Here is a 72,089-nt window from a genome sequence, read left to right as displayed (position 1 = left end):
TCACGTCACTCGGGGGCGGGTCCTCCTTATCCTCTGAGTACGCCCAGTTAAAGGAGCCGCTGATGTGGTCTTCTTCCGGATCGCTCCGTCCTTCGTCCCACTGACCTGGCTGGAAAGAAGGAGTTGGTGGGTGGTCAGCATTGCGAGGGTCCCACCAATCATGTATGGTAGGCGCCCCCACCTCGTTACACCTACTTAATTTGTTATTTGTTTAATTACTCATACAGTAAGATGCATCTCACATTCTTATAGTGCAAGCACATCGCTTACAAATAGGGTTGAGCAAAATTAAAAACCTGCCCCCAAATTGTTTCTCTTAAGTACTTGTGATGCGATAACAATTACCTTTGTTTCCTTCCATTACTTTGGATTCTAGGTGTTAGGTTCCATATAGCTCCCAGCTAGGATGATACTCGAACAAAAGAAAGGCTGATGTGCCTTTAAATCAAGCCTTTGTTTTGAGCCCAGCTGGAAAAGTAAATAGGAAGCCCCCCTTGCCCCCTGCAGATTGCTGCTCCGAACTGAAAGCAAACAATGTGCGGGTGCTGCTGAAATGTTTCCTGATGATGGAAAATGACACTAGGACAAAGTCAGCAAATTTATTCGAATCAGAAATAGCTTCCAGAACCAGGATCTGACGCGATACCCCTCATTTTCCTGCACTGGTCTCTGTGAGGATTAGGGTGTTCTTCAATGTAGTTTGTGGTCTCTAGCTCTAGGCATATGGACACAAGATTTTTTAGACGCACTTTCGATTTTTTAGGTCTCGGCTAGCGTAGGCTGCGCACATGCGCAGTCTCGCTGGCGAGATTTAATTATTTAGAATACGTTTCACTAGCGAGGTTAAGCCCTGCCCCTCTTTTCCATTGGCTTCGGCTAAACGATGGCCAGCCATTTAAAAAGAGGTCCTAGTGATGTACTCTTTTCTCTTTTAGTCCCGTCCCTTTCAGACTAGCTTCCTTGACTTACTGCTGTGGTAAAAGCTTTCTTATCTTCTTTATGGGTCCAAACAGATGGCCCCATAAAGAAGATAAGAAACCTTTTACTCCAGCAGTAAGTCATGCCAAGCCCATCCAAGTGGGCAGGTTTATATTTATATTTATTTTTAGGCATGGGGAGAGTTGCGCAGAAAAACAGTATGTGGAGCTCACTACATGATTCGAACCTGGTTCTCCAGTTCCGAAGTACGCTGTGGTTGTTAGATCACATCTCCTCGTTGATTTGCAGAGACGTACGACATACCTATGCTATATTTTTTACGTTTGTTATGAAACTTGTGTACTATTCAACTTCATCTCAACCATTTATAAATTCAAGGAAAGATAACCCTTCACGTATAGCTGTCACTTCATACATTCGTTTTGGTCCTTCTACTATGTTTACGTAGGCGGGAGATCCGTTAGCTCTTGCATGCTTCGTCGCCGGCTCGTGCTGAGTAAGGGCCACAGTCATTGGCTGTAAAGAGTTTAGTGTTGAGCCTGTCATGACGGAATCGATAGGCAAGTGGCGGAGAACAGGTAGCTCCTGAGGCCCGGTTTGAAAACAAAAATAAAAGAGGGAAGAAGACTCGCCCGAGAGGACGGGAGAGGAGTGCAGGAGTCGTACTGCAGTGACTCGGGTTGGCCTGGCGAACAGCTGTAACTTTTAGTGGCCACCAGTGAGCAGGCGGCACTGGTGGAGACCGTCTGACTTCTGCGGGGGGAAGGAGAGGTACCAAATGCATACGTTTCTGGATTTTTCCTATGCCCATGTCTGCTGTAGGGGAGTGTGCAGGAGTGGTGGTAATGTCCAACCATAACTCTGTTCTTCCGAGGGTAGTTTGGGGCGTTATGGGGCGTGACCCTCCTTGCTGCCCCAGTGACACACACTGTCCCTTCGTGAAGGAGGCGCATGTCGCCTCCTGTTTTTCTGCAGTTGTTTCTTTTGGAATTGTGCAGCCGAAGGTTTGTACAGTTCTTGATAAAGCAATAAAAGGCAAAGACTCCATACTGCTCTTAACTTTTTTGCTCGAAATTACTTTCTGTCTGTAGTCCTTGAAAACGTAAGCCACATACTATGCATGTAACTGGAAAGATATAACTGGGTTAGCGTTTCCACTGTGAAGGGTCGTCGTTATAGCTTTGACAGTTGAAGAGCTATGGGCCTCAAGGTGCAGAGGAGCTGTCCAGCCCCTATGTGAGTAGTCGCTGGTGGCACTGAAGTCAACATGCTATTGCGATCGTTATGAACTACTTTGCATTTTGACTTTATGTGTAAGGATATGGTGATTATTCTCATTTCCCACTATACCACTGCTGTCCTGTCATGGTCGCTGTTCACTGTTCAAAAGAAGCTAGAAACGCATACCCGATGAGTTTTCAAGCGACACCCCACCCAAAACACACATTTTATGTAAAAAATTGTTCCGTTCGGCACACGCACTTGCATTGGCTGACTTTTATTATATGATTCGATGCTTGTAGTACTCTTTCCCCCCCCCCCCCCCCCCCCCCATATTAAGTTTGGATCTGATTGGCCCACTGAGCTGCGGTACGAGCAACATGTAAATACATAAAGCAGACGGGGGAGGGGGAGGCCAGCATCTGTGTGATTTTAAACTCACGCGCTCCACCTTTCATGTAATTCTGGTCTCGGTGCAGGATCTTTTTAGAATGGACAAGACAGGGACAGCACTGCAGTTGTCCCCATAGAAAATGCCAGTGGCGCTACAGTAACTATACAATGCCCCTCAAAATCTGTGCATGGTAAGAAGAGGCTTCTTTTGCCTGTTTCTAAAACTATATATAATCAGATAGTCTCCTGTTTACCCCTCGGAAAAGGGCAGATGGGAAACGACTCAACTTTTGGTATTTGTAGTCTGGTTGTGATTCCTGGTAGGTTTTCCACTCTTGGCAAACACAAGATGATGATGGACGGAGTGCTGAAACTTTTCATACAGTCACTCCCAGTCAAGAGATCTGGTTTAAATCTATTTTTCTTTTGCTCACCACCGCACTCCAGTTTGGACCCAGCCATATGCAAGTCAGTCTTCACCCTGCTCCCCTTGGGAACAGTCCAGCCTGAACTGACAGGCCAGGTCCAACCTAAAGAGAAACCAGCATCCTGGGACCCTTTTCGAGGTATCGCTCCTCATGAGCCTTGCTAGCTTGTGGCACAATGAGTAAGGGACCTACTTCTGGGCATACCCAGGGCCACTTAGGGTGAACATAGCAAACACAACAAGATGCTGGGCGGAGTGCTGAAACCTTACTTACTACTGCACCATTCAGCCACTCCTTTATCTCCCATTGTCACCCACAAACCCTGGGGAATGAGACCAGTGGATGTAATACCAATATAAATCAAGGTAGTTGGGACCAAATTTGGAGGAAAGCTACTCCCGAAATACTGTAAATGACAAATCCCCCCCCCCCGTGCAGCCACCTCTACCTCATGATATAGCCTCTCTGTTAACCAACCTATTGATCTAGTCAAATCACACCAAAACATCACACAAACTGTTCACTGAAGGTCTTGACTATCCATAGGTAAAGTTCATGCCAGCGGTATGATTACTCACCTCTGACTTCTTTGCTACCACAGTTTCTGTCTGGAACACATCTTATTTTATTGTAATGACATACTTCAAGTCAACTCAACCCTGAATTGCCTCCATAAAGTAGTACAACGTCTGCAGACGGTGTTATCTATCATACCCCTAATATCTCTTAAAAGTGCTGTTTTCCTGATCATGCCAAACACCTGCCCATGAAGCCTCCAACATGAACATCTAACCCAATTATTTGACACTTTACTATGTATAACGTGAATAGCCTCTAGTCTCTGAACAATACATCCTGTTAACCAATGGAGGTAGATGTCCTAAACACAAGATCACGCTCCCAAGACACCTATCTTCTACACTTTGTCAAAGATGCTCTCTTGAAAAGTTTGTCTGCAGTCTTTAATGCATTTTTCATATCTGACTCCATTTAGTACTGTGACACTACTGCAATCACCGAAACATGGTGCTGTCCAGTGTCCATACCACTGTTTACTCTTATCCTTCCACTAGGAGAAATTGTCCACCTCAACAGACCTGAAAAACGAGGTGGTTGGTACTCCATCACAAGGTGTTGCTTAAAAGCAAACCGATTACTTTAATCAACTCATCCTCATTCTGATGCCTCACTGTGGACAGTTGGAACAAGCATTGAAAATGCAACAGGTCTCGCCTTTGGTTAAGTTAAAGCCATTTGCTTTGCTAATGGTATTGTATAGCAAAGCAAATGGCTTTACTTAAAAAAAAGGCGATACCTATTGCATTTTTAATGCTTGTTTCTTTCCTGAATGTATGTAAAGATGTAGAGAGAAAAACAGGTATCACACTTTGCTTGCACTGTGGAGGCTAAACTTCCAGGTAGAATTTTGGGACTACGTAATTAACTGTCCTTCAAGTTGAGAAATAAAGACTATATATATTCTGTAGTAGAGCGAAATTCCTCGTTTTGTCCTTCTTAAGAGATGAAAGTGTACCTGCCCCCGCCCTTAGATTAAACAGCTCACCAGAAGACTACTTATCCTTGGGAGAGCTTTGGCTTTCAAAAGAGTTCTTTGTCCTGAAGAAACGCAGCCTCATTCTGTCGACAATAGCTACTTCTGTTTCACAGAATGAGTCAGTTACGGAGAAATGTAATTGCATGCTTCCCTTCTATATAGTTTAGTAAATATAGCCTACTGCATAGTATATTAGAGCTCGTCTCCTTATATCGACAATTCTTTCGTACAGAAAAACTGGTCAGTTCTCACTTGCATGATAATGCTTTGAAACTTTAAAATGTGTGGAAAAATGAAGAGAATATCAAGGATCCACTGCTAATGAAGCCACATGCTACTTTTCAGTAGTTCTCATTGATAGTTTATTGGGGGAAAATAACTTTTTTTTGGCCCATTAAAGAGGGGGAGTACCAATGCTGGTTGTCCCTGGCCCCACTCTTTCCTAAGCCCATGCTGCCACTGCTAAAATTACTTACATATCACAAATGCAGGCCTGGAATGCTTTTGTGCTGTAGCTGCCTCCAACAGGGTCCCATGGCATTATTTTTATTTTGATCTGGGTGCTCCTAGTACCAGAAAATCAGAGAAGGGCCCTGCAAGACTCTTGTCAGAGGTTCCACACAAAAGCTTTCGACTGGCCTACTTTTTGGTTTTCTCCCACATCCTCTGTTGTTTTTCCTTTCAATTTTGATGTACATTTATATGCACCGAAGCCTCTCTGAAATATGCCTAAGCTGCACTGTTCACCCCCTTGGTGGTAATATGTGTTCTGCTGTCTGTGTCTTGTAAAAATTGCTTTGGGGTCCCCGGCCTCCATTAGTGATTCAGTAGGGGCCAAAAGTTTGGGAACCACTGCCATAGAACATTGGCTAAAAGCCCTTTAAATAAAGAACATCTGAGACAATGAGCTTAGAAAAATGCTAGTCCTGGGTCTTCCTCTCTGTTTTGGTCTTGCCTTCATCGGATCCTATTCCATTGGATCGATGAATGGATGAAATGTAGCAGCACTCAGCAACCTTTCCATTGGGGACTTCACAGTCATTCTTCATCTGGGCTCGCCCTCTTTGAATCCCTGACCTGCCTACCTGCTGTCCATCTGTGGATACTAATCAGTGTCCTGATCTGTAGGAGCCCCTTTCAGAGCACATTTTCACTGTGTGAAGTGCCATAGACAGATGAGTTGCTCGTGTCCGTTACAGCCACTGTGTCCCTCAAAGAAATGTTCTGTAATTGATTGCAGCCCAGTTTATTTATAAAGTTTTATATAGCGCAAACTTGGGTGCCAATAGCTGTGACCCACGCCTTCAGTCAATTATATGCCAACCACCTCATCCAGGGCAACACCATGACCTTTATCCTACTCTATGTCACTCTATGTCTTTCCACCATCTAGCGACATTTTGTTGATTGTTCATTTGACCTTTGTGGCGATATTGAGCTTGACTACCACTCCTAGTTTTGGGGGTACCGTGCATTGGGAGAACAAGGGGAATGTCAGAGATGTCGTAATGTTAGGCTCCGCAGTGCATGGGCAATGATGAATGGTGGAATTTAAAAGTAACAATGACAATTAAGCTTAGATGTTGGAACAAGACGCGCGTTGGTAAGACATGCATTGGCCATTTGTGGAGGGTCTGCCATGTGTGACTGGAATACCAATTGAGCCTGAAATAGCTGGCATAACTTTGTGGGTTTGGTAAGGCCATGCCTGTATTGAGTTGGGTAGTGCAGGAGCAAATTGTGCCCAGATTCCGTTCCTGCACTTTCATTGTGACTGGAGGTAGAAGGCACTGGATGGTTGTCCATGCTGATAGAGGACTTGTCGGCAGGCAGAAAAGGTGAGCATGTGTTAGTGACAATTTTATCTTACACCAGAGCTTAAGCATACAGCTGGTCAAAGTGTGCTGTGCATTAGTATCTCTGTGGACACAACGGAGTGCCCATCAGTTACAATATATAAGCTTCTTAGATCACACAGATTTTCCACCAGATAAACACCCCATTCAGATGCATACCCCCAATTGGATATTTGTGTCTAGACTAGAGGCTATGCTCTACCAAAGTCTGTCGCCCATACACGTGTGATATTTAGATTTTATTTTCACCATGTTGATGGGCCTTCTGATAAATGTGCCCATTTGGTATGACGTATGTGCATAGCATGGTAAGATGCACATCATCTTAGTTTTACCACTTGCAGGATGGGCTATTTCAAACCACACTCTGAATTGTAGGAATGGGAGGTATTTAGGATGACTGCCTGGCTTAAGATCATTGTGGACACTGTCTGCAGTCTCAAACGTTTCATCTACCAGTTATTAATTTCAGGTTGGTATAGTGCGTTGAAAGCAGAACAAGACTACAACACCCAAAATGCATTAGGCTATCACATGAAGTCCAGGACTGGAAACATTGTCTATAATAACCTGGCGAGAGGTGGTCACCATAGGTGTATGATGAAACTGCAGGTCACAGGTGCTTCTCGGCGAAAACCCCTCCTAACCCCCCTAGTGATAAGAGGGCTTCATCATCAGTCTGACAACCTAGTGACAAGAACTTCACTACACCTGCTCTCAGTTTTATCTGTGTGTGGGTCATTCATGGGTCCAAGATGCAATGCCACTGCCAAGGAAGTGGGTGACTGAATTTATTGAGCATGTATTTAGCACCTCTGAGAAAGTAATCAACTCTATCTGCCGTAGGTTTTCATAGTAAGTAAATCTGTTGAAGAATGCTTTCGACTGCACTGTCCTCCTACTTTGCTCTACAACACATTCTGTCCCTACCCATGCCACAAATACACTACGTTTGGTGGCAGTTCCATGATGATGCACCAGTAGGCCACACAGGTACAATTGTAAAGAGGTAGTTGTGAAGATGTGCTGAATACCTTGTCTTTAGACAAATGGGTTTATAAGTATACGGTTCCCAGGTGTAGAACCCCTCAGATTAAGTTAGAAAAGGAAGGCACTCCATGGGGAAAATAAGAGGGAAGACTTCTGGCACACTTTGTCAGCAGCAATCACTGAAAAAAATGGATGGACTGTAAGCCTTTCACAACTAATGGTAAAGCCTCATGGGCTATCACTCCAAAGAAGCCATCTTTAACTCTATGGATGAGCATCTGGCCCTGTGCCTGTAAATAACTAGTGGACCAGAGAAGCGAGTATGACTAGAGACAGCAATGTGTGTAAAGTAATCGAATGACCATGGCCGGAAGACCCAGGACTGTTAGGCTCCACCAGGTTAGACACGTGTGACCAGACAGCTTTTAACAGGTCCTTCTCATGTAGCCTAGTTTGTTTCTGTTCCATTTTCAGTGATTGATTACTTCTGTTCTTAGATTTGCTACTTTCTTTTGTAATGCTTCTTCTACTTATACCCCTTCTCCTCATTCCAGTCAGTTTAACCCATCCTAAAAAACAATGTTCCTCAATGCACCCTTGGTCAGACAGTGATATTCGAAATTAGACATGTATGGACTCCTCCAAGTAGCTGCAGGCCAAGCTGCCCCCTTGATGGGAGTGAAAACTTATTCAATCCCAAAAGTACCACATTTTGCTCAAAGAGCAGTTTTTACGTGTGTCATCTGCATCGAAACTAAAAAAAGAAGAACAAGTATGTCTCGGCTGCCTAACACATTCTTTTTATTTTTGCGGCTGACTAGGCTTGATGGTGGTTTATTCCCTCTCAGCAAGTAGTCAAAAAACAGAGCAGTGAATTAGTGAAGATTTTTGTTCGTCTCATTCACCTCTTGTAAAGACTATAAGCAGATGTTCTTGTCAGTTTGTTTAATCGCGTATCTTTGGTGTAACAATTTGACTCCTCATCACAGAAAATGCTACTAGATCACATATGGAAAGCTCAGCACGCCAGTGGTTGTTTACCATTTCACCTGTTGCACACTCAACAGTTCCGGCCTCTTTGCGGTGGTTAGTTTTTCTGCTACCCTCCTGGAGGTTCTCTGAATTAGTGTCTCCTACCGCACACCCCATTGACCATGTGTAGCCAGCTCTATACTCCTTCCACCTTCTCACTCAAGCCGCAGAAGTACTATTCGATTCTGAAGCCCTAGTGGCCTTCTTTCCATTTCCTCTGTGAGTCGCACGCCTGTTCTATGATTGTCTCTGCCACCCCTGATCTTCCGCCACCACTGCCTACCCGTACCCTGCATAGGTGGATTTTGCTGTTACACTATTAAGAGTAATGTACATCTCTGCTTATGTGCCTCATCGCTGACTTGTAATACCCTTGCTTTTCCAGACCAGAGTCCAGCATATGCAAGTTTGTCAATGCAACCTGGCCCCAGTATACAGTAATCCTTGCAGTCCCACTACTGGCATGGCAGAGTTCTGCCAATGCTCTGCACCTTAAATGTGGTTTGTGGCGCCCCCTATTTGTTCCAGTAATGAGATCTACACCTCATTCAGCTAGCACAAATTCAAGTATACCAATGTACCGCAAGCCTTGTCTTCAGCACTCCTGTTATTCTACTATTGGCACCGTCATATAGATCTTCCGAAGCAACGCAACCCTAGCCAGTGGCAGTCTTCCATTCTAAACACAGAACCTAAACATGAAAACCCTGCCAATGCCTGCCAGTTGTGCCTTGGTACACCCAAGCTGTTCCTCAACTTTCATCCACATAGAGATGTTCCTGCGATGACATCTCTTTGCTGGGACCCACATGCAGCCAGTACACATGAACCCTGACCTCGGGCGCCCATGACATGGCAACAAAACACAACTCTGCCTTTGGACCTGCCCCCTGATCTGCAGAGACCTCTGCTGTACCAGCACAGGCAACAACACACAGCTCTCCCAAACCATAGCAGTCATGCCCCACTGTATCCCTTTGTTTTCAGCAGTGAACCTAGACACACCAGCTCTACCAGTGCTCTCCATCCTTCCTCGCCAACCTCTTATGATCGCAATGCTTTTACTCATTGCCATCTCTTCAGATGTACCTCCATCCCCATAGCAGCACCGGTCTGTCGCAGCAAATCTATCAACGCGCCTCGATCCCGATGCACAGCGGTCATTTGTGCTGCTCATTCTGAGACCGACAAAAAGTTAAGACAAAGCAACTGAGTTTTGATCTGCAGCACCTGGCTATCTCTTGAAATACTGTGTCCAAAGTAGCTGTGACAAAGCACCTCAACAATTACCTACCCAATAAATTGATATTTCAGTTTTGTAGCACACATGTGAAACTGAACATGCACCCCAGTACTACTCTGCCTCGAACCACATCTTTTCTCCTCACCTGCAAGCCCCAAGCCTTTTCTTTTATTCAATGTATTTTATTACATTTTGAATTGGATGTGCATATCAGACATCTTCACAGTAGGACACATTATGAAAAGGAAAGAGTTGTCTCTCTCCCTAGAAGCTTCTCAAAATGTAAACGCTTGGAGCTAAAGATTTAGCTCAACCCTGACCTGCAACAATCCCTGCTGTTTCATTACGGATTTCTTTAACAAGGTCGGCCAGTGCATCTTATCCTGACCTGTGACAGTCCCTGGTAGTCCAGAACTTTGATCATCACATAGCTTTGCCAATGCACCTCAATTCGCCCATTTTTAGTAATCATGATAATCATTTGTTTTTAACAGAACACTTCATACTGCACTTTTAATTTCTCTCAGCGCTCAAAATAACAGGTGTTACTATTAGCCACTTTAATGGTGCTCACTTTACCGGCCTCAGAGGAATGGGAGGCCTCAAAGTCTTCACTAGGAGTCAAAATGTTGATTTGCAAATATTGGCGCGAAAGTGATTTTTTTGTCCATGTCGCTACACCAGCCGACACGATAACACAGCATGTGGACTGTACTACTGAATGTCGAGGCTATGAATATCATGGTACAAGAATATTGTGGACAAAGTACTGAGGATCAAAATATTGAAAGGTAAGAGCATCTAGAGGAAATATTAATTTAAAATTCCTAACTCCACATCTACGTACCTTGAAGATATATATCACCAAAGTACCTACCTGTGGAGTTGAGTATAAAAGATCTATGCTTACCTTTCGATATTTTTTATTCCATACTTTGTCCTCCATATATGCTTCCCTTGATATTTGCCTCCTTTGATATTCCATCTTTAATGTTCAGTGTACACAACCTGCATACACAACTCCCACCACTCCACTTTATAATGTGTATACTGTGGCACCACAAGAAATTGTTATATTGAAACAACCACACTCCTAAATGACCCTGTTGCAAAAGGAAAGATAGGGCCTAGGGAGCACAAACACGTCGCTCCTGAGCTTCGTGTGCACATCTGTCAGAACTGCTCTCTGCGGGGAGTGGACCTGGTTGGAGCCCACCAGAAGTAACCTGTCACCCTTCTCTTATTCACAGTCCTCTAGATCTAAAATGTACCACATCACTTGTTTTTTTGCCTGTCCAAGGTGGCTCCTGTCTATCAATCAATCAATTCGGGATTTGTTGAGCTCACTACTGACCCCTGATGGTCTCAAGGTGCTGGGGGGATTCAGGTAGCTCCAGTCATTCGAAGAGCCAGGTCTTGAGGCTCTTCGTGAATGCTTCAGATGTAGGGCTTCTTCTGATGTTGAGGGGGAGTTCGTTCCAGATCTTGGCCGCGATGTAGGAGAAGGATCTTCCTCCCGGTCTTGCTCTGCGGATTCAAGGGATTTCGGCCAGGGCTAGGTCAGCAGAGCGGAGGTTTCTTTTGAGGGCGTAGAAGGAGATTTGTTCATTGAGGTATTGGGGTACCGTGTTGTGGAGGGCTTTGTAGGGTCTGTGTCCCAAAACATCTGGAGAAAATGGCATTAGAGGGGCAGCTGTAGATAGGGACGCCTCTTTGATGCCATATTTAATGTCGGGAGATCAGCACAACTTCTTCCCAACAGCAGATGCTGGTGGTGTCACCACCACCAGGAAAACCACCGTCTTCTCCACTCAAACTGAACCGAGGGTTGGGTGAGCAGCATGATCGCCTACAATATTGTTCGTGGCTATAGAGTTACTGCCCATCTCTAAATGTGTGTCTTAGTTTGATGCCTATCTGATGGATGGGGTCTTGATATAAAGCCAAGGGGAAACATTGTTTACAACGCACGCGTTACAACGCTTGTCAATACAACACATTTTTTACATCACAAAATCCATTACAACGCATGTCATTACATCGCATAATCCATTACAACGCATTCCCCAAAGTAACGCCCCAGTGGAGTTAGAATAGTAATTGCGTTGTAATGGATTATGCGCTGTAACGACATGCATTGTAATGGATTTTGAGATGTAAAAAATGCGTTTTAATGACACGTGTTGTAACGCATACGTTGTAAAGTGTTATATTCAAAGCCAAGAAGAAGCCTTTTCACAAAAGTCCCCAGAGAGGCTTGAAAAAACTCCCCCAAAAGTCTTAAAATGTTCATGATTTTGTATCAGTCCATGGGCCTGTTCTGAGTCTGTGCTCGCCTTGCGAATGGGTGAATCATACTCACAGTGAGAACTCGTGCCTTTATTGCCTAATAACACGGTTCAAATTCTTTTGTTTTCAAAACCACACTGCAACTGTTTTGGCACAATTTTATCTGAGGCATTTTGTGTGGGAAGAATAAGGAACAAGCACTATTGCTGACTGGAGAAATGTTTAAGCATTGCGACTCGTCTTCAGTAGTGTTGGCCACTGGATATTTAATCTCTCCAATAGAGACAACAAAGTGGCGCCTAGCTAACAATCTAGACTGTAACTCTTGAAAGCTCTTTTGAAATGGTCAGCTTCCATTATTTTTTATTTTTAAGACAAATCACCCAGTTATGGGCTTATAAAAGCGCTTAATAGAGGAGGGGGAGAGTACTGTAACAGACCAACCTTGTATGGTGTTGTATTTTCATGGTAGAGGAGCTGCAACAGAGACAGTTTATGGTATTGTATTGCATTTGTATTTCGTCTATACCCCTGGCACGGCCTCGGGTACATGTTTGTGGGTAGGCAGCACTTTTCTTTATTTGCTGTAGCTGTTTCTTAGACGGTGCCTTGTGTGGGACGCGCCTTGTGGTTGTGTGTAATGATCATCGGGGCGCTTAAGTCATTTTGCTGTGCTTACCAACGGTGTGTTATTAATTGTGCTCAAATCTACTCACTTGGCAGATTCTGGGTACTCCAGGGTGGGGGTGTCTTACTAAGTAGAGAATACTTGCAAGCTTCCAAGTTTATAGGCATTACAAACGTTTAGTAGGCAAACCCTTACCCTGGGCACGGCAAGAGATTTACTCCGATCAAGGGTAGGAGTAAGACCCTAAACTCTCCCACTAAATTGAGTGTGCTCTATAGGACTTCTCTAAAGCGGAGAATAACATGAAACTTTGCAAGTGCAAATGCACTTGTGTATGAGTAAACGAGTCCCTGTTACATTTCTGTACCTGTAAGTATGAGTGCACAGGTGAGTACTCCTGGAAAGGCGTGACTGTATTTCCTTGATAATTCGAATAATTCCACATTTACTCAGCAATTTACTCCACATGTGGGTGGATGCTTACATAAAGTAACTTTGTGATTTTTTATCTGAACATCTGGTGCTTCTCAAAACAGCGCCAACATTAAACTTCCCGCTTTCCATGGCCAAATACAGATGCAAGGCCGACAAACCAAACACACTTCTGGAACAGCTGTCTGAGTATGCACCAGCTCCTAATATGTGAGTGAAATACATCTGAAAGACGCCTGGAGGCCTGCTGTGTCCATTGCACCTGAATGCTATACCTTACTCAGACTTATTCCATAGTCAAGGTAAGTGGACATAAGCCTGCTGCTTGCCGACATTTTTCGAATCAGCTGTATTAATAATAAATGCATAGCTACTGCCATACATTACTTCATGATGACTGCGATTAGCATGCAAAGCCGCTCATCTATTTCTGGCAACAGGTAGGTTTATTCATTCTTCACCCTGACTCATTGCACTGCTGGCCTGTGCTGAAAAGCATTCCTGTTCCGGTTCATCTGTGTGTGGCTGGATCATTAAGCTCTTTATTTGGACACTTCCTGTTTCTGCCCACTGAAGGGCCTATTAGGAGTCAGGAGGAACACAATTAAAGCATGCATTCATGCCTTCATTTCGTTCTTCCTGATTACTAGATGTTAGGTTTTTCCACACCTGTTTTTTTTCCAGGTGTGGAAAACCTGACTAGTGTTTTTGTGGGCCTTTAAACTCACACGAGATTTTGACTGCTGGAGCATCAAAGTTTCATCCCTCTTTTTAGGTCTCGCCTACCAAACGGTGGAAGCTGTCTAGATATGAAAAGACCATTGACATCGTACAGTTGGGTTCCAGCCCACACATTGCTTGCTATTGGCTTAATTGTCAGTCCCGTTTGCTTGCTTTTTTATTCATTAGATTGTGCAGGCTCCTTTTCTTGTGTTAGTCCCTCCACTTGGGCATTCACTTATTACTTGTGTCCTTCCACAACTTACTTTTTTTAAGGCACTACTTTTTTCTTTTTGGTTAAGCAATCCACGAGAGTGCATGTGTTTTCCAGCTGTCTGCCTCATGTACTTCTCTTCCAATCAATCAATCAATCAATCAATCATAACACTTGTATAGCGCGCTACTCACCCGGGAGGGTCTCAAGGCGCTTGGGAGAGGGGGGTCTGCTACTGCTCGAACAGCCAGGTCTTGAGTTGTCTCCTGAAGGCGAGATGGTCCTGGGTCAGTCGGAGGTGGATGGGGAGGAAGTTCCATGTCTTGGCCGCCAGGTAGGAGAAGGATCTGCCTCCGGCGGTGGCTCTTCGAATGCGTGGTACGGCGGCGAGGGCGAGGCTGGTAGATCGTAGCTGGCGGGTGGGCGTGTAGAAGGTCAGTCGGTCGTTGAGGTACTTGGGGCCCAGGTCGTGGAGAGACTTGTGTGCGTGGGTGAGGAGCCTGAACGTGATCCTCTTGTTGATGGGGAGCCAGTGCAGGTCCCTCAGGTGGCCGGAGATGTGGCTATGTCGGGGGATGTTCAGGATGAGTCTGGTGGAGGCGTTCTGGATGCATTGGAGTCTCCTCTGTAGCTTGGCTGTGGTTCCGGCGTAGAGGGAGTTTCTATAGTCCAGTCGGTTGGTGATGAGTGCCTGGATTACCGTCTTCCTGGTTTCGGTCGGGATCCAACGGAAGATCTTGCGGAGCATGCGTAGGGTGTTGAAGCACAATGAGGAGACGGCGTTGACTTGTCTGGTCATCGAGAGGGAAGAGTCCAGGATGAAGCCCAGGTTGCGTGCGTGGTCTGTTGGTTTGGGAGCGGTGCCCAGGGCGGGAGGCTACCAGGAGTCGTCCCAGGCGGAGGGCGATGGTCCCAGGATGAGGACTTCCGTCTTGTCCGAGTTCAGTTTCAGGCGGCTGTTCTTCATCCACTCGGCGACGTCTTTCCTTCCTTCGTGTAGGCTGGTTCTGGCGGTGTCGGGGTCCCTGGTGAGGGAGAGGATCAGCTGGGTGTCGTCGGCGTAGGAGATGATGTTGAGGTTGTGTTGGCGTGCGATGGCTTCAAGTGGTTTCATGTAGACGTTGAAGAGGGTGGGGCTGAGTGATGATCCTTGTGGTACGCCACAGATGACTTCGGTGGCCTCGGATTGAAACGGGGGGAGGCAAACTCTGTGTTCTTCCGGCGAGGAACGAGATGATCCACTCCAGTGCCTTCTCTTGGATGCCGATGTTGCTGAGGCGTTGAACTAGGGTGCGCTGGCAGACCGTGTCGAACGCTGAGGAGAGGTCCAGGAGGATGAGTGCCGCTGTTTCCCCGTTGTCGAGAAGGGCTCGGATGTCGTCGGTGGCTGCGATCAGTGCGGTCTCGGTGCTGTGGTTGGCTCTGAAACCGGATTGCGAGGGGTCGAGGGATCCGTTCGTCTCGAGGAAGGCAGTCAGCTGTCTGTTGACGATCTTCTCGATGACTTTCGCAGGAAAAGGGAGGAGCGAGATGGGGCGGAGGTTCTTGAGGTCGGTGGGGTCCGCTGTTGGTTTCTTCAGTAGGGCGCTGAGCTCGGCATGCTTCCAGCTCTCCGGGAAGGTGGCGGTGTTGAATGAGGTGTTGATGATGTTCCGGAGTTGGGGTGCGATGGTGGAGTCGGCCTTGTTGAAGACGTGGTGGGGGCAGGGGTCGGTCGGAGATCCGGAGTGGATGGTGTTCATCGTGCGGGCTGTGTCTTCGGTGGTCACCGTGGTCCAGGTGCGGAGGGTGGCGGTGGGGGCGTTGGTTCGACAGTTGGGTGCGTGGATGGTGCGCCAAAGCTGTTGTGGATGTCGGCGATCTTGCGGTGGAAGAACGAGGCGAGAGAGTCGCAGAGATCTTGTGAAGGAGTGATGTCGTTGTTGCCGGTGCAGGGGTTGGAGAACTCCTTGACGATGCTGAAGAGTTCCTTGCTGTCGTGGGCGTTGTTGTCCAGCCGTTCCTTCAGTGATTTCTTCTTGGTGGTGCGGATGAGCTGGTGGTGCTTGCGGGTGGCTTGTTTGAGGGCGGTCATGTTGTCTGTGGTCTGGTCGAGGAGCCAGGCTTTCTCGAGGGTGCGGCAGTTCTTCTTGGAGTCCTTGGGTTCGCTGGTGAACCAGGAGGCCTTCTTGCTTCTGGGTCTGCTGGAAGGGTTCTTCAGTGGTGCGAGGTCGTCGGCGGTCAGCCACTGCGTGAAGTTGCGGGCTGCTTCGTTGGGGTCCGTTGTGCTGGTGGGTGGGCTCTGGCTGAGGGAGGTGGTGAGCTGGTCGGCGGTGATCTTGCTCCAGCTCCTGTGAGGAACCTGTTGCGGGTGGTGGTGGGTCGTGGTTCTTCTGAAGCTGAAGTGGACGCAGCTGTGGTCGGTCCAGTGGAGTCCGGTGGCGTGGCTGAAGGTGATGTGCTTGCTGGAAGAGAAGACGGGATCAAGCGTGTGGCCGGCGTAGTGGGTGGGGGTGTTGACCAGTTGCTTGAGTCCGAGGTTGGCGAGGTTTTCTAGCAGGGCAGCGGTGTTGCGGTCCTTGTTGTTCTCCAGTTGGAAGTTGAGGTCCCCTAGGAGGATGTAGTCTGTGGAGGGGAGGGCATGCAGGCTGATGAAGTCCGTGATGTCTTCGCTGAATTGGGTGCGTGGTCCCGGGGGTCTGTAGACGAGGGTGCCTCTGAGGGTTGTCTTTGGGTCGGTGTGTATCTGGAAGTGGAGGTGCTCCGCGGTGGCGAAGGTGTCGTTGGAATCAGTCGAGATGCGGATGGTGTTCTTGTGGACGATGGCGATGCCTCCTCCGGTCTGGTTGATGCGGTTCCTCCTGATGATCTTGTACCCGTCCGGGATGGCGATGGCGATGTCGGGGGCTGAGGAGGCGTTCATCCATGTTTCCATGAGGAAGGCGATGTCTGGTGGTGTTGTGTCGAGGAGGTTCCAGAGTTCCACGGCGTGTCTGTGGACGGAGCGGGTGTTGAGCAGGATACACTTTAGGTGGTTGCTGCTGGTGTCTGGCTTGGCGGGTGCGGTGCAGGTTCGGAGGCAGGTGAACTTGCAAGTTTTGCAGGTGAAGGATCCGTGGATGCGTTTCAGGGTGGCCCGGCAGCAGGCGGGGTTCCGGCCTGCATTGAGTGCGTTGAGGGCAGCGGCGTCGTAGGTCTGTCGGGTCGTCTTGCATCGGCGAGGACCAGGGGTCCTGTCACTGGGCGCGGTCCAGGCACGGACGGGCGCAGACGGGCTTGCCTTTGGCGCGCCTTTGGTGCACAATCGGCGCGCCCGCTGCACGCCAACGCTGCGCGTTGGCGTCATAAGAAGGTAGCCGGGAGGGCGGGTCAGCTGGGTGGCAGGAGTGGGGCGGCGAATGGGCTGTCGGGGGGCGGGGTCGCAGGGAGGCAGTGGCGGGAAAAGACTGTGGCAACCGGGCGGCTCAGCGGCGGCTGGGTCGCTCGTGACAGGCTGCAAACATGCTGAAAACAGGAGGCAGGCAGCGGCAACAGCGGTGACGCGTGTGGGGTGACCTCGCCTGAAGCAGGCTCAGCGGTCACTCCCTCGTGGTCAGCGCGTCCCCTTAAGAAGGTAGCCGGGAGGGCGGGCCAGCTGGGTGGTGGGAGCGGGGCGGTGAATGGGCTGTCAGGGGGCGGGGCCACAGGGAGGCAGCGGCGGGAAAAGACTGTGGCAAGCGGGCGGCTCAGCGGCGGCTGGGTCGCTCGTGACAGGCTGCAAACAGGCTGAAAACAGGAGGCAGGCAGCGGCAACAGCGGTGACGCGTGGGGGGTGACCTCGCCAGAAGCAGGCTCAGTGGTCACTCCCTCGTGGTCAGCACGGTCCCCTTAAGAAGGTAGCCGTGAGGGCGGGTCAGCTGGGTGGCGGGAGCGGGTCGGCGAATGGGCTGTCGGGGGGCGGGGCGGCAGGGAGGCAGCGGCGGGAAAAGTCTGTGGCAAGCGGGCGGCTCAGCGGCGGCTGGGTCGCTCGTGACAGGCTGCAAACAAGCTGAAAACAGGAGGCAGGCAGCGGCAACAGCGGTGACGCGTGGGGGGTGACCTCGCCTGAAGCAGGCTCAGCGGTCACTCAGCCTTCTCTGAGGTATGTGTCACTCTCTTATGCCTCTGTGCTTTTACCCCACCACCTTTGTGTTGTGCTCGTCCTCTTGTGCATCCTCCCTTCGTTGCTTTCTCGCTTCATTGCCTCTCCCTCAAATGCTGCTCCCCCTCCTACTCGCCCGTTTTTCTCCCTTGAGTGCAGCTTCTACCTCCCACAGACTTATATAGTTATTAATTTTTCGTGCAGAAGCCCAGACAGCAAATTGCTGGGGTCCCGTCCTATTTGAAGTAATTTTGCACTACTTCTTTTTCTTTTATTTATTTATTACCAATCCATCTTGGATTGGTAAATAAAAACATGACACCCGTTTCAATATGCTGTAAAGCATCTTGCCAATGCTCTACAGCATGGCTAAAAGGCATTCACAAAGCCAATAGGTTTGCCAATGCTTGTTTTTATCTAACAGAAGAAAGCATACAATGCCGCCCCGTCAGGAAAAAAACTTCCCATTCCCAGTCATATTCCAGCCAGCAGACACCCCACACCATCTCCCTCACCACACACTCGACGCCCCACTCAGTGCAGGCGGTAAATATATGGAGGAAAAGCCCATCGGATGGTGTAAAGCCCCTACCCATGGCAATTCCCCATTCCATGCGGTTTGGCTCATAATTGCCCGATGCTGGCCAGATTTACTGCATGGTAAAGGTAAATTCACACGCAGATTTATTATTATTATTGCAGCTTATAGAGCGCACGGCTACCTCCAATGGGAGTGTCATGGCGCTAGCAGCGGATGCAGAGAGGTAAGGGCTGGAAGCATGGCTTTAAGGTAGGCCAAAAAGCCAGGTATTCAGAGTCTTCCTAAATGAAGGTTCTGACTTGGCTTTCCGTATGTGCTTCAGCATGGAATTCCAAAGAGAGGCGGTTTTAACGGAAAACGATCGGCCGCCAAGCCTGGCTTCTGTGAAGCGGGGAATGACTAGGAGTTCCTGGTGATCAGGGCACAAGTCCTAAAAAAAGAAGCGGGGGACGCTACAAGTTAGGTGGTGTCACTGGAAGTGATGTCACAACAGGAAGTGACGTCACGAAATTTGCCGGTCTCCGTCTGACATGCGTGAATACATAGAAGATACAAGTTGAGGGATAATACTGCAATAAGTGGCAGTCACTCAAAACACAAGAACACACTATACACAGGACCCATTCCTCTGATTACACGGTTAATACAGACTCTGGCTGAGGCACTATGGGCATCTGTTGGGGTCCTTGGAAGGGACATGCTCGGCGTTTCGACAGCGCATCTCCTGGAAGCCTTGGCGTCTCGGCTGTGCTCTGAGGAAGGCTGGCAAGAGGAGGGCGTGAGGCGAAAGGGGAGATTAGTCTGAGCCTCTGGTACATTTGAAAGTCTATCATTCGTTCGCAGGTGCCGACTGGTACCGGTTCCATCTTTTGGGCAGGGGCGACGGCGTCCAACCGGTAAAAACCTGGTAAAATAAGTGGAGGGATGCCGTCTACCCGCGTGTTACCCCGACTCGAGCCCTGCTGGTGATTTAAAGAGCGGTATATCCACTCCAGTGGTACGCTGCTGATCATTAGGGCCTAAGGGTTGCTGTATTCAACCTTGATAGCTGCTAAGATCTTACCTCCACTCTGATCTTTCGTATTACCCATGGCAAATATGCAGCTCTATTCGGGGCTTTAATTGGGGCAGGTCTTGCCAGTGCCCAGCATCGACAATAATTAAAATGTGACCTTGACCTGGAGGCCTCCTAAGCTCTGTTCATGGCCTTTTAGCAAAAAACACTGTAGCTGGTAGAGTTACAAACCCTTAGGGGCAGTCAGAAAGGGGTTAGGTGACTCCCCTCACACATTATTTTTTATTTATTTATTTATTTATTTTTATTTAGAAAAGTTTTATATAGCGCTGGCTAGACCCGGAGGTATCGGAGCGCTTGACATAAGGTTCCGCTGAAATTATAAAATTACTTCAGTTACATCAGTTACTAGAAAAACATTTCAAGAGTGTAGAAGATGAAATAAATGGAGTTTAGAAGGGTAAGTGGGTGGGGTAAAGGGGTAGGAGTTAGATAGAATGGAGAGACAAAGGAGGGTCTGCCCAAAGTCCGGCTGGGTAGGTGACGACCGAGGGGGAAGTCCACAGTCCATCTCCTCTTTAGCTATCAGGTAGCTTCACCGGGCATCAGCCAAACAGCTAGGTCTCAACATTGAAATAGCTGTGATGCTCGGAGCTTTTTAAATGGGCTGAATTGTAAATAACAGAATGCGGGTTCTTGTAGGACACGAGTCGCATGCTGCCCTCTTACTCAATGAGTATAAGAGCTCTTAAGGTATTCCAAGTCAGCGAATCAGTCCCAGTTTACATTTTACAAGTTCTACTACATGTTGAATCCTTTGCGTCCCTATTTCCTAAGAGTATATCCTTTTTTAGTGCTAGTGTTAGCTTGAATCTTTTTTTTCTTAAAAAAACTCTTTAACCGCATCGCTGCAGCGGTTATTTTTCCCCTACGCGGCTTTTTTCTAAAAGCCGCGTAAGATGACGAGCTCAGCTCGTCATCCGCACACGCCCCCCGTGGCTGATGACGAGCTGAGCTCGTCATCAGCATCGAAGGGGTTAAAAAACATTTGCTGGTGCATTCTTACATACAGGGGCATTCAGTCTGGCCTCGTCACCCATCGGTATGTTGCAGAGTCATTCACATTGCTCTTTCACTCAGCGCCGAAACCACATGGGGAAATGGGTCTGCCCACTTTAGCCATGGTTCCCTTCCGTGTAAGTGATGGCACGACGCCTCAGCACAATGTCATCACCCACATAGGAAAAAGTCCCCTTCAGTGCGACAATCGGTCCTCATTTAAAAAGATTTTTTTTTATACTAACTACTTTATTGTGAAAGGGCAAATAGCTCCACAAACACTAATACTGGCTCCATGGACCGCTTCGAAGGGTGATGCATCCTGTGCAGTCACTGTAAGTATCACACATCTTTGCTCACACACAGGTGGCCTTCTTTGAATGATTTTTGTGATGATTTTCATCATTCAAAGATTGTCGACACCGCGTACATGCACCGGCAGCCATCTTTAAATGTTTTTTGGGATGATTTTCATAATTTAAAGACTGCCGACACTATGTACATGCACCAGCAGCCATCTTTGAAGACTGCTGACACCGTGTTCATGCACCCCGCAGCCATCTTTGAATGGTTTTTGTGATAATTCTCATCATTCAAAGACTGCCGACACTGTGTACATGCACCGGCAGCCATCTTTGAATGGTTTTGGCTATACTGAAAAAAACATTCAAATTCAAAGACGGACGTCCTAACTTGCTATTTTCTACGTGGGTGATAACATTGTGCTTGTGTAGAATGTGCACGCACGGGTGGCCATCTGTGATTTTTCTTGTTTTAGAAAAGTAAGACAAAAATGTTATTGTCCCACCATGCATATAAACCTTCATTACAAAAACCATTCAAAGATGGCTCTGCATGCATGTGCACGCACGTGCACACATGAACCTCCATCATTGAGTGGTCTTTTCAAAAACGTTTTACAAAAACCATTTCCAAAGAAAACAAACATCGGCTAACACAAATGGTAGGCAGCCAACTCAAAACCTACTGGCTTTGCCAATGCTTGTTCTTGATGTTTTGTTAGTGTAGTTTTGTTTTTCACCCAACACATGACACTTGTATATCTCTCACTGTGAACTACGTCCCCTCTTGGTATCTTGGTGAGCTTGTGGTGTGAATAGGTGTTCATGACAAGGCGCTTGAAAGCTCTGGTGGAGAGGCGGGAAGACAGTGTGAGTGTCTCAAAGGGCCTGTCCCTGAGTCACAACGGAGTTCAGTCCACATGCTCATTCAGTCCTTGGCCTTTTTGTAGAGCGATTGAAACATATATCTCAATAGTTATGAGTGTATTGGAAACTGTATGATGGGGATACAAAGTTACAGTATCCTCTCTTCACCCTTTCTTTCCTATTCTCTTTCTTTCTATCATCCTTTGCCTAATTTCCCAGCAAGTCAATGTGGAGGGGATTAGCGAAACATGGACACCAATGTACCTGTATTTATTTATTTATTTATTTATTTATTTATTTATTTATACAACTTATATAGCGCGCAAATACCCTAAGGTGTCTCGGCGCTGCTGGATCTAAAGCTCAAGATGGGTTCTGATTTAATTATTGACTAAAAAGCCATGTTTTACTGCAACACAAGCTAAGTTTGGCTAAACCTCGTAACAGAAATGCTAATGTACTTGTTTAAAAAAATCAATAAAATACTTTGAAATTAAAAAGAAATATAACCGGCACCAACAAAAAAGAAACTGCTTTGAGCCATTTAAAAATGTAAGTGTGGGGTTTAGAGGGACTGCCCAAATGAACCAGGACAACAACGAATACTGCTCCAAGAGAGAAGGAAGCACCGCAGTGTCATGCCCTTGCCTGTTACAAACATCTGGGTGGCATGGCAGACAGACAGGGTCGCAGGAGTGAAACGCAGGCCACCCCAGTCTCTGCCCTGCAGGGGGCCCCCACAACCCTTCAGCGGGCCCCAAGTCATCGGAAGGCCCCAATTGGGCTCAAGTCCAGTGAATATCTGCGGTACGCCACTGCAGGGTTAGACTGGCACAGGAAATAGGCCCAGGCACTAAAAAGTGGCCCCATTATAACTAACCCAGTCTTCTTTATCCGAGTTGTCTCCTCTCTCTCTGGACATTCAAGGATAGTGGGTGCCCGGACTATGTCACTCGCGCCTTTTCATGTATTGCTCTCTCCCCCTCCGCTGCACTGCATATTTATTTCCCATGCTGTGTTTTTTTTCTGGGGTTTGCTTCCTCACTGCCGGCCTACTATGCAATGTAATGTCCTTCTGTTGTTTACTGTGCGTATGTATAGCGCTCTGATACTTACGGGTCAAGCTAGCGCTATATAAAACATTTTTAAAAAACATTTAAGTGAATCAGACAGCTAAAAAAGTGGCCCAAATTTGCAAATGAGGGTGATTTTAAACTTGTAAAGTATGGGTGAGTGCATGGATCTGTGCTTCCTGCAGGTAATGTTTGTGGTAATACCAGAGAAATCAACAGCAAAAGCCGGCAAAGCAGACCCAGGGACAGCCCCAAAACACAGCCCATCCAGTGATCTGTCTGACCAGCCCCCTGGCACCGCCTTGACCAGTCCACCCTGCAGACAGCAGGTGTGTATGACCCCTCACAGCTGAGCCGACATCTGCAGCACCTGCCAAGACTCACAGGCCGAGAGATGCCCCCACTGCTGACGTCACCGGCCTCTGGTTCCTAATCACTGTTTCTGGTGGTAGAAAAGGAGAAGTCGGACTTGCTTCACTGGCTGTTTTGGCTTCTCTGTTTTTTCGAGGCTGGGGTGGGGGCGGGGGGGGGCGAGGGAGGGCTCAGATGGGAAGTGATAGCCTCTCTCTCTCCCTCCCTCGCTCCAAGGGTATTTTGGTTGTGAATTTGCATTCACAGCCACAAAGCGTGCAGCCAGGGCAGAGCTCAGGGAGGCGGCTGGCCACGGGTTCGAGAGGTGAGTCTGCCCTTTTATCGGGGTTCACTGTCCTTTCTGCGGCCTCTGGGTCCACGCAGAGCCCCGGGGTCACAGCGTGCCACCCACATGCAGGGTTTGGGGGTGCTGCTGCGAGACCTTTCTTTCAGGCGGTGAGCCTGTCCTCAGAGTGTGAAACAGACAGAAGGTGTGGATAACAAGAGGAACAGAGCTGAAGGAGAGAGACAAAGGAAGCGAAAATAAGCAAGACCGGTATAAAATCTATTTTTATAGTTTTTGTCTTAGTGTTTTGTGAGGTTCACAACACCTTAAAGGGAAGCAAAGAGGAGAACTTGAATAGAGAGCCGTGTGGGGTGTGACTTACAGAGGGAAGAGGGGAAACACACCACAGCGGCAGTGAGGAGGGGAGATTGGGAGAAAATAGGAGAGGGAGGTGGAAATTCGGAGCAAATTCAACTAGAAAAGTGTTGTGGCCGATGTAGCAGGGTGGTGCGTATTCTTGCGTGTGGTGTTGAACCTTGCCGGACACCTGAAATCCTAGCTCTTACGTGAGCGCAGTGTGTGTTTCTGGGCTAGCATTCCCGTTCATGGCAGCAATACCTTCTCTCCCCAGATTGGGAGGGCTTAACAAGTTTACCATCTAGTGTGACGGAGAGTATTAGCAACTACGTGTAAATAGGTTTGGCATTATGTTATCGGGATAAGTCTGCCTCTGTAGACAGGTCTGGCTAAGGTAAAACTGACAGATATATTCATTTTTACTGCTTTTGGCTATACACCGCTCTCGGTTATTCTTGCCGAAAGCTTTTTTTGCTTTCTTTTCTGGTGCAAATAATTCTACCGGTTTCATTTTTTAAGCTAAGTGTCGGACAATCATCTTTTAACTATATCAGCTGCAGGACCACGTGCGCGCCCCCCCCCCCTCTGATTTATTTCATTTTGTCGTTTTATAAAGCGCTGAAACTTCTCGGCGCTGAGGTCCTGCTGTTGGATTGCGGTTAGCTTGCAGTGGTTAAGTGCTGCTGGAGCTCTTGGTTGCACGGTGGCAAGCCCCTCGGTCCGGTATGTAAAGAGCCCTGCGGCTTGTTTGACTCTTAACGCGATACGCGATACAGCGCCAGAGCGCACGGAACTGTTTCTAGGCGCTGAAGCGGTGTTATCGTGACCCGTCGCACTGCTGCTTCTTTGTACCAACCTTGGGATGGTGAGAGGCTGAGTGCAGCAGGTTGCTTCGGACCCGCGGTTTCCCGAATACACCCCGCATTATGCTATTTTGCGTAGTGTCAAACTCAGCTCTCGACATTGTGCGCTTTGTGCAGGGGTGAATGTCACGAGGACGGGGCAGGAGAGACCCCTGCAGTCTGCATTCCGAGGTTGGTGTCTGTTCTGGGGGTTCAGTGGGTGTCTGCGCTGGTGCATGTAGCCTTGCATAGTGTATGTGTTCTTTCTGACCAACCGACCCACCCCCTCCCCGGCTCCCTAAACAAAAGGAAACAGAGCCCGTGACACGTTATTTGTGAGGTGCCCCTGTGTCGGCTGATAGCGTAGTTCCATGCCTAGAATTCAATGGAGCCGAACCAGGGATGAACACCTGATGTAAAGGTCTGTGCCCACTAGGTCCTGGAGGGAAATCATTCCAGGGGGGTTCTGCCAGTAGGTCATTGAGGTCAGCCATTGTTGGACTGAAAGTCAGTGGAGGTGAGTCATTTGTGGACTGAGGTCAGTGGAGGTGAGTCATTGGTGGACTGAAGTCACTGGTAATCAGCCATTGGTGGGCTGAAGTCAGTGGAGGTCAGCCATTGGTGGGACTGAGGTCAGTGGAGGTGAGTCATTGGTGGACTGAGGTCAGTGGAGGTCAGCCTTTGTTGGACTGAAGTCAGTGGAGGTCAGCCATTGGTGGATTGGTGATGCCACTGAAGTCAGTGGAGGTGAGCCATTGGTGGATTGGTGATGCCACTGAAGTCACTGGGGGTGAGCCATTGGCGGATCAGTGATGCCACTGAAGTCAGTGGATTGAGCCATTGGTGGATTGGTGATGCCACTGAATTCAGTAGAGGTGAGCCATTGTTGGACTGAGGTCAGTGGAGGTCAGCCATTGGTGGACTGAAGTCAGTGGAGGTGAGCCATTGGTAATGCCACTGAAGTCAGTGGAGGTGAGCCATTGGTGGATTGGTGATGCCACTGAAGTCAGTGGAGGTGAGCCATTGGTGGATTGGTGATGCCACTGAAGTCAGTGGAGGTGAGCCATTAGTGGATTGGTGATGCACTGAAGTCAGTGGAGGTGAGCCGTTGGTCGATTGGGGATACCATTTAAGTCAGCGAAGCGTAGCCATTGGTGGATTGGTGATGCCACTGATGTCAGCGGAGGTGAGCCATTGGTGGATTGGTGATGCCACTGAAGTCAGTGGAGGTGAGCCATTGGTCGATTGGGGATGCTATTTAAGTCAGTGAAGCGTAGCCATTGGTGGATTGGTGATGCCACTGAAGTCAGCGGCGGTGAGCCATTGGTGGATTGGTGATGCCACTGAAGTCAGTGGAGGTGAGCCATTGGTGGATTGGTGATGCCACTGAAGTCCGTTGAGGTGAGCCATTGGTCGATTGGGGATGCCATTTAAGTCAGTGAAGCGTAGCCATTGGTGGATTGGTGATGCACTGAAGTCAGCGGAGGTGAGCCATTGGTGGATTGGTGATGCACTGAAGTCAGTCGAGGTCAGCCATTGGTGGATTGGTGATGCACCGAAGTCAGTCGAGGTCAGCCATTGGTGGATTGCTGATGCACCAAAGTCAGTGGAGGTGAGCCATTGGTGGATTGGTGATGCACTGAAGTCAGTGGAAGTGAGCCATTGGTGGATTGGTGATGCACTGAAGTCATTGGAGGTGAGCCATTGTTGGACTGAAGTCTGTGGAGGTCAGCCATTGTTGGACTAAAGTAAGTGGAGGTGAGCCATTGTTGGACTGAAGTCAGTGGCGGTCAGCCATTGTTGGACTGAAGTCAGTGGAGGTCAGCCATTGTTGGACTGAAGTCAGTGGCGGTCAGCCATTGTTGGACTGAAGTCAGTGGCGGTCAGCCATTGTTGGACTGAAGTCAGTGGAGGTCAGCCATTGTTGGACTGAAGTCAGTGGCGGTCAGCCATTGTTGGACTGAAGTCAGTGGCGGTCAGCCATTGTTGGACTGAAGTCAGTGGCGGTCAGCCATTGTTGGACTGAAGTCAGTTGCGGTCAGCCATTTTTGGACTGAAGTCAGTGGAGGTCAGCCATTGTTGGACTGAAGTCAGTGGCGGTCAGACATTGTTGGACTGAAGTCAGTTGCGGTCAGCCATTGTTGGACTGAAGTCTGTGGAGGTCAGCCATTGTTGGACTAAAGTAAGTGGAGGTGAGCCATTGTTGGACTGAAGTCAGTGGCGGTCAGCCATTGTTGGACTGAAGTCAGTGGAGGTCAGCCATTGTTGGACTGAAGTCAGTGGCGGTCAGCCATTGTTGGACTGAAGTCAGTGGCGGTCAGCCATTGTTGGACTGAAGTCAGTGGAGGTCAGCCATTGTTGGACTGAAGTCAGTGGCGGTCAGCCATTGTTGGACTGAAGTCAGTGGCGGTCAGCCATTGTTGGACTGAAGTCAGTGGCGGTCAGACATTGTTGGACTGAAGTCAGTTGCGGTCAGCCATTTTTGGACTGAAGTCAGTGGAGGTCAGCCATTGTTGGACTGAAGTCAGTGGCGGTCAGACATTGTTGGACTGAAGTCAGTTGCGGTCAGCCATTGTTGGACTGAAGTCAGTGGCGGTCAGCCATTGTTGGACTGAAGTCAGTGGCGGTCAGTCATTGTTGGACTGAAGTCAGTGGCGGTCAGACATTGTTGGACTGAAGTCAGTTGCGGTCAGCCATTTTTGGACTGAAGTCAGTGGAGGTCAGCCATTGTTGGATAAACGTCAGTGGAGGTCAGCCATTGTTTGGACAATGAATCACACTTGTGAAGTGTGGAGTTTTCGGGTGATAATCTTGTTCGATGTCATAGAAGTCAACAGAGCTGATCCAATGTTGAAAGGGCGAAGGAGAGGTTGATCCCTTTGAGGTCATGGGGTGAAGCATTGCTGGGAGAGCCATGCTGACCCTTCCAGGGCTAGGGCCATTAAAGTCTTTGGGGGTGAATGATTGTTGGGAGCATGATCCTGCTGAAGTTAATAGGGTGAACCACTGCCGTAGGCTGGTGCAGCTTTAACACTGAAATGTATGTAGGCGTTTTGCTTGTCTGGGCAGGGTTTGGTGGTGTAAGATTATCTCAGACGGGGACACTTCAATCAGTCAATCAACCAGAGTACTTGTAGAGCACGCTACATTTCTGTGAGGGTCTCAAGGCGCTGAGGGGAGTGGGGGGGCTGCTACTGCTCGAAGAGCCAGGTCTTGAGGAGTCTTTTGAAGGCGAGTAGGTCTTGGGTCTGCCGTAGGTTGGTTGGGAGGGTGTTCCAGGTCTTGGCGACGAGGTAGGAGAAGGAACTGCCGCCAGAGGTCGTTTGTTGGATGTGGGGGACAGCGGCGAGGGCGATGCTGGCGGAACGGACCTGGCGGGTGGGGGTGTGGAAGCTGAGTCTGCAGTTAAGGTAGGCTGGTCCGGCGTTGTGGAGTGCTTTGAGTGCGTGGGTGAGGAGCTTGAAGGTGATCCTCTTGTCGAAGGGGAGCCAGTGCAGGACTCTCAGGTGGGGGGTGATGTGGCTGCGGCGGGGGACGTTGTCGATCAGTCGGGCTGAGGCGTTTTGGATGCGTTGTAGTCATCGTAGGTGTTTGGCTGGGATTCCTGCGTAGAGTGCGTTGCCGTAGTCCAGTCTGCTGCTGACGAGGGCCTGTGTCACCATTCTTCTTGTTGTGGTCGGGATCCACTTGTAGATCCTGCTGAGCATACGGAGGGTGTTGTAGCAGGAGGAGGAGACGGGGCTGACCTGCTTAGCCATAGAGAGGGAGGAGTTGAGGATGAATCCTAGGTTGCGTGCATGGTCGGTGGGTGTTGGCGCTGTTCCTAGTGTGGTCGGCCACCAGGAGTCATCCCAGGCTGAGGGGGTGGGTCCGAGGATGAGTATCTCCGTCTTGTCCGAGTTCAGCTTCTGACGGCTGCTCCTCATCCAGTCGGCGGCGGCCTTCATTCCCTCGAGGAGGTTGGTTTTGGCGGTGTGAGGGTCCTTGGTGAAGGAGAGGATGAGCTGGGTGTCGTCGGCGTAGGAGATGATGTTGAGGTCATGCTGGCAGGCCACTTGTGCGAAGGGTGCCATGTAGATGTTGAACAGCGTCGGACTGAGGGAAGAGCACTGGGGGATGCCGCAGATGATGTTGGTGGCTTCGGAACGGAATGGTGGGAGGCGGACGCTCTGGGTTCTGCCGGAGAGGAAGGACGTGGTACAGTCAAGGGCCTTCTCTTGGATTCCAGCTTCTAGGAGGCGAGTCTTTAGAGTGCGGTGGCAGAGTTCCAGTACAAGAGTGACTTGAGAGGAAGGGGGCGTACCATTGCCGTATACATTGTATTCAGATCAAAATGCATCGCTTTTTCCATCCATTACTGCAAACAAATGTAACAATAATTCCTATGATCCAGGTGCCAAGAGTCAATTCTGTTTGTTGTGTGGGATTTATAAATATTATTATGATTTTTTTAAATTTTTTTTTTTACTAAATATCCTCAAATTTTTGCCATTTTCAGTGATTTTAGATCAGGACTGGTACATCACTAACTAGATGTTGTGCAGCTCTAACCCTTTGTTTAACAAGCTTACAGGTATGCCTTCGAATTACAGGGTAATTTGAGGATTGACATGCCATTAGATTAAATTGTCAAGCCCCCTCTTGTCGGAGACAGTCTAGCCAGAGAACCTTGGTTTCCTCCAATCCCTTTTCAATTTGGAGGTGGTTGTTCTTTTTCCTGCGGATAAAACACAGGACCACGGCTACCGGAATCCTAAGCAATTTTAGGTCAGAAAGCAATGCTGCCTGAGTACGCCCACAGTGAGCAGAGGGTGTCCCTGGCCAGGTGCACTAGCTCATATCTACATCTTTGCATCCTCTGGCGTGCAGCTTTGTTTTTCTTTCTAAAAGCATGTGCAAAAGCTCATAACACCAGGACCAGATGGATGGTGGCCTGAGCTGGAAAGATAACGCTAGTCAAAAACCTGATCATACTGCACTTGACAGGTCTGACCTCAGCCAGGTCCCTCAGCTCTCACTCTAAGACTAGGGAGTTTCCTTCATCCTGTCTTCTACAACAGCAAGCCCCCCCCCACTGCAAGGCTGAGCAGATCTTACCTCACACCCAGGAGTACTGAGCTGAAGACATTCTCCACCTCCTGCCCTGGCCCTATTCTGGTGCCCGCTTCCTGGCCGCAGTCTGCGGTGATGGAGGCTTCCGGGGTCATACATGAATGGCGTGTGTGTCTTCATGCATGGAGAGGTGGACCATTTTTGGCAGCAGCTAGTTGGAATGGAAATGCAGGTGGGCTGATGATATAGTAATGCAGACTGAGAATGTTTTCAGCATTCACAACAGCGCTTTATTTTCCCTGAAATTGGCTCTTTACTGGGCCAGGATTTTTTTCAAGGAAAACATGTGCATAATGTTTGCTGTCAGACAATTGAAATAAAGAGATCAAGTGTGATTTTCCAGTTGTATAATTTTTCTCGGCTGGACTTTAGGGATATGGGGCTTCACCAGAGAAAGTTATCAGTACCGGTGATTGTTGCGTCATCGTAGCCTCGTCTTCTGTCTCTTGTTGGGACACCATTTCCTGAGTGAGGTTCATGATAAATGATTGCTTATGGAGTCACGTCCTTCTTCGTTACTCACTGATGCACGTTACTCTGGCAGGGAAGTCATTGACTCACTTGAGGTTTGCCTTTGCTATCGTGAGATCTTGTTGAATCTCCTTTACTTGTTAAGACATCGACAGAGAGTTCCGATGTCCAGAAAAGGGCAATAATGTGCTATGGTTTCTTCAAAGGCTTCTGCAGTCCCATTTTACGGTCAATGCATTGAGCAAGACAGGAGTCTGAATCTAAGATAGAAGGCTCCGAACTGGGGTTTATATTTTCCCAACTGGAGAAAGAAATGCCAAGCCCAGTTGAGGTTACAGAACTTTGGAGGGGAAAAGCTGATGAGAGACCACACAATAGATCGACAATAGTATAGAACACAAAAAGAAGAGTTCATTTAGCAGGCGTTGTTGGTTTCTGTTGCAAGTCTTTTTATTTTCAAAGTCCTTTGTACAAATGTGGAAACAGCCAACGCGTTTCACCCTTCACAAGGACTTCTTCAAGGCTTTAATGTCATACAACATGAAACGTATTTAGAAACTACTAATTACAGAAAGTTTTATTTAGAATGGTAAGAGAAAAACATTAGAAAGATGAAGTGAACGAAAGGATTAGATGATTTTTACACTATTTCTTAGCCAAAACACGAGAGGTGATAATATATTTGTTACTATCTCTATAATAAGCGATGGAGCTGAGGATAATGACATAACACAAAGCAAAATAACAAGACAACATAAGCATAATAAAGTAAAAACATAACAGGGCACGGCAGATAACAGTAGAAACTAAATGCAGCACACAACCACAGTACAACACAATGCAATAGTACACAACAAAAAAAAACTCAGCACAACACCACCATATCCAAATACAAAATATGAACAAACATTCAGGTCACATATTACCACCTACACTAATCTGCTTTCATAATACAGTCGCAAAAGGTATTTGCCACAAGGATTGCCTTACATTCCATAAAGGATCTGCATTAGGACCAGTCAAAATAGTTTTGTAATCTGGCACAGGAAATGCACTGGTGAAAGAAAGAGGCATGAGGTGGAATCAAGACCAGGCAGCCTCGGTATTCATGACATAGAGACAGGAAGTGTAGGGGGAAGAAAGAGGCATGAGGTGGAATCAAGACCAGGCAGCCTCGGTATTCATGAGATAAAGAGACAGGAAGTGTAGGGAGTGGAAGAAAGAGGCATGAGGTGGAATCAAGACCAGGCAGCTTTGGTATTCATGAGATAAAAAGACAGGAAGTGTAGGGTGGAGAAAGAAAGAGGAATGAGGCGGAATCAAGACCAGGCAGCCTCGGTATTCATGAGATAAAGAGACAGGAAGTGTAGGGAGTGGAAGAAAGAGGCATGAGGTGGAATCAAGACCAGGCAGCCTCGGTATTCATGACATAGAGACTGGAAGTGTAGGGGGAAGAAAGAGGCATGAGGTGGAATCAAGACCAGGCAGCCTCGGTATTCATGAGATAAAGAGACAGGAAGTGTAGGGAGTGGAAGAAAGAGGCATGAGGTGGAATCAAGACCAGGCAGCTTTGGTATTCATGAGATAAAAAGACAGGAAGTGTAGGGTGGAGAAAGAAAGAGGAATGAGGCGGAATCAAGACCAGGCAGCCTCGGTATTCATGAGATAAAGAGACAGGAAGTGTAGGGTGGAGAAAGAAAGAGGCATGAGGCGGAATCAAGCAGGCAGAGTTGGTGTTCATGAATTAAAGAGACAGGAAGTGTAGGGGGTGGAAGAAAGAGGCAAGAGGTGGAATCAAGACCAGGCAGCCTCAGAATTCATGAGAAAAAGAGACAGGAAGTTTAGGGTGGAAGAAAGAGGCACGAGGTGGAATCAAGACCAGGCATCCTCGGTATGCATGATATAACGGCCGGAAGTGTTGGGTGGTGGAGGAAAGATGCACAAGGTGGAATCAGAACTAGGCAGTGTCAGTATTCAGGAGATAAAGAGACAGGAAGTGTAGGGTGGTGGAAGAAAGGGGCATGAGGTGGAATCAAGAATAGGCAGCATTGGTAATCTAATCAGAATCCTCACATTCTACAACAACTACTCCTAAGAAAACCTTGTGACCCGTTATTTAATTTTATTCAATTTAAGTACAGCTGGACTGGAAAGTAAGATTTGATAGAATTGCTTCTGTCATCTTAAATTGACGTTCGGGAATAAAAGTTCCTGTTACGAAGTCCTGCTCAGTGTGGGAAGTTTGGAGATGCAAAGTCAGTGAAGAGTTTCCCACGCTGAATTACCAGCTAAGCACTTCTGCTTTTGAACTAGTAAATATATATTTAAACTTACATTGTCAGCATTTCAATGTATGCACCTCTGGTATTTTTGTGTTTTGCCTATGTAGAAGCCTAATTAACCTTTTTTAAAAACAAAAAGAAACAAAAATAGAGCAAGTTCTACATACAACAACTATGAATACTTTTAGACATGCTGTGTACATGAATACGCCTGGTACAGGATTCAGACAACCTTTCACCTTTGTGAATTTTTATGTAAATTTGTAGTTTGTGGTGGTCTGCTTTGAAAGGTTAGTGTGAAAGTAAGTGCCTGAGAACAGTCACACCTAATATTAAAAGGTAAAGGCAGCTACTGCTGTTTGGGGCCTTAACAGGAAACAGTGTGGCAATAGCAGAGCATGCAGAGCCAGACAGGCGCCTGATCATCGGAACAGTCAGCCTTTTCCTAGAGGTCCTAGTGCCCTTCATGTTCAGAAGGTTCAACGAAAGTCTTTACAGTAGCGAAGTTGCGCTTGAGCCCACATTTCTCAACACTCCCTCCACACTACATATAACCACATACCACCTCACCCAGCAACGAGCAACCCGCCCGCTACATCTCACCTTGACCTGACACCAAACCCCCCATCAAGTGCACCATATGCCATCAGAGCGAAAGTGGCACACCACACAATGCATAATCCTTTACATCATCCCAGCCGATATGAAAGTCAATCGCACCGCCACCTACCAAGTTCCACCACGCATCATGTTCCGACCCACCGCACTTCACACCAGCCCCATCCAGCACACCACACTCCACCTTGACAGAACATCTACCACCACTCACCAAACGCGGCCACACATCATTCTCTTGACTCCAAAAATACTATTCAAGTTTACCAACTCTTTCCATTGCTAGGTTTGTTTCTATTGATGATTCTATTTTGGTACTTTTTTCAATAGGCATTTTTATTACTCATTTTTACAGTGCCTCTTTTACTGTCCTCTGAATGATAAAAAGTTGGGTCGGCCTTTCCTAAATTGTCTCTCACGTGACGATTACACACTGCTCTCTGGAGCAGACAGTATGCGATCGTAAAGAGTCAGCAAGTTGCACACCGCCATCTTTTTCAAGCAGTGTAAGAGGTGCTATATTTAAGGTGAAGAGACTATTATGGTAAAATATTAAATTGCACATTCAGGCTCTTTTCTTTTAAAAAACTTTAGGTGTTCCCGCCACATAAAGATGGATCCAAAAACTGCTCTTGAAGGTGAGATACTATCTGTCTCAGGAGTTCTCAATTATCCTTACAAATGGTACAAATACCTCCATGGAAGGTGAAATTACCTGGTACAAAGACAATTTATCTCCTTATACCTGTTGACTTGTTCCAGTAGGATGCTATTGTCAATTTCTTGGGAAAGAGAGGCAAAGCATGTGGATTTTTCGGGATTTGACCACTTTGCTCTAGAAATTCTTTTGCACCATAGACCTAGCTTAGCTCCTTGTCTGGAAACAGATTCCCCAAGCTGCCTTTGTGCTCCAGATTGGAAAAGGTTTCTCCGTAGAACTACAGAGCTGCAGATATGTTGCAATAAACTGGTGAGTTCACCTCCCTCTCTGGGTTTTAATCAGGTGCCCGAATCTCCATCCTCATTGGCAACTCCAAATTATCTGACAGAGCAGTGATATCCCTCACTCACCCTCTAACCTGTTGCGGAGTCTGAATCCTGCACTGTGTAAGCGGGTGTTGTCGAGGGGAGTGCCACTCAGAAAATGTGGGATAAACCCCAAACTGCAGTCCCATCATGCACCAATGCACAGCCAGGGAATGATGGTGTCTCTGCCTGGGTGGTTGGAAGAACTACCTGCCATCACCACCCATAGAGCGCGAAGACTGCTGCATCTTGTTCTCAGGAATCGTCCCCGGCTAATTCCGAGATGGCGAAGACAGCGACCCTGACTGGCATAGTTACGCCCTTCCACATGGACAAAGAGGTGATATTTCTGCAGAAGTTGACATACCAATATCAATTCTGTTATGGCCAGTTAACCCCTTAAGTGCTCCCAACGGCCGTCGCTAACACTCCCTCCGTAGTGTAGCGCACGTCCGTTGGCCAACGTGGCCCCCGCCCACTGCTTAAAACCGCTGCACCTCGGTGGAATTTGCGCCGCGGTTAAGCGGCTAAAGTCTCCAGTACTCGTGCAAGCTTGCCTGTTAGGTCTCCTTGCACTGTGGAGCATTGAGTCCAGTGGCGTAACAAAACTTGAGAGTGCCCCCCTGCAAGGTACGTGGAGTGTCCCCCTCCGGACTCAAACAGGAGCTCTCCGGGCAGGGCACAGTGCTGAGGTTCCCTCCTGGAGCTTGGGCCCCCCACACGGAAGGGGCAGCGGGGGCATAGGTTACACCACTCATTGAGTCATGCTTTACCAAGGAAAGGACGCTGCAAAGAAAAGCAGAAACTTGCAGAACTTGAAGCTCAGCCTCACCCACTGTAAGTTTCATTTCATGCTGTACTTCCTCACTCATTTGATACAGGCCCAACACCTTGCTACACAATGTTTCACATTTGGTGTGGCCGTGAAGCACAGTTCCAGTCACTTTTACTTCTTGTGGCCCAGTCTCCCTCGTTGTAAGTATCGCCTTGGTCCACAGCCGTGCTCTCCCTGCACAAGGCTGATGCCTTTCTGAAGTCTTTTTTAGTAACAAGAGTCACCCACTCCGTAAGAATAATAACCGGCGACTGCTAATGCCGCATGGCAGGAACGGTTTATGCAGCAGCTGCACAGTGACATGGGGTAGATGGGAAGATGCAGAGCCATCTTGGCATCAGAATGAAAACAACCTATGACCGCTGGCACACCATGCTGGACCTAGCATGCAGGAACAGACAGAGAAGGCTTATGTGTGCTGGGGGCCCAGCTACCTATAATGACGCATGTGCAATGCAGCGGGCCCCAAGGACCCACTCCATCCCAAATATGGCTGTACTTTATTGTCCAAACTGCAGGCTGTCTGTTTTCCTTGCTTGCACCAGGGCCCATGACACTACTGCCGCACAACTGCTATTGGGAAGATGAGGGGTTGCGGAGGAGAGAGATGGTTGGCGATACATGGGGAATATGAAAAAACAGTAACCCCTGTTCAAACGGTGAGCCTAGTGTACGGGAAAAGGCAGAGAGAGCCTGTGGAGAGGGAGACATGTAACAGGACTGATATTGAGAGATGTAGTGTTGCAGAGTGGATTGGAGCCAAATGGAGAGGGGTGGAGTAGAATGTTGTAGACAGAGTGTCGTAGAGTGGAGTGGTGTAGAGTGGCATAGAGTGGAGTAGCGTAGAGTGGAATGGCATAGAGCGCAGTAAGCTGAAGTAGCACATAGTGGAGTTGAGTGTCGTAGAGTGGAGTGGTGTAGAGTGGCATAGAGTGGAGTAGCGTAGAGTGGAATGGCATAGAGTACAGTAAGCTGAAGTAGCACATAGTGGAGTTGAGTGTCGTAGAGTGGAGTGGTGTAGAGTGGCATGGAGTGGTGTAGCGTAGAGTGGAATGGCATAGAGCGCAGTAAGCTGAAGTAGCACATAGTGGAGTTGAGTGTCGTAGAGTGGAGTGGTGTAGAGTGTCATAGAGTGGAGTAGCGTAGAGTGAAATGGCATAGAGCGCAGTAAGGTGAAGTAGCAAATAGTGGAGTTGAGTGTCGTAGAGTGGAGTGGTGTAGAGTGGCATAGAGTGGAGTAGCGTAGAGTGGAATGGCATAGAGTGCAGTAAGGTGAAGTAGCACATAGTGGAGTTGAGTGTCGTAGAGTGGAGTGGTGTAGAGTGGCATAGAGTGGAGTAGCGTAGAGTGGAATGGCATAGAGCGCAGTAAGCTGAAGTAGCACATAGTGGAGTTGAGTGTCGTAGAGTGGAGTGGCGTAGAGTGGCATAGAGTGGAGTAGCGTAGAGTGGAATGGCAAAGAGCGCAGAAAGCTGAAGTAGCACATAGTGGAGTTGAGTGTCGTAGAGTGGAGTGGTGTAGAGTGTCATAGAGTGGAGTAGCGTAGAGTGGAATGGCATAGAGCGCAGTAAGCTGAAGTAGCACATAGTGGAGTTGAGTGTCGTAGAGTGGAGTGGTGTAGAGTGGCATAGAGTGGAGTAGCGTAGAGTGGAACGGCATAGAGCGCAGTAAGCTGAAGTAGCAAATAGTGGAGTTGAGTGTCGTAGAGTGGAGTGGTGTAGAGTGGCATAGAGTGGAGTAGCGTAGAGTGGAATGGCATAGAGCGCAGTATGCTGAAGTAGCACATAGTGGAGTTGAGTGTCGTAGAGTGGAGTGGTGTAGAGTGGCATAGAGTGGAGTAGCGTAGAGTGGAATGGCATAGAGTGCAGTAAGGTGAAGTAGCAAATAGTGGAGTTGAGTGTCGTAGAGTGGAGTGGTGTAGAGTGTCATAGAGTGGAGTAGCGTAGAGTGGAATGGCATAGAGCGCAGTAAGGTGAAGTAGCACATAGTGGAGTTGAGTGTCGTAGAGTGGAGTGGTGTAGAGTGGCATAGAGTGGAGTAGCGTAGAGTGGAATGGCATAGAGCGCAGTAAGCTGAAGTAGCACATAGTGGAGTTGAGTGTCGTAGAGTGAAGTGGTGTAGAGTGGCATAGAGTGGAGTAGCGTAGAGTGGAATGGCATAGAGCGCAGTAAGGTGAAGTAGCAAATAGTGGAGTTGAGTGTCGTAGAGTGGAGTGGTGTAGAGTGGCATAGAGTGGAGTAGCGTAGAGTGGAATGGCATAGAGTGCAGTAAGGTGAAGTAGCACATAGTGGAGTTGAGTGTCGTAGAGTGGAGTGGTGTAGAGTGGCATAGAGTGGAGTAGCGTAGAGTGGAATGGCATAGAGCGCAGTAAGCTGAAGTAGCACATAGTGGAGTTGAGTGTCGTAGAGTGGAGTGGCGTAGAGTGGCATAGAGTGGAGTAGCGTAGAGTGGAATGGCAAAGAGCGCAGTAAGCTGAAGTAGCACATAGTGGAGTTGAGTGTCGTAGAGTGGAGTGGTGTAGAGTGTCATAGAGTGGAGTAGCGTAGAGTGGAATGGCATAGAGCGCAGTAAGCTGAAGTAGCACATAGTGGAGTTGAGTGTCGTAGAGTGGAGTGGTGTAGAGTGTCATAGAGTGGAGTAGCGTAGAGTGGAATGGCATAGAGCGCAGTAAGCTGAAGTAGCACATAGTGGAGTTGAGTGTCGTAGAGTGGAGTGGTGTAGAGTGTCATAGAGTGGAGTAGCGTAGAGTGGAATGGCATAGAGTGCAGTAAGGTGAAGTAGCACATAGTGGAGTTAAGTGTCGTAGAGTGGATTGGTGTAGAGTGGCATAGAGTGGAGTAGCGTAGAGTGGAATGGCATAGAGCGCAGTAAGGTGAAGTAGCAAATAGTGGAGTTGAGTGTCGTAGAGTGGAGTGGTGTAGAGTGTTGTAGAGTGGAGTGGCGTAGAGTGGAGTAGAGTGGAGTGGCATAGTATGGCATGTCATAGAGCTGAGTGGCATAGAGTGGCTCTGAGTGCCGTAGAGTGGATTGTTGTAGAGTGATGTAAAGTGGAGTGGCGTACAGTGGGGTACAGTGGAGTTGCATAGTGTGGCATGTCATAGAGCTGACTGGCATAAAGTGGCTTAGAGTGCCGTAAAGTGAAGTAGCGTAGAGTGTCGGACACTATTGTGGTGTAGAGGGGCAGAGAGTTGAGTGGCAGCGAGTGGAGTGAAGTGTAGAGTGGAGTAACGTGGAGTGGCACAGAGTGGAGTTGAGTGGGGTGGAGTGAAGTAGCATAGAGTGGATTATCCTCGTGTATTTAAAGTGTGTCTGTAGGTTACAATAATTCTAAGTCAATAGCACCAATAAGAATGATATTTTCCTGTGATGTGCACTGAAATTAGAAATCAACTGCGAAGATAAACATTAGGGAGGAATCAATTCATAGGTGGCTCTGTGAAGAGAGTTGCTTTGATGTCCTTGAAAAAGTGCTCCTTTCCCAAAGATTCAGCTTTATTATTAGGCCAAGTGTGAATTTACAGTAGTACTCACATATTCCAAAGAAAGAGAGCAACTTCTCTCTACACTCTGAGCATGGAATATTCTTTACAACAGTTGCAAACCTGCGTGGGACAAATTCTCTTCTAGTAGTGGCACAGCCTGCCTTCTATGGCTGGGTGAATTTGCAACTGTTGTCCCTCACAAACTTCCTGTAACTTTCACAGGTTTCACGATATTCGTAGCTTGCAGTTTCTTGGAAGTGGGTTTTCACACTTAAAATTGTGACTTTCACACCTCTTTTAAATTGTTGTGAGAAAAAAGATTGCCAACTTCGATCCAGTTTCAAAGTTACTGCGAAACTGGTTTTAAAGATAACTCACTTGAAAAGGGTACATCCACTTTCAGCACCAACTAGAACGCAAAGGAAAATATTGGCAGTTTCTACAGGTAAATGATGCGAAGGCGTAAAACGTAGAAAACTCCGCAAACTAAGGCCAGCTCAATAATTGTCATCTAAACAAGACTTTGCTCATAAATTAACATTTCAAATGCAACTATATAATTACGCTGGTGCGTCAAAACACCTGAGTGTCATCCATTTTTGTGGCAGAAATGTGTTATTTTTCCTTAAAGCTTTCTGCTTCTCTTCACTGCCCATACACCAAACTATCATCCAAGATGGCTGCCACCTGTTTTTGATGCTGCAAAACATGGGTTACAAGCTATAAAAAGAGCAAAGGCAGGCTCCAGCCCAAATTACATCCATGTAATGCCATGATCTAATATTATGGAGTGTGATATATGTCTCTAATTGTGCTACAGTACAACTAAGGCACTTTAGGCACAGAAACCAGAAGGAAAGGAAAGACTGAGAGGATCACAAAGAGCAGGATAACTAATTAAGCGAATGAAGTTGAAGACTGTACCTCACAAGGAAAGAGCTATGATCAGCCGTATTTTTGAGTGTGGTTCAGCAGTTAGTTCCAGAGCTTGTTAGACAGGTGTGGAAAGGCCCTGCCACCCATTCCAGATCACCAAATTAGTGGAATGATGAAAGAGAACTTCGCAGCTAAAGCCAGCCTTCGAGTTGAGACATACTTGCATAAATTACATATCGTAGAGGGCCGCACGATGCCATGGTGAGCTCAATGCACCAGGCGAAAAGTTCATGATAATGTCCAATAGGCATCAAAGGGCATACTGGTAGCGACTGCGACTGTTCGTACAGGTCAATATGTTGGTATCTACCTTTGTAAACGGATGGGAGAACTAACACTCATCATCAAGTATGGACACCAAGTCATGCATAAAGGAGAAGGGATGACAATCAACCCAGTATTTTCACCTTTAACCTTGCATGTCCTAGCAAACCCTTGTCATTTTGTGGAACAAAGATGCAACATTACATGAAGACGTTAACCGCATCCTCGCCGTCATTGATGCAGACAGATAGTCCATACGTATTCAGATTGTGTGCACCTCGGGTCCCCTCAACATATCACTATTACTACAAATAAAGCGAGCAGACTCTGTATGTCACACTCGGCAAGGAATTCTGCAGAGTGCAATTATCCCAAATATGCTATCACCGTGAACTGACTTCACGCAGTTCTCATTAGAACACATTGGTCTCCGAACCTCAACACTCATTCGGTAGCTGAATTTCCACAAGCAACAGCAAGCAAGACTTCGACTACTTAATGGAGACAGCCTCAGAGCTATCCAAAGAATCTTCTTGACCCTTCCTATTTGAACCTGTAGTTTTGGTACTTCTTGGCTGCCACTGCTCCTTTCGGTCCCTTATTTAGATAACTTAGACGATAATTCACTCCTGATAACACGTTACCGTTTTAGAAATCACTGACTTCATCACCGACACATCCATCAAACACTCCAGTTGTGTTTTTTCTAGGTCAGCAGCTTGACAAGGCCTTAATATAGGAAAAAGCCAAAGGGACGGCTTTCCGAAGTCCTGGCCACACTGAACCCCAGGCATTAGATCATCTAAGGAATGAACTATAACAGGAAGCAACCTAGACCTAGTCTTCACTGCAATGCCCGCGTAACTCTTTTGAGGCTCGAGCCTTTGCTATTCTTGACCCAGAGTCCACACACCATGAATAACACAAACCCTCTACGCAAGCAAAGGCGCGTTTTCTAGAACCTCCAATTGGACACATATAAAGAAGCCTTTGGTACTCCTACATCCTGAGCATAACTTTGAGTAAACAACAACACGGTCTACACATAGAATGTTAACATCACTTGGAAAGCAAACATCATCTCCTGTGCCTCCTGAAGATGTGGTGCACCAAACTCTATCCTTCCAGGCCATGTAAGAATTCAGCAAAAAGACCAGAAGACAAGCCTTCTCCAGATAATCTTTCATGACCTGCAACAACATCAACCGCGTCTCACTAACTCTTCACGCCTGTACTTCATAGAGGTGACAGCATCTATCTTCATCATGCCACTTGTGTGCCACCAATAAACAGCCTGCTTGCTCCGTTAGCTGTGAGGCCCAACATCAAGAACATTTTCTCATCTACTCCATAGTTTTGTGCGCAACCTTGAATTGTTCCAGGTGTGATAGACGGTGCTTTGTAAATCCCTATCTAAGTTTGTGCTACAACAGCATCAATATGTAGGCATTTCAACGCCTCATCATGAATCCCACAACTTACTATTTTTACACACTTTCAGGGTTCACATTTTGAATTATTATTAATCTTTCTCACAAAAACAAATAAGCGAATCCCCCCTCTGCCGCTAGAAAAAAAATATGCAGGTTATAAACTGTGTGTAATGTATTCCTTGTAAATAAAGTATAAATCATTGTCCTCAGAATATGAGATTATTATAATCCTTTTATAGATACATTTTGACTATCAGCACTTTTGTGAATAGACATTTCTAACCACTATTATTTTTGGAAGACAATGCTTGAGCCTTGTTTCCACCTGGCTTTACCTATTTTAAGGCACACCCAGTTGCGGCTGCTACTGAACAGAGGTGGTGTGTAGGAGAAGGGGAAATAAAAAACATAAACCCTTTTACCTTAGTACGGCTGTCCGTCACCTCTCTTCCGATCTCTTCTCTTCTCCGGCAGCAGGAAGCACACAGGCTTCCAGAATCCCCTAGCCAATCACAACGCTGTGTTACAGCAGCATTGTGATTGGTCTGAGTGCCGTCGTTCGGCGCTCAGACACGGGCTGGGAGGCTGTGCATTTTCTCCACCCAGGCTGTGCGATACAGTCTTGTGGAGAACATGCTAAGTGCGCATGACTGTTTGGCCGGCCCAAGTGCCTACCACTCCTCCCCAGATCTGAACAGCACAACCCACTGAGCCTGAATGTAAAATAAAATGCTAATCACGTTAGGTCATTATCATTTTATTTTTGAACTGCTCAGTGAGCAGTGGGGCGACACGCCTCTGCCTTCGCGCAGGAGCAGCTGCTGGGCACACCCAGTGCTTTAAACGAACAGTTGTGCCAGGTAGGGAGTACCTACACTTATTTAATGTGAAAGGCAATAAGTAGCAAAAACATACTCTGAAATACTGAGTACCTGAACCTCTGTACTTCCACTTTAAGCATGGGTTACAACCTTTGAACATATAACTCAACAAGCATCCTGGGCTCACAGACAGGCCGACTATACCATGATGTAAGACTCAAAATGTTCTAATGTGGAAACTAGTTGAAACACAGGAAATATGAATGACAAACTCAGGAAGTGAAACCGGGATTTCGTTTTTGCATAATGCTATAATTGCGCCATTTGGGGAAAATTGAGAGTTTCGGCAGCTAACAAGGCGGTCACAGCGAAGTTGCTCGTTGTTGAGTTTCCTGCCAGGGTGTAAGGTTTTTTCACCAATGTGGCGGTGGGCCCGATTCACAGAACTAACTTAAGACAAAATCCTAATCTTACTGCTTTTGGTATTCACTGAAGGCATTTAGAAGTAGTAAAGTTAGGATTTTGTCTTAAGTTTGACTTAAGACAGATTTAGGACAGACTTAAGACAAAATCCTAACTTTACTACTACTAAATGCCTTCTGTGAATACCAAAAGTAGTAATTTCAGGATTTTGTCTTAAGTTAGTTCTGTGAATCGGGCTTGGTGTCTCTTATTAGAGAAGTCACTTTGGCAAGTAAAGCTCTGGCGAACATTCAAACGAAAGAGGTCGATGATGGTGGAATGTTCACCACCAAATAATCGGGTATATGTACCGCCAAAGCCAGGGTACATTGTCAATGGCCACATATCTGGTCAGGCTAACATCTTGTTTCTGTCCCAGAATGCTAAGGAGACCATTGTTTGTTTTCTATGAAAGTCCAGAGCACTTCAGATTTTTTTCAGAGTTCATACAAATGGATCAGCAGTTGGATAATTCTAAACCAATACAATCAATCAATCAATCAAGACATTTGTAAAGCACGCTACATACCCGTGAGGGTCTCAAGGCGCTGCAGAATCAAAGAAGCCGACTGAAGACATATTGGCTACACTAAATGGGTTGGGTATACCACTGGATGTACAGCTATGTAATCCATTGTTTTTGCCAATTTTCCAGACAATGCAGTCTTCTTTATCATGCCATTACTTTAAAAATCTATTTAATAATTTCTGTTATCATGTATTTTCAACTCGTCTCTAAATTTCGCAACAGCAGACCTAGGAGTGCACTCCAGGATACGGTGTGTTTTATGATTCTTGTAATGAAAATTCCAAGCTTGGTGAATTAAAAAGTGTTGCTTGTAGTACATATGCTTATTTCTCCTACGCAGGTGCCCTGCCAGCTCATTAGATTGTTACTCATAAAATAGAGGTTCTGGTTGCTGTTGCAGGGCACATGCGCTCCTCATGGTATGGGTAGAGACTATCAAAGGCAGAATATCGAAGGATCACAATATCGCGATGCTTGTCCTTACTTCAGAACCACTTGGATGACAAGAACTGGGCCCTATGCCCAGCTCTTGATAATGCTTATAAAAACACACCCACTTGAGTTTCACCTGTACCAAGCATCACGGCTTCATTTCTTTTGGATTCTCAGTTTGTTCTAATTTCTGGCTATGGACTTGTTTATGTTGCTACATATGTCCTAGTTCCGAGGACAAGAAAATATGGGATCCACCAGTTTAAAAAACCAAAAGAATCACCACCAAAGCAGGGAACACTTTTTTTCACGCCTGGAATCAAAACAGAAAACTCTATACCTGGATTGATAGAGGTCAACAGTTTTTTGTTTTTTTGGGGGAGTTTTTTATAGCGCGAAGTAGACTCGAAGGTTTCTGAGCGCTTTACATGAGCACCAGTTACTTAACAGACGGACACATTCATTTTTAGACACGGGGAAATTAAGTGATTTGCCCAGATTCATAGGATGTTGAGCATCTCAGCCGAGACTCAAACCCGGTTCGAGGTTGACCGCCTAGCTGTTAGGCCACATCCTCTCCCCAACAGTTGATGACCACAAATTAATCTTCCATGACTATGTCTCTCAAGAGAGAGGTCACAGATGTGATCATTAGGAAACACTGTGACCTGTGACCACTTTTCCTTTTTTTTTTAATGTGGCTCTATATGATCATCACCAGATTTAAAAAAAACAGACTATCACAGTTGGCTAATGCCAACAATACTAACTTTGAATCAAGACAATCAATTTCACAACTCAAAAGACTTCACACACTGTTACTTTCTGTTATTGTTAGGTTTTAATTTCCTACATTCAGTTTACATCCCTGCATGGCACCACGCTGCATTTTGTTTAGTTTCCTCACGACTGAGTACAATTGCGGAACCACATTTTTATTGACTTTCAGAAATGAGACTTCCCTTTATGCCCAATATCGAAACATAAGATGATTATTCTTTTAAAGTCAGGTATTCTGAAAAATGAGGACCATGCAGATTTGTGTCAGACTGTACTGCAGATTCTTCTAGTGATCAGTGTTTATTTGCTTATCATGGATAGTGGCTCATTACTGTTGTGCTTTGCAAATGCTTGCCAAATTTGACCGCCCATGCGCTTAAGAATGCGTCCATCATCATTATCATATCTTCCCTCAGACTACGATTCATGGAACGGTTGTTTCCCAATTGCCAGAATACTGAAATAATTCAATGCCTTTGATCCGAAATGCGCAATACTATCTGAGACTCTTGGGAGGCAATTCTATACTCCGGAATAGGATTTCAGAATTTTCCCACAGCCATTGGAGACTTGAGCATGGAATTGCTCTGTTGACAGCATCACGTAAGATACATTGAGCTTAGTGTTTAATATGTAAAAATATAATGGCCAGGGCCCATGTCAGGAGACCCCTGCTGCTTGCGCCACCCATTGCTCCGGCCAACGCTCCCTATCAATGGTACCAACACAACTACTAACGACCACACTCCTACAAGTGTGATAATTCAGACTTTTCCAGGCCCAAAAGATATAAGAATGGCTTGGGTGGTAGGTATTAGTCAATTCTAATGTATGTTTTATTAATAAACAACTCTTGTGGTGCATAGCTCTAAATTAGACAGATAGCACCACCATGTGGCAGACCGTCTTAAGTGCCAATGCTGAAAATTTAGTGCGGGTGCTGAGCACCGGAAACCACCGGCTCAAATTAAGCACTGATGTAGCTCCTATGAGTTTGACCGCATTACTCTTATCCACAACACTCTCCAGTGACTTCCCATTGAAGTCAGGAGGTATTTACCAAATAACTGCTCTAGTGTACAATCCTCCTCATCCTGCAGTCTCCAATTTTCTGACTCAGAATTAGACATCTCAAGGAATGTCGATTCAAAGCTCCAATACTCTTGTCTTGGAGCCTCCTGCATTCAGTCTTTTTCTGGTAGTGTGCTCAAGATATGGATTACTTCTCGACGTCTCGACTCTGCAGAACAGCACATCTTGCCATGTCTTCGAAACGCAACTAATCACCAATGTGACTCTGGGCAATAGCTCGCTTAATCTTCCCGACGGCCCCCAGCGCCGGGACACCTCTCCGGAGGTAGCTGCGCGCTTTACAAATGCTGGTAATTCATTTCATTTCATGTCTTCTGTGGAACCAACATCTATAAGTCTAAGTAGCTAAACAGTCTATCGCCTTTTCCTGGTGCTGAGAGCCCCGTATCGGCTCTTACTCATTTAGGGTGGAGACTTATATTAGCTATAGTCTTTATTATATTTACTGAAGTATTATATCTCATTCATAGTGTTTAACATATTTAGGTGGTTATATAAATCTTTTTGTTTAATTGTTCCCCTATATATTTACCTAGCTACCTCCTTGATTCATATTTTATGTCTTTATATTCTTTATGGTTTTCTCACAATATGGCTCTTGCAAAATGGCCCTTTTAGTAACATTTAACCGCATTGCTGCTGCGGTCATTTTTGCGCTGTGCGGCTGTTTTCGCAAAACCGCGTTACATGACGAGCTCAGCTCGTCATCCGCACACGCCACCCGTGGCTGATGACGAGCTGAGCTCGTCATCAGCATCGAAGGGGTTAACTGCCTTTTTATTAATTTGGATTCTTTTTAGAGGTTGGCATGAAAACAGCATCCACCAGAACTTGACGGAAGCTGAGTCCCTCATCCTCTCAGTTTTCCTACCTCTTTTAAAGGTGGGGTAGCTCTGTGTTTCTGAGAGCAGAGTCATATCCGGCTCTCCCACCAGAGACATCTTTACTGATGGTATACTGCCAAATGTTATGCCGTCAGAAGGTGTGCCCCATTTAGACAGTCTTTCCACACCATGTTAGCCCTTTTTTTCAGGTCTGGCATTGGCCAAGTCTTTTGATTTTACTAAATATGTATAATAATTATTTGCAGGGGTTTTTAGATAGCCCTCTTCATCCATAGGTCTGGACAGCAAAATAGAAAACAATCCCCCCCTGTGTGTCAGGGATGCCGATTTCTTGTTTCCCAAAAGCAAAAATATACTTTGGGGGCTTGTATATGGAAAGGGAAAAATACTGACTGGCCCACCATGGCATGGCAGACAGTCAGGCATTGCATATTTTCAGTAAAAACCCTCCTGCTCTGTTGTCGGGAGCTCTTTGACGTATAAACCCTCCAGCACTCTTACAAATTAACAATTTGAATCTTTTATCGGTAGTTGTCATGCTACGAATGCTGTGTGAAGCACTTTGGGCTAGGTTCCTTATCCAAACTATATAAAACTACAAAAATAAGTTAATAAAATAGAGTAAGTTGAGTGATTTGATCTTCTAGCTAATCAAGATAGGCCACTTTAAAAGTATGCATTTGAACTCTTAGCTAAGTCTCTCAAACTACCCAGTTCTGAGTAGGCAATTAATTAGAAATGTACTTCATTACTGTCACTAGTGTCCCATTGCTTTTTGGTTTGCATAGCATATACTGTCAAACAGTGGAAAAGATTTAAAACATTTCCACAATCTTGCGTTGTGAAAATCACAAGTCAATATGAGAATCATTGTCAATACTAGAATCTAAATGTAAACTATTTTGTTAGTGATGAAATAGGTTTCACTATTTAAGACTGATAATGAGATTTAAAAGAGTTCAGAATTGACACTGGATTTTAGATTCATATAATCTGATTCTTCTTAAATCTGTTTAGGAATGGAAGTTAAGTTATGTTCCTACTGGAAATAATCTCTAAATGTGTTGTTTGTCAGAATATGGTATTCAGAAATATTGTCGGAAATAAATATTGTGTACTAAACATTGTTTACAAAAATATAATTTCATCAGTTGTAGATTTAGATTTTCTGCTATTAGCTCCAATGGGGAGATATTTTTGTAAACAAAGTTTAGGACATGTTATTTTAGTTAGCACCTTGGCTGAGGCGGCTATTCTGCCGCAGCGCTAAGGGGATGGGGGGAGGGGGGGAGGGGGAGGCGCGCGGCACGCACATGTTGCGACGGAACCGCTCCGTCACGGCTCCGCCCGCTCAATGGAACGCCCAGCGCAACGCAGGCGCGCCGAGCGGGCTATGACGGAACCGCTCCGTCATCAGCACAGCGCCACCGCGGCTGATAATGGAGCGGTTCCGTCATCAGCACAGAAAGAGTTATAAGATATTTAGACCACGAGTTGCTGGTTCCATACTGATCTGACCATCAACATAACATGTCATCAACATCCTTGATGAAAGTTGGCAACACTGGCAGTGTGGGCCATTTCTCTTAGTAAAAGATTGGCCCCATGCACTTGTCGATTTTTAAAATCATGTACTAATGGTAAGTATTAATTTTAAAATAGTGATTGTGCTATGCAAAGAGTTTAGTATTTTAATGGATGTTATTACTTTTTTAGCATTTTACTTATAACATTTCTATTTCTATAACTAAAACCTACATTGCAGAAAAGCGTCAAGTAAATTTTTTTAATTCAGCTAGGTGGTGGAATTTTACAACACCTATTCTTAAGAGCAGTGAAATTTGAGTTGTCTATAATGTCACTCAGAACCCAAGGTGAAAAACAAACCTGTTATTCACTTTTTAATCATTTATAATTGTATGTTATGTATAGTCCCTGTAATGGTCTCCCACTGCGTCAACAGCTATATAAGAGGTGAGGGGCTAATGGAGGAGCCAAACGTAACATGGTCTCTCCTCTCTGTCCCAAATGTTAAAGAAATACCTGTCTGTCCCCCACTGAACCCCTCCCTTGCCTCCCCTCTCTCTTCTCAAAACTGTACTCTCTGCAGCATAGTTGAAAGCCAGTGCTGCTCTGATAGGCTCACAAAGAGTCTAGTCAGAGCTGCCTAGAATTCCAATATTAAGTACTTTTATTATTAACAATGTTTGTTTCCCACTGTTGGTCCATCATTGCAGTGAATGACCAGATTTAGAATCTAATATCCACGTTAGTAGCACACGGTGACAGCCAGAGATAACAATGACTGTATTTTCAATATATAATTTGCTAATTCATGTTTTTCTTATTGGTATCTTACAGATAAGATGATGGTGGTATTGGCACTGGTGGTTTTAATTCAGGTGATAACATATACCAATGGACACTGTTTCACAGACTTTGTTTGTGTTGAGAAGTTGAACTTAAATAACATGGGCAAAAACTGCACAATTTTGGATTGGTCAGAATTTGACAGATGTCTAAACACTTCAGAATTAATCCTTAGCAATAATAACATCATACAAATTGAAGGTTACCACAAAACGAACCCCACAAAACTCTCACATCTCGATTTGTCCTTTAATAAACTGAAACATCTGCCAAAAGAGTTTTTGTTCCAGGCCAAAGAGCTGACGAAACTCAACCTCATGAACAACTATCTTTTAGATCTGCCAGAAGATTTTTTTAATGCTTCGACTAAACTTCAGATCTTACATCTGGAAGGAAATCCAATATCATCTGTCCCCAATACCATCATCAAAACCAACTTGGCCAACTTGACAGTGGATTGCAGATGTGACGTAACAAAGAGCGTTGTGGAATTATTTTCACAGTCTTGTCAAAGTGCCGCGTTTAATGAGTGCAAGAAAGGTTCATTCTACTGCAAGTCAACAAACGACTGGCTCGATATCAATAATTTCTACACAGAGAACTGTCACTCCCCAAGGTTTCTTGCAGCTTACATCTCTATACCCCTTGTGATAGTGGGGATCATTGCTGTGGTTGTTATCATTGTTGTTGTAAGGAAGAAGCGAAAGTTAACAACGTTTGAAGACAAATCAGACCTCAATGCGTCTCAGGCTCAAGCTCAGCCCAGATATACAAGCAGAAATGTGGAAAACCTCCCAAAAGAAGGTTCAAGCAACTCCAAAGCCCCGAGTAAGCCATATGAAAATGTTTTTATTGGCCAGCTCCACCCTCCTCCTACAGGGCAGTATGAATGCCTCGACAGATCCCAACCAGACATGAGGTAAGGAACATGGATGTAGGTTTTCATACCCACCTTTTTTGAAATGTCATAGGTCCTGCCAGCTCAAATGCCAATATACCTAAATTGTAACTTCAATAGCATAAAGATATTTTTAATATTCTGTGCCACTCACATTCAAGTTTGTCTTGTTTGCAATATATTTTAGCACAATGTGGTCATTGCAGATATGTCCAATGTTTTTCTCCTGAGTGCGTCTCGCAGATATATATATATATATATATATATATATATATATATATATATATATATATATCACTGCTCCCAGGTTTCGTCAGATCCTCCTCATCTAATAAAGAATCAGCACTCACAGGAGGGGTTTACTAACCAAGTTTAAGGGGTTTTGCCTGCGATTGAGATATATATATATATATATATATATATATATATATATATATATATATATATATATATATACCTTGATGATGTATTGCAGCTGGATCTCCATTACAAAACAAATGGGTCTTTAGGCTGCAGAGGAATGACTGCTGAGCAGAGTTTTCCCTTTTACAACTCTGGGCTGCTTTTAACTGTCAGTCTTAAAAAACCATAGGTCTATAACTATTATAACTATTTACCACTGTTGAAAGCCTCAACCAGGGAGTTCTCTTGTAAGCAGGGGTCAAACCGCACTGAGAATAATCAATAATTGTTTCCCACTGCAGGATCCCATTTTAACTCTCATTATTTAAAAATATTTTATATCTGGGAGTTTAAAAAAATGTTTACAAAGTTTCAAACCATATGAATTGCAACTTCACACACCCCTAGGCTACACCCAAAAACTTAAGATACTTGTTATTAGAAACAAGGCATATAAGAACATTAGAATGGCTTGGATCAAATTAACAGTCTCATATGGCAGAGAGAGAACAGTGGCAGGTCCATCATTGCAGCATTGATTTTTTTGCTTTTCCCAGTTTAGAACACTCTGCTTTCAGTGAGTGTTATGTTGTATTAGCCAAATAGCCCTTCGGCTCAGTTTATTCCAGTCACAAACTTTTTTTTCCCCTTTACAGGCCTTCCTGGGCCAGTGGTTGATTTGAGCCGGTGCTTTCCGGTACTCATCACCGGCACTCAATTGGTTTCCGGTGCTCCGCACCTCATTGTCAATACCATATTTAGAATAGCCTACCACAAGGTAGTGCTCCTCATCTAATGTAGAGATGAGCAGAACAACAGTTTTTTAGGAATACAATTTACATTAAAATTGCTCATACCTGCCTCCCCAGCCATTCCTTTAGCTTTAGGGACCTCGAATAATCTTTGCTGTCACTTTCACATGCGTAAGAGATGGTTACTAGTTGTTTTGGCAGCTATAACCGGAGCGATGGGTGGTGCAGGCTGCAGTGGCCTCCTGGTCAGAGCCCTGACACTTAATAGTTTACAAATTAAGCACTGCCTCCCCCTATAAATCAGGTTTAGAATTCAAGCGAGGGTCTGTAATGACAGATGAAGCTCTAGACAGAAGAGCTATCTATAGGGGACCAGATACGGTGTGCAGCCATAAGAGCCTGTCCCTGTTCCTGCTAGCAAAGCGTTGTCGTCAAATATATATCATGATAGCAAGCCCCGCTCAAAACATAAGCTGCCAAAGGCTTCTTTACATATTCATATCACAGGTTAGGAGCTTGGGGGAAAGTAAAAACAAGGCAGTAGGATTTTTTATTATTGTATTACATAAGGCAGGAAGGTTCCTCCGCCCTTAGTTTCAAGTTTCAGAGCTCTAAGATACACCACAAAATACAGATGTAGCTCCCAACAAAGAACGTACAAGAGAAATCTGCAACTAGATTAATGTGTTACAAACGTGTTGTCTGTACAGCGCTGAAGTTCATCCAAGGCTTCCGTTACCGCAGTCGCTGTACTGCAGCTGGCAAGAAAGCTGACCTGCGTAGGCTGTAAAAGATTATATTGATCAACATACCTGGACAGCTAGTTAAAAAAGCATGTTTTAGTAATATAGCTAGATAAAGGAGCTGTGAGATTTACTGTAATTTTCTGGATTTTCAGGATCTATAGATGTTTTCAGAAGCGCAATACTGTAGACTTGGTTTATTTCACCTGAAATAATGCAACACAAAAAGGAAGCATTTCTAATGGACATCCCACTCCTATGTTCAATCAGCAAAAGATCACTATGGAACTTGTAGGTAGTGTCCACTGTAGAGCCTGATAGTTTGCTGCCCTTTAGCATTGCATGGAAGTCACCACTAGAAGTAGTCTATTGCTCTGTTCTTGATGTCTGTAGTGTGTACTACTCTTCAAGATATATATTGTTGGGAGGATCAGGCACACCGAATGCAAGGCAATAAAAAGTGACTTATCTTTAAGTACAGTTCTCCAGCATTGGCATCTTTCCTAGGCTCACATGTTTAAATTATTCCCCTTCATCATGTTAGGAATTCTTTCCAACCTGACAACAGAAAATTATTCAAGCTGTGAATCTATGAAAGATCTAATGCTGGAGAATCATTTTTAGCTGATCTTTCATGGCGCGGGAGAGGGTGCTGTAGGGTTTGTATGAAGCATGCATATTCATAGTGAGTCTTTGCATTTCCCATATGCCCCTCTTGTACTTATACTTCTGTCTGTTTTCTCCACTGTCTACAATAGAAGCAAAAGTGTTGAAGAAGACTATTATATGCAGTGTGATACCAACGAAGGCAACCATCCTATTTACGGAAATACAGAGCAGATGTACTACAATTATTCAGGCCCGCAAAATCAGCCAGACGATGATGTCTACATTATGCCTGACACCTAATCCTGGCAAAACTTTCAAGCAGAAACTCTGACTCTTATAGTCCGCATCAATGAGGAATTCCAGTTTGCCAATACTCAGCTCTTTTCTTTACTGGAAACTTGGAGGAACCTCCAATGACTGTATTCAGTTTATCTCACAACTGACCAAAAATGGTGCAGATCTGTCAACGGGTGAGAAGTATTGGTTATATCGCCTTCATTCTGTTCTCAAGCCTATACAGTCAAAACAATTGATGTTTTTTGTCACTTCTGGGACAACTTGAATTATGAAAACAAGTCGAGGTCTTTGAAACAGCAATCTTCTGTAGGAAATTTATGACAGTAGTATATTGGTGATTCCGAAAAGATCGGCTTCTGCAGTGATGACGAGGAGGACATGTGGTATGGCCCAAGTTTAGGATATAATGCTTTTGCCCAATCATTTAAGTCTTTGCTGTATAGCTAAATACTCAGTGTTATCCGGGGAAACAACTTCCCCGCTTTGTGCCACATTGTCTCAACACTAGGGTGCTCAGGAGATCCAGCGGATATGTAAATTTATGAATCAATGATCAAGGCCTTCCATACAGAACCAGATAATCTACATGGCAATAAAAACATCTAATAAAAATCAATCCAATTTAAATGGACATCTGTGGATCTACTGGACCAGCTTTAGTTTGAGTTTTAGGCCCTTTTCAAGCCTCAAACCACTGTAGAAAATTGTGTTAACTTTTAGGGAACTAAACTATTTAGGCAAACTCTGCTTTAGAGGTTAAAACAGCTTGTCACGCACAGTGGTGTGTATAAAGCTAACTGAAAAAAGAGCAATTAGGGAAAACATGCAAAGCTTTCAATATTGGAAGGGGAGATTGCTTACAGTTATCTCCAATGGGAGTCATTAAAAGCTGAACAACAATGTTTCCATTTCGTTTTTTGCAACTAGTCTTCTCTCCACACTCACCCTGTTTTCATTTACCATCCACTGCCTATGGCATTATGAACTGGTTGTTGCAACTTTTGTGCAGAATTTGTGTTTGAGATGCAAGACTAAATAAATAAAAATGATAAAACCAAACACCCAACGAGAAGTTTTAATCTACTGCATTGTTCAGAAAGTGAAAGCTCTTCTGTGCCCTCAAGATATCCCCATCTCATGATATCCCCATCTCATGACATCCCCCACTCATGATATCCCCCTCTCATGATATCCCCACTCATGATATCCCCATCTCATGATATCTCCATCTCAGGATATCCCCATCTCAAGATATCCCACTTCACGATATCCCCATCTCATGATATCCCATCTCAAGATATCCCCACTCATGATATCCCCATCTCATGATATCCTCATCTCAAGATATCCCCACTCACGATATCCCCATCTCAAGATATCCCCATCTCATGATATCCCATCTCAAGATATCCCCTTCTCATGATATCCCCATCTCATATCCCCATCTCATGATATCCCTATCTCAAGAGATCCCCCTCTCATGATATCCCATCTCAAGATATCCCCCTCTCATGATATCCCCACTCATGATATCCCCATCTCAAGATATCCCCTTCTCATGATATCCCCATCTCATGATATCCCCATCTCAGGATATCCCTATCTCAAGATATCCCTCTCCCATGATATCCCCAACTCAAGATATCCCTGTCTCATGATATCCCCAGCACACCGCACCACCATGGCCCATGTTTGTTCCACCCCTTTGTCATCTGATATTAGTCCTTTCAAAGTACAGAAAAGGTACAAATGCTTCTATGAATTGTGAACTAGTAAGTTTCCAATTCTCTAATAGGATCATTCTTGACCTGGATACCAATCACAGGGATACACCGTTTTCCTGAGAGAGGCGAAACGCCATTGGTTGCAATAGACTTTAATCTTACATATGGTTTGATACAACCTAGAGGGTGATGTGATAGTTGAGAAATGTGCAGTGAGTGTTGGTTTGGCAAATATGGGGCCTGAGAAGTGGTCAGATGTAAGATGAAGTGGTGGAATTCTGTGATGTTGTAGTGTGGTGTGGCGATGCGTTCTTAACAGTAAGGTGGTAAGTTGTCATAGGGAGAAGGTATGTATAGAGGTTTGTTTTCAAGCAGTATGACTTGGCATTGTATGAGGCAATGTTCTATTTTGTAATGGCTTCGATGAGATGTGTTGCGCTATAGTCTTCGATATAGAGTGGCCTCATGCAGTGTGACGACATATGAATTGTGTTGTGTGGGATATAGTGAGAGGCTTGCTGTGACGTGGTGGCTTGTGATGTATGGAAGAGGAAAGGTGGCATTGTCAGTGATCCTGTGGTTAATGGGTATGTGTGACATCAAATGCAGCACTTTGTGTTACATAGTGGTTATAGCCACATAGGTGGTATATTCTGGAAGCTGCCCAGAGTTGGGTGTTTAAGGGTTGTTTGTTGTTGGTTCGATAGAGTTTTGAGCAATTATTTTGAGAAAGTATGGTGTTGTATGTGGTGACAGTGAATTGCGCTGGTGTACGGTGGGACGTGTTGAGATGTTTTTTTTTGTCTTTGACAAACTGCGACGTCTCGCTTGCAATAGTCTGATGTGATGTAGTGTGAAGAAATCTGGTCAGGAAGACGATATGGCACTTATGAGAGGAGAACGCAGAAGTAGAAAAACAGTAAGAGCGGGAGAGTGAGGGCACGGAAGGAAAAGAGAGCGTATGTATGATGACAAATAGGAGAGACGGGACTAACAAGGGAGTGCGGAGAGAGACAAGACTTGAGGAAGAGAGAGAATTGGCAGAGCTTATCTTAGTGTGAGGAGAAGTGAGATAAAGGAGGAAAGGAGAATAAAAGGAGAGAGGAGGTGAGTGAAGCAGAAGGGGAGAGAGCGAAAGGCTGAAGGGGGAGGTATCGGTCAGGACAGAAAAGAAGGTGTAAAGAAGATAGAAACAAGGTGAAGGGGAAAAGGAAAGAGAAAAGGGGATACGAAAGGATGGTATGAAAGGGGAAGGCATAAGGAGGTGAGAGGAGAGTGGAAATTGGGAGCAGAGGAGAAAGTAGGGAGTGGGAGGATGGACCGGGTGGAGGGAAGAAGGAGACGAAAGAGAGTGGCGGTTAATGGGGTGGAATTAGAAGGAAGTAGGAGATGAGAGATAGGAGACAAAGGGGACAAAGATGAGTTGGGGAAGAGATAAGAGGTGAGGCAGCAGATGAGGTGGTTAAAAGAGAGGAGAAGATAGACTGAAGGAGGAGGGTGCGGAAGAGTAGAGAAGATGGAGAAAAGGATACATGAGTATTAAGATACAAGCGGACGGATAGAAGAACAGAGGTGAATAATGTGAGAAAAGATGAAGGAAGAGGAAGCAGAGAGTGAATCTCATGGAGTGGTACCCTGTCTTATATCAAGAGCTGCTGGTGTGATGCAATGAGGCGTGGATGCCTGGATGTTGTCTAGTGTAGCAATGTGTGACTGGTGATTTGTGGTGCGAGAGGATTTGTGATGGGTGGTAGAGTGACGTCCTGTTACGTGGCGTGGAAAAGGTGTTGAAGAATGTGAATGGTGCAAATAATGTCGGTCGGCTTGTGTGAATGTATGGGTAGTGTTCTATCCATGTCCAATGTACGCAAAACAATGTAAATGTAAATTGGTACTTGTATAGCGCACTACTCACCCGCAAGGGTCTCAAGGCGCTTGTACGAATACCGCTGTGGAACCCTTCCTGGTTTTCCCTGTGAGGTGTCCACTCCTGGGCACCCCCAGGGTGAAGGCCAGGCATCCTTAGTGTTGTGGGGGCCGTTGTGGAGATTAAGCAAGCTTTTGCCCAGAGTTGCAGAGTGGGACTCCATGATTGGAATTGGCACCGAGGCGAGAATTATCAGGTCCGAGGAATTTTGAGCCCAAGACCCGCCGAGGCGGGGAATTGAACCCTGGTCCCGGGCTAGACCTCTGCATCAGGGTCTGCCGCTCTAACCATTGAGCCACACTTCTTGACAATGCGTTTGTAACTGTGTAGACATAAGCAATAAAATATTTCAGCCAGTATTTGTCTGTACTACTTGAATTAATTAATGAATTACAAGTAATCTTTTGACAAATTAAAGTGCTTTACAATAGATATAAATGTAATATAATGTTCTATATATTTGTAAATAAACAGTACAAATCCCATATGTAACCACTTTGCTCCACACTTTAATTAAAGCAGTCCTGAGTTTGCTCATTTTCTAAACCTCACAGTGCTCCACAGCCTCAGCTTTGCTCGTTCTGCTTTCTTGCTCGATACAAGTGTCTGCCTGGAGCCTTCTCATAGCAGCAGGATCTGGAGAGGCCTGCAGTAGCAGAGCTCTAAGGATGCTCCTGGCTAGGGGTGATAGGTTTACACAGAGCTGTTTTTCAGGCCACGCTGCTTTGCATTCGGGTATCATTACCTTCTGTTGTCACATTCTGAAATACAAACTCTGGTGTCAAGCAGTCTGAATGGGTCTTGGCATGCAGGCCCCACATGCTAACAGTGAACCGGCTGGCGGAGCCATGCTCTGCACGTGGTGCTGTTGAACAGAGACTGCTCGAGTGCCCTGGGTGTATGTATTGCCAGCAAGTTGCAAGCTTTTTTGTGCTCTGCTGAACACATCAGTCACAACAGTGCAAAAAGGTTGAGTACTAAGATTCACAGAAATCTTGACTCGTAAGTAGGGTGACCAACTGGCATAGGTGCAAATTCAGGACGGTGAGTGCAAAAAATTCAGGACAAAGTGACAAAATTCAGGACAAAAGGTCAAAATTTAGGACAAAACTTCGAGACAAAAGGTAAGTTTTACAGACACGTCAGAGGTGGTAGCGCAATAGCATATAAGTAAGTACATAGACAACCATCTAAGTACAAGTCAAAATATGTTTATATTAGGTTGAGAAAATCGTGCACTTCACGTTTTTTCAGTATGGCCGCAGCTTGCTACTTTAGACGATTAGAAATGTGCATCTCGCTCCAGCAGGTACATTAGTCACCAGACAATGGTGAATCACACCAGAATACAAGTGAGCCCGCTTTTATTGTTGAACACCCCCCCCCCCCTTTCCAGCCTCCCAGGAAAACACCTGATGCCCGGTCCGGCCAGTCCTGCCTTGCTACCACCCTCCATTGGTGCCCCTCATCTTCACTTAGACCGTCTCTCAGGTGTATCTAATTTCTCTTATAGTGTTACTCATCCCAATTATGTAGGGCAGGGTGTCAGAGTGCGTTACACCACACACATTACAAATAGACAATGACTCATATTAATTTGAAAGTCAATGTATAGGAAATGTTACTTAAGATAATGGGTGCCACAAGGTGTGATCATTCTTTTATCTATCATTCAGTCTTTCACCATTCATTCTGTCCTTCCATCTATGTGCCCATTTATATCCAAACATATTCAACCATTTGCAAACCTATCCACCATATATCCTTCCATCCATCATTTTACTCATCCACCCTTTCATCATCCATCTATTATTCATCTACCCACCCTTCCCCCCATCCATCTGTAGTCATCCATCCACTCTTTCACCCATCCATCTATTCACTACTCCATCCAGCCATTTACCCTTTCACCCATCCAGCCATCTATTCACTTACTCATCCATCCACCCAGTCACGTATCCGTCCATCCATCCATCCACCCATCCACCTACTCATCCATTCATTAATTCCATCCATTGATCCTATTACTCATCCATCCTTTCACTCATCCATCCATCCGTTCTGTCATCCATCCTCCCTTTCTCTTCTTCACTCATCTATCTATTCTTTTGTCCATCTACCCCTTTCACTCATCCATCCATCCATTCACCCTTTCACTTATCAATTCAATCCATCCATCCTTTCACTCATGTATCCACCCATTCACTTGCCCATCATCTAAGCTTTCACTCATCCATCCATCCTTTCACACACCCATCCACCCTTTTACCCGTCCGTCAACCCTTCCACCCATACATCCATCTATTTACCTTTTCTCTCATCCATACTTCCACTCATTCACTCATCCATCCATCCTTTCATGTATTATCTATCCATTCACCCTCTCATTCATCCATTCAGTAATCCATCCAGCCATTCACACATTCCATCACTTATTTACTCACCCACCTTTTTACATTATGAGCTGAGCCTTTGTCTGCAGAGTTGCAGACAGAAGAGGCCTATCAAGACCTTCACCTCGCTGTAGTTGCTAAAGCAAGGGGTGGGGTGGGGTGAGGGAAAGTTTACTATGCCCCTGCACATAGGCAGTCTGAAAACTCAGAAGTCATGCATGATGCACAGTGCCAGGATGTGAGGTAACTGACATGGTGTTTCCAGGGCTTTAAGAAGTGTAAAAAAACGGGGGGCGGGGTGTGGGGTCTCTTCAAAGTGGGTGTTCGATGTAATTAAGGACGTGGTTTAAAACACCTAGGCTAAAAATCGGCGCTTAGCATAGTGTTCCGCCCAACTGGTATTATGTTGTTTCTGTCATTGTATCCAGATATATAATACAGCAAGTATCATTACACCAACAACAAGCCAGGACTATCGGCTTTGTCAATGGTTGTCAGTTGCTTAAAATAAAACAGCAGCAACCATGGATTTGTTGATTATAATATTGAAAATACTTCAGTTAAAAAATGATGAGGCGGTGCAAGAACGATAACCCGTTGCTTTTAACTTATTTTACAGTCTTCTTTGTATGAAATGTTTTCCAACGTTGCTAAAGTTGCAGCATCAGCGTTTTACATTTTATCTATCAGATTGCCTTGCTGTACACTGAGGCATGAGGAGGCCGTCACATGCTCTCACACCTCAGACTGCTCCATTGACATTCTGTATGTGGTAATTAGCCCCATACAGAATGACAATGGGCAGGTGCGGCTGCGCTTGTGCTCCGAGGTGGAGTGCGAGGCGCCAGCGTCAAGGGTCTGAGGCCTCTCACAGGGAGCAGTGCTGCTCCCTGTAATGGCCAAAATTACGGACAAAAGGCGTCCGTAAAAGGGATCCTCACGGACAACGGACGTGAGGTTCAAATTACGGACTGTCCGTGAAATTTACGGACGGTTGGTCACCCTACTCGTAAGAAGCCCTGAGGCGGACCCTTGCGACAAATTATTGCGACCTGTTTTTGCATTCAGAGGTGGAGCTTGGAAGGCACAGACGACCTCCATCCCCATATTTGGATTCACAAAAAGTGGGTCTGCAAATGCCATAAGAAGTGCCACATTACGAAATGGGCATGGGGGTGGCGAGAGGAGTTGGGTGTTGGGTGCTAAGCTGGCCTAGGTAATCAGCTGCCATTAGCACCGCGTTTAGTGTTTACGAAGGGCAGTGTGAATGTCTCCCTTAACTTACACCACTGACGCCTTCTTGCTATGTATTTTCTACTCATTCTTTAGCTCTGTCTTACTATTTATAGCATCCCCCTCTCTCTGTGTCTGCCTCACTTTCCCCTCCACTCTCACCAGGGCACAAGTCCTAAAAAAAGAAGTGGGGGTATGCTGACATCACGACAGGAAGTGACGTCACGAAATGTGGCTTGCACCATCCGACTCATTGCCCCCCCTCGCTCACCCCTTATATGCGATTGCATCAGAGATGCCAGCGCGTGAGCAGCGTTCTGAATGGGCTCCGATCTCGCCCCGGAGAGGCCAAAGAGTGAATGTGTGGCTCCATTTGCTCCAGTTATCGAGCTCCCGGTAAAATAAGTGGGGGGACTCCGTCCACCCGAGTGGTACCCCAACTCGAGCCCTGACTCTCACTCTCACTCTCATTCTCTCTCTCTCGCTCTCTCTTCTGCCTCTCGCTCCCTTTCTCCCATTGCCTTCGGCTCTCTCATCACTTCTACGCCTTCCTCTTCTACACCCTCTCAGGCCCCCTCTCTGCTCCACAGTTCACTCTGATAGTTCACAGTGTAGACCCCCTTGATGTTGCAGGTGTTTGTAACTGCAAGCCCACTTCCTGCTCCATTTACTGTGCGCTTTCACCATGCAAAGCTCCTTCCTGCTGAATTTAAGACCGGGTCTGCTTTAACAGCTGTTGCCAAATCAAATGTCTATAAGAAGACCACCCACAAACGGTGGACCCAGAGACCCACTTTCCACACTGCTGAGCCTTTTATGTGACCTCATGAGTGCAGGTTAGACAGCTGAAGCTGCCAAGCCAGACCTAACAATAAAACAAGAGTTTCCACTATGTCTGTGTGCATGTGTATTTGCCAAGAAATGGAACAAATATTGAGAAACAAAAACATAACGAAAAAATGGATTTAGAGAACAGTGAAAGCTAAAGCTTCGTAAGAGTCAAATGTGTAAAAAAAAAGTTGACAGAGAAAAGAAGCGATACATATGAAACATGACAAGTATTGGTAAGGTTACCAGATACTCCATGTCACCAAGGATTTTCGGTGCTTAATTTGAGGTGGTGGTTTCTGGTGCTGGGCACCAGCACTTAATTGTCAATACCGGTGCTTATAACAGTCTTCCACATGGTGGCGCTGTTTGCCTAATTTAAAGATGAGCACAACACTTGGTTATTAATTCAATATACATTGTAAATGACAATTAACTGCTGCCCAAGCCATTCTTATAGCTTTGGGGGCCTGGAATATGCTGAACTGTCACATTTACAGAAGTGAGATAGTCAATAATTGTGTTGGTACTGGCAGTGCTGGGAGGGGCAATGTGTGGTGCAAACTGCAGTGGCCTCCTGACAAGAGCCCAGACACTTATTTTCTTACAAATGAAGCACAGGATGTAATGCTTCAGTTACTGTCTTGTCCTTTACAAATCATTGTTTTCTAGTTTATTCGTTTTAAGGTGTCAACCACAAGTGAAGCAGGACTACAACTTCCAGAATGCATTACGGTGTTAATTGAAAACACAGGATTGGAGCACAGCCTCCCCAGACATGGTTAGTGCACTGTGCTTTGTGCTTGTGCTCGCACAGTAATGTCAAGGGGGAAAGGATTGTGGGGCTTGAGGTAGTGGGACTTGCAACAAGCCTAGATAGAGTCAGAGATTAATATATTGACACCCGGCATGACCTATCTATCATAACTAGAGTGATAAGTGGTGATCTGAAGGAGGTGATGTCCATACCTACTTCATCTCCTTCCTTGGTTTCTGTGAGGAAGGCCGTGACATTATTTATTTAATTTATTTATTTGAAAAGTTTTATAAAGGGCAAACAAGACCCAAATGGGTATCAGAGCGCTGTACAGATTTGGCGAAAACATGGGTAACCAAAACACAATGGGACAGGTTAAAAATAAGGGGGGGTAAATAGATCCGGTCGAGGGTTGGAGGGGTAAGCTCGACCACAGCAGTAGTAGAAGTGCCCTCGAGCATGATGACAATTAAATAGACAAGCATACAATATACCATTTATAAAATAAATGATTGAAGCTAGATGGCCGTGTGGTTATCATTGGGTGCAGGATCAGGACAGTGAGGGGGTTCAGGCTGAGGTGGGATGATGTAAGAGAGAGGGATGGTGGTCAACTCCCTGGACCCAGGGAGGGCTCCCTTCTTTCCAGGGCTGTTATCTGGGCTCCCTACTAGGGCCACTCAGGCTTGCGGGGTCCCTCTCTGGGCGCTTCTCTGACTCCTGGCATGAATCTGCCGGGCGGACGAACCCACGAGCTTGTGAAGTTTGTCCCCTGACCTCCCCATGGAATGTCCTTCTTCTGTCTCCTGCTGCCTATTCTGCTTCCATGGAGACCCCTTCTGTGTCCTTCCTGCCATACCATGAGGAAAAACACATTTACCCTTATGTCACACTCCTGTGCACCCCCGACTTGTTAAGTGTTTCCCCGAGCTCTACTGGACGACTAGAGGTATGTGTTTGCAACTCTGAAAGCAGAGATCAGGGTCCCTTGGCGTGCAGACGTCTCACGCAGGCCCCAGCATCCAGTTCCCCTTTCCCACCAACCAGAACCTAGAGTCTCAACACCAACCAGAAGAGAAGCGAAACACCAGAGTTCAGCTTCCCTTCTAATCGGAGACCTTTCCAGGAGGGATTCCTCTCATTGGTTTTGTCACTCAGTAGAACTTTGTTCTGGCTCATTATAAATAAAAAATAAAAAAATCTGCATGATTATTAATCATTATTAATCTTCTCCTTATCATTATTATAACATTATACATTTTAAATGTTTATATTCTCCTAAACAATTAATTAATTATTTTACCTTAATTCTTTTAGATCATGTCTATAAATCTAATCTTATACATTATTAAAATGTACAATTTTTAAATACATTTCTTATTCTTAAAATCTTTAAATTATCACTTCTTTTTAAATCAATTAGGAGAAGTACTTATCTCTTTGAGCAGCAGCAATAAAAGAAGGAAGAGGAGATGATGACGAGGAGTTTTTGTTGTTCTTGGAATGTTCTTAGAGGTTCTGTATTCTTTATTCTAAGAACACGTTTTTTCTTGCTGCTGAGCCGTAGCAATAAAGGATTTATTGCATAATGTTGGCCTCCGTGTCGTGACATAAAATACATTATCATTAGTATCCTTATTCAAGTCAAGTCAAGTCAAAACCACTTTATTCGATTAATTAAAATCATAAAAGTATGCTATACATTTACAAATTCATTAAAAATTTTCTGTTAAAAAATCTGTTATACAAAGTAAAAACGGCAATCAAAATCATTTAAAATACATAGACAGTTTTTTCTGCAATTAGGCAATTGAATTATAATGCAATGTCTGTATATTAAGAGGATTCTGTTTCTTGTGCAGCTTTCTGCCTAACCCTCTTATTTCTAACAGACGCGGCTAGAAAACTAGCGACACAAAACATAGTTAACCTTATTATAGATATGGTTTGCTACTGCTAATCCTCACGGGGTCCGCCCTGGTTCCTTAGGGCTCCTTTATCCAGTCTGTTCTGTCCTATATGTTCTGAGATAGCAACATTGGTTCATGGGAAATTGCAACCAGCAGATTCAAGCGATAGATCATGTTTGGGTTGATTCAGTACACCCGGGGCCGAGCAATTAACTCTAGTTAAGAGTAAGGGTGGGCGACGTCGCAATAGTAACATTTTTCAAAATGTACTTCGCAGTATCTCGCGTGAAAACTGAATGCATATCGCACATTCAAAAGCCATGCCTGATAGAGGCAGGGTGGAAGGAAAGATGCCATGTTGCATCAGTTTTACTGTTTCCCGCAACATTTTTTGCTGCACCCAGCCTCCACTGCATGCTTTTTTGCACATTAAAAAACTTCACCTGGGCCTTGTTAGGAGCAAACCAGTAACACAGCTGAAGTGACGTTTGTGACGACTGAATTGACTATAGTTGGGTCATGCATAGTTTATCATACTTTTCTGCATCTATGGGAGTTATCACAAGGATGAGCAGCAGTTATGGATGGATCCAGTGGCATCTGACCTGTTTAGTCCATGCTGCCTTAAGAGGTCTTTGCTAGTGTGGAGTTTATAAGGGCATCTCTCATTCAGTGAAGGACTTTTACTTTGCTCTACATTGCAAGGACAGTGTACCCAGACCTGGGTTTTATGTTGCTAAGCTCTGTCATCTGCATTGTTAGTCTAATTGATTCAAGAGTAGCAAATCAAGACTACATCTCCCAGCTTGCATTAGGTTGCCAAATGACGTCCATGACCCAGTCTCGACCAAACATCATTATTTCTTTGTCATGCCATTAGGGGAGAGGATGTGGCCTTACAGCGAGAGCTGCCAACTTTGGAGCTGGGGAAACAGGTTTGAGCCTCCGCGTCGGTTCAACATCCTGTGATTCTGAGCAAATCACTTAATCTCCCCATGTCTACCAAAAAAATGAATGCGTCCTTGTGTAATGTGAGTGGTGCTAATGTAAAGCGCTCCGATACATTCGGGTCGAGTTTGCGTTATATAAATCTGCACACAAAAAACTGCAGAACATGCCAATCCAGCTGGTGTAAAGCATGAAACAAATTCCATTCTTTGCCCTGTTGTAGGCACTTCCAGGCTTGTTTGAAGATATTGCAATACCTGGGATATGAACTTATTTGAGGTGGACCCATGGATGCCGCATCGGGTTTAGAATGTGCGAAACGCCTTCACCTATTTCTAAGCCTTAAAAAATGAACTTCAGACAAAAAGAGGTCTGGCCACATAATGTGCCTTGCTATTAATGAAGATGGCAGGCTTGCTTGCAAATAAAAATGTATAAATGTTGCAAAATGAGAGTGGACCCTGGAAAGGGTGAGGATTTAGGGGCATAATTCCCCCTATCGTCCCCTCCCCGGTGTGACAGCCATGGCTACTTAGGACTTCTGCTTGACAAGCGCATTATCTTCTGGGGATTTTTCAACGCCCATAAATGTCGTCAGTGTTGGACATTAGCTAGTCAGGCTCGGTTGACTTGAGAAAAAGAACGATTTTAGGAGCAGCCGAACACCCCAGGGACAGCAACTAAACTATTAGGAGAAAACGAAGAGGTTGGGTAGCCGCCGCAGAGTTTGTTCTTATGTTTAGCCCTTCGAGGAGACGCTTGCGGAGAGCAGCATCATTCCATATGGGCATGTCCAGCCACTGTCTCTGGTCTCTGGTTCATGTGGAAACTCCACATGAACCAGACCCCTTTGTCTACTCCAGGTCTGTCCTCTTGAGTTATCGAAACAAGGAACAGAGCTTGTTACCAAGGGACACTATTAATCGACTGTGCGCATTCGGTATTCTGTCTCAGGGCTGACATCTGACTACACCTGCCTTAGAACACACTCAAAGAGACCCGCACATTCCGTCGCTCACTATCTTCTATTTAAACACTCGCTCCCTGCCAAAACATCAGTTGGATGTTTTCCTTCTGCTGGACACGGAGAAACCAGATATTCTCCTACTCACGGAGACATGGTTAACTCCCAACTCCGCCCCTGATATAATAGCGGCGCTCCCACCTAACTATTATATCATCCACGCAGATCGTGTCAGCGGGAAAGGGGGAGGAGTTGCAGCTATTATCCGTTCCAACTTGATTGTCACCTCCCTTACCGGCCTTTCACTGAATAACACAGACAACCTTGTGCTGAAAATTACTACCTCCAAATCGACAATTGCGTGTGTACTATTGTACAGACCCCCGACCCCGATGCCATCATTTCCTATGAATCTGGCTGACCAACTTGCTAACTTAGCACTTGAACATCCTAAGATTTTCCTAATAGGAGACTTAAACTACTGGTACAAAGACCCCCTGGAAGGCCCACAATCGGCCGAACTGACTAACCTTCTATCCAACCTAAATTTCAATCAATTAGTTTCATCCGCCACCCACTGCAAAGGTCACATCCTAGACCAGGTGTGGTCCAATACCACCTGTACAACTGCCCCAACCATACTACCTTGCCTCTGGTCCGATCACGCACTCCTTCAATTTAAACTATGTATCGCCCCTGCCACCACCACCGCATTAGGCGGAGGCGGGTTAGCCAGGAACTGGAATACAATGAACAAAACAGCATTTCTAGAGTCATTAGCCAATACCATCCCTTCCCCTCAAGATGAGATTGATCTCTCAGTATCCATGCTCACCAACTGGCTAAACACGGCCAGTGATCTCCATGTCCCTTTTAAAAAAATTAGACTGGCACGACGTGCCGATGCCAACCGCTGGTTTTCCACTGATCTAAAAGTGAGGAAACTGGCCCTACGGCAATTAGAACGTCACTGGCGTCGCAACTACGACCCTGATTTAAAAAGGACCTTTATTAAAGCAAGGAAGGAGTATATGACTGCCATCTCTGCTGCAAAGGCGTCCTACTTTTCTTCCAAAATTTTGGAATCCACAAATAAATCTAAGGACATCTTTTCCATCCTAAACGAATTAACAAACTTAGATACTGTTCGTCCTAAGATCATCCCCACTCAACCGCTTTGTGACTCACTTAATGTCTACTTTATTGACAAAATACTGGACATCAAAGCCAGTATCCCTCAACCGGTGTCCCCCCTCACGTCCGGCATGTCTATCAAGCCTAACCACAACATCCTTAGTAGCTTCCCACCTATTACCCAGGACCAATTTCGGGAATTGCTATCAAGAGTAAAATCCGGTGCACCCTCGGACAGTTGCCCGCCTCACATCTTAAAAGAGTGCTTCCTGACACACCCAGCCCCTGCCATTTCCCTCCTGAATAACTCCCTGTCTCTTGGCACAGTTCCCGCAGCGTTTAAAGAGGCCATAGTCATCCCACTGCTAAAAAAACCTGGGGCAGACCCAGCTTGCAAAGCCAACTTTCGACCAATCTCGCTGCTGCCCTATTTGGCAAAAGTTCTAGAGGCGCACGTGGCTAAGTGCCTCTCTAACTTTCTTGAGGAATCCTCCTGCTTCGACCCCCACCAGGCAGGCTTTCGGCCTGCACACTCCACTGAAGCAGTAGTCACGACAGTCTTGGACACCCTGCGTGACTGCGCCGACAGACGCTCCCCACAGGCCCTGGTGCTCCTGGACCTTTCGGCCGCTTTTGACACGGTCGATCACAACATCTTGGTCGACCGTGTTGAACAGGCCGGCGTCCGGGACCTAGCAGCCTGTTGGTTGAGATCCTTCTTGACAGACCGCAACCAAACACTACACCTTGGTGATCTAATGGGTGCCAAACAGGCCATCACCTGCGGAGTGCCACAAGGTTCCTCCCTGTCACCTCACCTATTTAATCTTTACATACTTCCCCTGATTCAGACCCTAAGAGACAAACAGGTGAGAGTCTTCAACTACGCAGACGACTTACAACTGCTCTTTACCATCGACAACACTGAAGACTCCATACTGCACTTTCAGTCCACCATGAGTTTCATTAAAACTTGGATGGACCAGAACCAGCTCAAACTAAACCCGGGGAAAACCGAGTTAGTTTTGACCGGCGACAGCACTAAGTACTGGGGCCTCCACTAATGGCCTTCTGAATTAGGCCAAGCTCCAACACCTTCCTTGTCAGCCAAAACACTTGGAGTCACCGTGGACCGTGACCTATCACTGAAAGCGCAAGTAGGTCAGGTGGTCTCCAAGTGCTTTTTCCAACTAAAAAAAATTCGGAAGGTACGCCGTCTGCTTACTTCAGAGGCAATCACCCAGGTTGTGATCTCAACTGTACTGTCCCATCTGGACTACGCGAACGCCATCTACCTAGGTCTTCCCAACTACCTAGTTAAGCGACTCCAGATGGTACAGAACCATGCCTCAAGGCTAATCCTGAACCAACCTAGGCGACACGCAGCTACCCCTCTACTAAAGAAACTACACTGGCTCCCAGTGACCCAGCGCTGTGCCTTTAAAACTTGTTGTATAATCTTCAAGTCCCTCTATTGTAAAAGCCCCTCATTCATTAACCAACTGTTTTCCAGATATACTCCATCCCGCAACCTACGCTCACTCCATTTGAGCCTCCTGCAGACGCCCTCCTTCAAACTTAAGCGCGCAGGAGGCCGTAGGTTTGCGACCCTTGCTTCCTGCTTGTGGAATTCCTTCCCCCTGGAGATCCGGAATTGTCAAGATCTCCTCTCTTTCCGGAAAGCCTTGAAGACCTGGCTCTTCAGACAAGCATTTCAATAACGCAACTCCCCCCCTTTGTTCATGTTACTCATGATCACAGCGCCAAGAAACCAATCGGTGAAAGCGCGCTTTAGAAATATTTTAATAACATAACATAACATAACATTCCCAACAGAAAAGTTTCAGTTTTTAAATCTTATGTCTACACACATGTATGAGTGTGCATAGTGTCAGGTTGATTTAAAGTGTGATAAGTGTATTTATTGCACTCTATGCACTACCACTAATTGCATAAGAATCTTAGATGAAAGAAGGATGTATCCCTACATCACTGAACTGCACAATATGAAACCCTGCACTTCAATCTCAGCTTCACCACTTGACCAAATTGTGTCAACTGCAGCTCATCGTTGTACTCACTTTGTATCATTTTCCTTTGTCATCCAGCCTGAGAGCACATTGAAGCAAGTCAGTACACAATCCCCACTCTACAAAAAACCCTCAAATATGTATATGGTTATTATAAACTAACCATGCGTCACATTCAACAACAATGTAGGCTATATAAGTAGTGAACATGACAAACTGACACATTTAGGTAACTTGTAGCAATGTCATCAGGTCATGGAGGGATTCTGGAATATATCATGATCAAAAAACACGTTTTAAAAGTTGTTTAATTCAATGATGTAATGATATGTACTTAATGCGACACCTAGAAATGTTCAAAACAACTTTTTTTTTTAAGTAATTTGCTTATTTTTTAATGACATTTGTTGACTGATTTACATCTTTTGAGGGCTCAGCCCATTCTTTGTCTCCTAGACCCAAGCCAGACCCTAGGTCCGGGCCCCCTCAAAGCTGACTGTGCCCCCCCCCCCCAAGAAGAAATGTTGCGACCCCGGAGCCGCTGATCTGAAACATGAATGTTTGCTTGTAAACTTTTCAATGTATGAGACACAAACCTTAAAAGTTGGTTCCCTAGTGTTTTCATTGGCCTCACCTCAAGGTGACAGGGACTGCTATGGAAATAAAACCCTTAAAAAACAATGAACATAACTCTTAAAAACAGAATCTGATATCTCGAGGGGTCTCCTGCATACGTTTTGGAGATCTTTTTAGGTTGATATGTGGCTTTTTTCTTCAACTTAGCCACCAAGTACCTGTTCTTTGGCTTTTCAAAACGGGGAGTGCGGACCTACGCGTTTCAGCATGCCAAGATAATTACAGGGCTGCATCAGCTGTTCTGTTCTGGCTCTGAGGAGGAACCTGTGATCTAGGTTGATTTTGGCATGCAGCAAAAGCGAAACAAAAGTCTCAAAATTCCCGAAAACTATGACGCAAGTTTTAAATACCACGGTATCTACATTCCTCAATTTATTTGACTACTTTAGAAAGCACAATCCACGCCTTTGTGGGCTTCAGGGCGCTGTCCACACATTGAACGGGAAACAAAAAGTGAATACAGAAGCTACACATACAGCATTAAAACAATGAATTTTATTTTTATAGACAACATTTGGAAGACAACAGATTTGGCTGATAATCTGGGGATAGATCATAAGTGGTTCATAGATGCAGAAGAAGGCGTAGAAAAGTACAGCTGTGAGGAAACATATATTGTCGGGGGAATGTGCGTTTATAGGGTAAATTGGTAAGAATCAAGACTACAACTCCCAGAATGCATTGCGTAAGATTCAATGGCAGCCTGTCCCAGGGATATGCAGCCATCTGCCCCATCACTTTAAAGAAAACCAGCTGGAAGTAATTGATGGGTTCTGATCAGTGGTCGAAGTGGGCGGGATCGGCAGGGCACGCGTACCCCTACTTCTTTAATTTAATACAGTCCGTTCTCCTACTTTATTATTTTAGATATGCGTCCCAGGACGGCGAAATAGCCCGCGGGTTAGTGGCTGTTCAGGGAAAGGCGGGCACAGAAGGAAAAGGGCTGTATTTTCCTACTTGCCCAGAGAAGTCAAGGACAATGCCCACTTCTCCTGCTCCACCGCTAGCAGCCGCCCTCTCTCTTTCTCTTATTCTCTACCTTTTTGTCGTGCTCCAGGTCACTTGTTGAAAACCGTGACTTTTCTTTCCTCTACTTTCCTTCATTCGTTGCCCTGCGAAATGGATCCAAAAAAAAGGGGAAACATTTTTGCTGCAAATGTCTTATTCTGACTGTTTCTATGCAGCCTCGGAGAAGAGAAGAAAAGGTTCAAAACTTGAATAAATGCATACCTAAATAAAGCAAGAGAGCGTGGTCTCAAATTGGCCTGATTGATTTTATTCACCCACCAAACACATTAGCGGCACTTTTCACATGTCGCTGAAATTAGGCAGCAATTGAGGACAAAATTATGCTGCAGTGTTAACTATATTATGCAGCAAGAAAAAGGCTGCAGCGTAATGCAGTGTATTTCCTGATACTTTATTATTTTGACAGTTTTAAACATGCTAACAGTCTCTGCACATATTTTGACTCGTTAGTACCAGTTCAATATACAAATGTAGCAGTGATAAAGGTAACTACTCAAATTTGCAAAGGGCCCTTCACTTTGCAGCAACACGTGACATTTTTAGTAACTTTTGATCCGTTTGAGCTACAAACAATTTATTAGTTAAAAGCGTCAGATAATGCAGCAGATGATGTATTATGTAACAATATGGCAGAGCAAATTATGTGGAAAACATTTGCAAAATAGGATATTTTGCCATTCATGTTTGAACTGCTTTTGTGGAAAAGGGGAGGAAAAGCACTGATGACAAACTGCACGGCTGAGAGACAAATGGCTTGTGATAGCACTTTGAAGCGTATTTGGGACATTCTGTGATTGGATACATATTCCAATTTGTGAATGTATTTAATGTCAATTTGAATTAAATAACGTAATGAGCTGTAACTAGTCAGTAAAATGCAAAACAAATACTAAAAATTGGTATGTTTTGCTCCTTTTGGCCACACCTCTGACTCTGCCCACTTCCCCAATTCTCAGGTTATTTCCGCCCTCTGATTCTCCACACACAGTTCCCCTACTTTTTTTCCCTCCACTTCGACCACTGGTTCTGATCGAAACTTGCTGCAGAGGCCTGCGAAGAGAAGTCACTTTCTGTGTTTTTTCACAATATGAGTCCTGGGCCACTTCTTGTCGAGGGGTTCATCAAAGCACTAACCTCTTCCTTCTATTTACGAAGAGCCCTGTAAATGACATACCTGGCAGTGTTATTTGATTTATTTGGTGTGAACTGTGTTCTCAGACATTATTGCAACTACATTCACAATTGTGAGCCTTGTGGCAGTAATTGCATGTTGATATATATATATTATAGCATGGGTCATTTTATGTAATTTTCTAATTTTCTAAATCTTCATCTTTTTATAACTTATACGTTATTATCTTTGACTTTGTATAATATCATTTTTTTACTGTTTTGATGAATTTTAGAGGGTAATTTATATGGTTTTAAGTTACAATATTGATACACCTCATATATCAAACAGCCATATGCACTTTATATATATATCGAATTTTGTCTTCTTTGCACCTCCAAAAAATGTGCACATCTGTTTGCACTTTATATATATTTGCTGCTTTGCACATATTTTACCATTACATCCATGGTCGTTTTCTTTATGATTCATATATTGGATTACCACGATTTAGCATATATGATATTCAATAATTGAGCTTTTATTCACTTTGTGATGTATTCATACAGACATTTGCTCAATGTCAAACAGCTAATAGTGGAATTATACAGCGATATTATGATTTTAGAAAGGCTTTAACTTTAGTGAAAGAAATGTAATGGCATTTATGCTGTTAAAGGGTCTGCCTTTCGCTATTGTCTAAATATATGATCAAGAATGTTTTCTATGTCTATGACCATGTGATGGATGATGTCACTGTCAGGGGCGAGCACACTCTCTCTGTATCAACATAAAAGCAACAAAAAACTTTATTGACTTACAGCGCGAACAAGGGCTCGTGAAAGCCTGAAACGCGTAGCTGTTTTGTGCAAAATAAAATGACTGCACCTGATTCTGTGGTCCATCTCGTTATCTCGCTGGCGTTGCAGGATTGCTTGCTGGAAGTGGTGTGGAGTTCTTTGAATATATGTCATATGGAAATTGGAGAAGTGTGTCAGCGGGTGCGCACACCGCTTCCGTTAAAGCCCCTGAAGAGAAGCAGATGGAGCTTTGAAACGCGTCGGGCAGATCCATTACGGAGCGGCATCTACAAGCGGATCCCCGTCCTCACCTACACATAAATCAAGCTGCTGCTTGTGTGCTACTCAAGAGGTGGACAACCTGGAGCGACAATTTACACACGGCAGTCCAGCCGCGGAGTATGCACCACCCCGTTATCCTTGGGGGTCACGGAAGTGAAACAGC

The 72,089-nt window shown here is 45.5% G+C and overlaps 1 protein-coding gene across 2 annotated transcripts; it reads left to right on the top strand.

Annotated features, from left to right (window-relative positions):
• The first annotated feature begins 23,437 nt into the window (after positions 1-23,437).
• On the top strand, positions 23,438-53,279 carry LRRC25 (leucine rich repeat containing 25). 2 transcript variants are annotated; one of them, XM_086947010.1, is made up of 3 exons: positions 23,438-23,572; positions 48,511-49,438; positions 52,073-53,279. In XM_086947010.1, exons 1-3 carry the CDS (start codon positions 23,443-23,445, stop codon positions 52,221-52,223), a joined length of 1,209 nt encoding a protein of 402 aa, XP_086803136.1. In that variant the 5' UTR covers positions 23,438-23,442; the 3' UTR covers positions 52,224-53,279. The 2 variants fall into 2 exon arrangements, with proteins under 2 accessions (XP_086803136.1, XP_086803137.1); XM_086947011.1 differs by having other exon boundaries at positions 23,493-23,803.
• Positions 53,280-72,089: the final 18,810 nt, after the last annotated feature.

This window comes from Lissotriton vulgaris, chromosome 12 (assembly GCF_964263255.1).
Source record: "Lissotriton vulgaris chromosome 12, aLisVul1.2, whole genome shotgun sequence".
In the NCBI taxonomy this organism is placed as follows: Eukaryota; Metazoa; Chordata; class Amphibia; order Caudata; family Salamandridae; genus Lissotriton; species Lissotriton vulgaris.
Note: the sequence above shows the minus strand (reverse complement) of the source record. Positions and strands in the feature narration are given on the sequence as shown.

Excerpts from the sequence above, each read along its gene's own strand:
- LRRC25 (XM_086947010.1), top strand. The coding sequence starts at position 23,443 with ATGGGAAGTGATAGCCTCTCTCTCTCCCTCCCTCGCTCCAAGGGTATT. Across the intron at positions 23,573-48,510 it reads GCTGGCCACGGGTTCGAGAG|ATAAGATGATGGTGGTATTG; the intron begins GTGAGTCTGCCC and ends GGTATCTTACAG. Across the intron at positions 49,439-52,072 it reads AGATCCCAACCAGACATGAG|AAGCAAAAGTGTTGAAGAAG; the intron begins GTAAGGAACATG and ends TGTCTACAATAG.